General features: G+C 41.3%; 1 protein-coding gene across 1 annotated transcript; it reads left to right on the top strand.

Moving 5' to 3' along the window:
• Window positions 1-23,905: 23,905 nt before the first annotated feature.
• LOC145400515 (uncharacterized) lies at window positions 23,906-66,372 on the top strand. The gene is made up of 3 exons (XM_080273038.1): window positions 23,906-24,598; window positions 65,631-65,736; window positions 66,302-66,372. Exons 1-3 carry the CDS (start codon window positions 23,906-23,908, stop codon window positions 66,370-66,372), a joined length of 870 nt encoding a protein of 289 aa, XP_080129164.1.
• Window positions 66,373-72,089: the final 5,717 nt, after the last annotated feature.

The following is a 72,089-nucleotide window of genomic DNA, read 5'->3' as shown; positions in this document are numbered from 1 at the left end:
GTTTGTAACATTTTTGCAAGGTTTATTACACTGTACATGTAGATTATATATATATATATATATATATATATATATATATATATATATATATATATATATATATATATATATATATATATATAAACATAGAGAGAAAGAGAGAGAGGCCTCATTTTACTGGGCAGTCCATTGATAATTTTGCTATTTTGTGCTTTTTTATTCTTGTTTCTGCTGCCTCTCCATCCCTTGTGTTGGTAAGTAATCGAGATGGAATAGTGATGATGATAATCTTTCTACTATCCAGTTCCTTTACGTCTCACCAGAAGCGTAGGGGCCCAGGGCAATGTTGCTCAGTCCCCACATTTAACCCGTACCCTCCCGGTTTTTTCAGGGCCCCCCCACCCCCTGAGAACCCGGTTAAGTAATTAAGTAATTTATTTATTTTTTGCTCAAACATTCCATTTTGGTGAGAAACTAATGAATATCACCAGAAAGTTGCTCCCGTTATCCCCAAGTGCTCCAAGATGGGTCCCCCCCCACCTCAGCCAGGTGTTCTGTGGCCGGGCCAGTGCATTTGCTCTGTTTTCCGCAGTGGGAAGGAGAAGGGTAACTAATCAAAATCAACCTAACATATATTTACATTTATGTGCTACGAAAGTACATATACAGCAACAATAATGTTGTATATATATATATATATATATATATATATATATATATATATATATATATATATATGTATATATATATATAAATGGGTGAAAATATCGTACCATAGGTTCATAATGGTACCACCGATAAATCGCCGATTTCTGGCACACTTGACTAGCTGATACTGTTGTTTCCACTAACATACACTAGAGGTAGGTCTCACTCATCTGCCTGCCATGAATCACCCACGAAATTTGAAAAATGTGCACGCAATGTGCCTTGCAATTGCGAATCATATGGCGTATGATGGTAGGTCCATGGGAGCTACCATGTACTGTCGTACGACGTACGATGTCGGGAGGGTATGGGTTAAGACAAAGGCGACAAACCTCACTCTTCAGTGAATGGAATTATGTGAGCAACAAATACCAATTACTGTACATCTCAGATGCCACCCTTCTGGACTCCATCCGGTTGGGGGCGCCTTAACCCCTTAACCGCGGGGCGTCACTTTCATGACGCTTGGGAGCAAGGGATCATACCGCGGGGCGTCACTTTTGTGATTCTGTGTTATTTTGAATTCGCACGGGCTTTCAAGTGGTGGCTTGTATCATCTATCAGTACTGGCAATGTCCAACACTAGTCAGCACTCCTAATCTCATCTGTACTCCCATCCATTGTTGACAATTTACCCATTTCTCCCCGTTCTTGACTCCCCTCCCTACCTCACCTCCATTACCCTCTCCTCTCACCTGCCCGGCCGTGCTACGCTAAGTAAATCTTTCCTGGAATTTTCCACTGATTTCATCCATTGAAATAAGCCCTATGTCCTATTCTTATACCAAATAATATATACAAGAAAGAAATAAGGTAAGTGGGAGTGCCATACACCTAGAACTGGCTAATTATCACCTGACAACACCTCATGTGCACTCGTTCGCTAATTTTCGCTGTTTATTTCCCCTTGAAATATGCCGTATAATCTATTTTCTTATTAAAAAAATATATAAAAAAGGAAGGGAGAAGCCTAAGTGATATTTACATTCACCTGGAACTACCTAATTATTGCAGGCCACCACACTGTATTCTACACTAAGTAAATCTTCCCTGGAATTTTCCACTGATTTTATCCACTGAAATAAGCCCTATGCACTATTCTTATACCAAATAATACATATAAAAAGAAATAAGGTAAGTGATAGTGCCATACACCTGGAATTGGCTAATTATCACCTGACAACACCTCACGTGCACTCGTTCGCTAATTTTCGCTGTTTATTTCCCCTTGAAATATGCCATATAATCTATTTTCGTAATAAATATACATATAAGGAGGGAAGGGAGAAGCCTAAGTGATATTTACATTCACCTGGAACTACCTAATTTATTATGTATTGTCTTGGTTTCCTGCCAAACATTTAACTGATATACATTAGTAGGTCTCACAAGGCTGAAGTTGGTAGTATTGCACTCACCCTAGCCAGGCGGCAGGAGGCCACCACTATCAGTTCACTGTCGTCTTTCACGGTGAAAGTACGTCTGATTCGCTCCTGCTAACTTCCGCCGCTTTTTAGCCCCATGCAAAGGGCCCTGTGACCTTTACCCTCTACTAAACCTCGTGTGGAAAGAGGTAAAGGGCTGACAATTGATAAAGAGTGACTATGATCTTTCTATTGAGTAAAACAGTGCAAGTGGAAATGTAAATAATGTGTAAATAATGTGTAAACAGCAAGTGAAAGCTATGAATGTAAATATAAGTGAACAGTGGAAAATAGTTTTATAAGTTACTTCAAGTGACAGTGCATAACACAGTGTAAATAAAAAAGAAATGTAAATAATGTAAATAAAATATAGAACGTAAATAGAAATGTAAATGAGTAGTATTATAAGAACACGAGTATATATACTAGAAGTAATGAAAGTGAAAGTTTCACTCTATCATGTATGAATACAATGAGTTATGAGAGTGAAGGTGAAAGTGACATTCACTCTCAATGCTAGTATACAGGACGAGAAAGTGAATGCTACGTATTTTACTGAAAGAAATTGAATGCCTACAGTGACAATAAACTACTATTACTGAAGGAAACTTATGGATAAAGACTGTAGATATATATGAGTGTTATATAGTAATAGAAATCTAAACTGTGAGTGTTTTTATGAATAATAAATGACAACACCTGCGGCGAACTAGCACAAGTGAGAAGGTCATACGCCCTCGTAATTTTCATTGCTTTCACAGTGTTTTTTTTTTTTTTTTTGGAGTATGGATTCCAAACTATTTGATAATCATAGAATAGTGTTTCTAGTGATAATATCAGGCTGTGGTAATCATATTACGGGTTGTCGGGAAGTGTAAAGTGGAGACTTCGTTACCCAACTTCAGAGGTCTCCACAAGTCCTACGATACTCGACGAAGGCTCAACAAACACCCCAGGAGAAAGCTGCAGGTATGTGCCATAAGTATATGTGATTTTACTATTCTAGGACTAATAACTGATTTTTGGCAAATATTTTTAGAGAGTCTGTCAGAGCACGAATATGCCCGCCGGAACCGCAAGAAAAAGCAAAACAAACCCGTGGTTAAAGGGTTAATCCATTAGACGACCAGGCATCATTTTGCTGTATCATTACCAGCCAATGCAGTATATGGAATTATATTTCCGAATATCGACTGTTGATAGCCATTTCGCCAGATATACTGTCCACAGCATTTAACACAGTCTCTTATTTCAATTATTATAGCCCAGTCTTATTTTGCTTGAATAAGTTACTCAAAAATATTCGGCTGCATTCAGACTACTGAAAAATAATCTAATTATTATACTGTAGCTGTACAAACTGAATTATTCCGCCTATGTCACTGAGAAATCAGCATGCAGTACATAATCTATTAATATTCCAGCAGCGTGCATTGAATCATTTACTCTTAACCCCTTCAGTACGATGAAGTTCTTGCAATTCATTTCTAGTATCAGCTCAAGAGAAACCTTTCGAACTGGACGGGTTTAAGGTATAACTTTCATTCACTCCTTCACTCCTAAGCTCAGTGAAGTTGCCTATCAATACCAAGAAATATATGTGGACAAGAGTATCAGGAGCTTCAGTGCCTTAATATGAGCCTTCCCTAAATCCACTAAAGTCAGCGAAGTGAAGCATTTCGTTTTCGAAAATGCGTTAGTGATGTGCAGACGGACAGGGTCACTCTAAGTAACCTGCTGCATCTGAAGGGAGAAAAAAATCTTTTTTTTTTTTCTTGACCCGCTGAAATTGCAGAACCCAGGGGCTAGGTTATGTAGTGCTGACATTTAAGACAAGGTAACCATTTACTCCTCCCTGAGTGGCATTATGTATGCAATATATCCCGAATTAGCCCCATCTGGCTGGAGCTCCTAAACCCACTAGTCCACCAGGCGTCCATATGATGATTACTTGGTTACCATTCAACGCAGAAAATTGTTTGCTGGAATATAGGGAACCATCTGCCTTACCACTCCAGGTTGCGTCACCACAGGTAATGCTCTACCGAGTGAGTAACTGGTGAGCAGTCCCACCTGCCAGTGTAAAACACTATGCCCAGTTTTAAACAAACAAGCAAACACTCTCATCAAATACTTTTCATATGGCAGCCATCTAAACCCCCATCGCAACAACTGACGTGTCATCCGACGCAAGAGACAGTTCCCCACAGACCCAGACTTTGCACCTTTCACTTACAGCCAGATGAAGCACATCATTTGAAACCTAAAGCATTCATCTGCCATAGGACAGACCTGGAGCGGTTGTGTCTTCGTCGTGGGTCTACCCCCCAGAGGCTGCTGAAGAGAAGAGGAGGACAGCATGGGGGCCAAACCACCCCAACCACCCCCCGGCCCCTCACTGGGCTCGAGTACCTGGGAGTGGCTTCGGTCGCCCAGGCAAGTACCCCATCTCCCAACACAACACACACGACAACACTGTTTTTTCTACACCGAGAAATTACTCCCCGGCTGTCATTTCTCGACAACTTCTTCTAGCCGGAGACATTGAGAGCAATCCAGGACCCACCAACAAATACATATGTCCAACATGCTCAAAACCTATCACATCGAGCTGACAGACAAAGGGTTCAGTTCAGTGCAATTCCTGCAAGAACTGGACCCATTACACCTGCACAACACTTGCATCCAGAAAACATTACACAAACACCTGGACCTGCTCCTTATACTCCTTCCCCCCACCCATCAACCCCCCTTCCAATCCTACTCCTACTTCCTTCACACCTCCACAGCCAAACCCACCGACCCCTCCCGCAATATCCAGTCCCCCAACTCCTCCCATTCCAACCCATCCTAATCCACCTCAACCCTTACCTCCATCACAGCCTCCTCCTACCCCTTCCCCTCACACCACCTCCCCCCCGTGCTGCGGCAGCCAACATACATCGCACACACAACATAAACATCCTTCAGTTAAACATAGATGGGATAAACACCAAAATACATTAACTCACACAATTCATCAAACAACAGAACAAACACATTGCCATCTTACAAGAAACAAAACTACACAGAGCACAGAAAACACCAACATTTCATAACTTCACGACCATTCAATAAGACCGGGCCGACGGCAGTGGCGGTGGACTCATCACCCTGGTACACAAATCCATCAACTTTGCAGATACCAGTGCACACACAAGTCACTTCTCCCCCCACATGACACCACAACAGAAATACAGTCAATTAGAATATGCACACAGTTACTCTCCACAAATACACCACATCACTAACATACCCAACATCATCCTGGGTGGTGATTTCAACGCCAAGTCGTCGGCCTGGCATGTCAACAACCCTGACACAGACAGAGGGCTGGTTCTACAATCCCAGACAGATCATCTCTTCATACTAAACAGTCTAGACCAACATACCCATATCCCACACCAAGCCCTCTTCCTCCCTTCATCTCCAGACATCACCTTCTGCTCCCCAAAGCTCGCCCCCACTACATCATGGAGAGTGGTCAAAACCCTAGGTTCTGATCACCTCCCAATCATCATCACTACCAAAACCAGAATCACCCCAGCTGGCCACAAACACATACATTAATTATAAGAGAGCCAACTGGCAGGCCTTTGTAACTGAAACAGAACAACATTTCGAAACACTAAACAGTACACCCATCACAAACATCAACACCGCTGTGAACACTTTCAATACAATCATACAAAACGCAGACAAAAGACACATCCCTAGAGGCAACGGAAAGAAACACAAACCCAACTTCACACCAGAAATTCAAGGCCTCATCAGACAAGGGGACACACCGCGACACTCCCCAACACCCCATACACAAGACACCATACAACAAATACAAGAACTCAACACTCAGATAAACAATAAAATATCAGAACAGCAAACACTAAACTGGAGAAATTACCTCCAAACACTTGACCACAAAACAAACATCAGTAAACTCTACAAAATACTAAACAGCATCACACTTTCCAACAGCAACACCACACAATTACACACTGCCATCACAACAACAAACACCATACCCTCAAACAAACAACAAGCAAACACTCTCATCAATCACTTTTCACAAGTCAGCCATCTAAACCCCCATCCCGAAGACCGAAGTATCATCCGACATAAAAGACAGTTCCCCACAGACCCAGACTACACACCTTTCACTTACAACCAGACGAAGCACATCATTAACAACCTTAAGCACTCATCTGCCTGTGGACCAGACAACATAAGTAACATTCACCTTAAACACCTAGGACCACAAGGCATACAAGCACTCACGAACATATCAAACTACAGCTACTCACAACATAATACCCAACATCTGGAAGCATGGCAATATCATCACTATCCCTAAACCCAACAAAGACCTCACGTTACCTTCCTCACATCGCCCCATCACACTCCTCTGCACCCGCTCTAAAGTCACTGAACGACTGATACTACAACTAGTCACACCTCACATTCCCCTAGCCCAGTCACAACATGGCTTTAGGCCACTACACTCCACAAACACCCTTCTTACAGACCTTACACAGAGAGTTTTTGATGGCATGAATTCAGCTAGGCCACCACACAGAACGTTCCTAGTCACACTAGACATTAGCAAAGCTTTTGATACCATCCCCCGCCACAACCTCACAAACAAAATACTCAACACAAACATGCACAATTACACAAAAAGATGGCTGGCAAACTACTTAGCAGGCAGATGTGCACACGTAACATTTGCCAGTCAGTCTTCTAACATCAGAAACTTCACAAACGGCATCCCCCAAGGATCTATTTTGTCCCCTACACTCTTTAACCTATACATGCACGACGTACCCACACCCCACACACCACAGATACACATAGCTTACTATGCAGATGATATAACACTTACATGTACACACCAAAACGCAAACACAGCTGCACACATCATTCAACCTTACCTCAACACACTACACGAATGGTTCACCACAAACAGGCTCAAAATAGCCCCAGTCAAATCTACAGTGACTCTTCTCACAAACTGGACAGCAGAACACAGTCACGTCCCACACCTCACAATAAACAACACCCCCCTACCACACACACACATGCCCAAAATCCTTGGTGTAACATACAATACATCAATGTCATAAAAATAGAATAACACCAAGACTCAATGCTTTGAGGTCACTTGCCCATACAACATTCGGACACAACAAAGAAACCACCACCACAGTATACAAACAATTCATACCTTCAATGATGAATTATGCAAGCCCTGCCTGGGCTTCTAACCTGACCAAAACACACTATCACACTCTACAGACCATACAGAACAAGGCCCTAAAAATAAACACAGGCTGCACAGCTACTACACCCACAGACCACCTACATCAAGAAACCAAAGTCCTCAAAGTCAAGGATCACCTAGACATGAGAGGCACCCAGTTTCTTGCTGCAGCCTCCACAACCCCACAACATCCACTACAGTACATGGCAGCACATCCACCCACACCAAGGAACATCAAAACAACACCCAGCACACGATACCATACACAAATACTGTCATCTCTCCCCCCTCGCCCACCTCAGACCAGCTTTTAGGAGCATATCCACAATCGAATCACTCGCTGCTCCATTCAGTCACTTAAAGACAACACACAGCTTCATGCACGGCCTCCTGACATCCACCCTTCTGAATCCTATCTTCCTCGTGAGGACAGGGTCCACCTGGCCAGGCTGAGATGTGGGCACCATCCAGCCCTCTTAAGTTACCAGAAGAGGCTGGATGACGCCGTTGCTGATGCCTGTCCAGGATGCAACACAGCACCCCATACTATTAAACACATTATGGAAGACTGCATTGCATGCAATCACCTACACCAACAACACAACACACACTCTTTGAGAGCTCTGTGGGAAAGCCCGGTCTCAGCCATGGTCTTCCTAAGGGACTTTGGTTTGTTCGGCCAGACTGCCTAGGGAACAACTACTACTACTACAACATAAGCAACATACACCTTAAACACCTTGGCCCACGAGGCATACAAGCACTCACCAACATATCAAACTACAGCTACTCACACAACAAAATACCCAACATCTGGATGCCAGGCTCTATCATCACAATCCCCAAACCCAGTCAAGTCCCCTCGTTACCTTCCTCACACCGCCCCATCACATTCCCCTGCACCCCCTCCAAAGTTACTGAATGACTGGTATCACAACTAGTTACACCTCACAATCCCCTAGCCCCATCACAACATTGTTTTAGGTCGCTAAACTCGACAAACACTCTTGTTGCAGACCTTACACACAGAGTTTTTGATGACATCAATTCAGCTAGGCCACAACACAGAACACTCCTAGTCACACTAGACATTAGCAAAGCTTTTGATGCCATCCCCCGCCACAACCTCACAAACAAAATATTCAGCACAAACATGCACAATAACACAAAATGATGGCTGGCAAACTATTTAGCAGGCAGACTAGCACATGTAACATTTGCCAGTCAGTCATCGAACATCAGAAACGTCACAAACAGTGTCCCCCAAGGATCTGTTTTATCCCCTACTCTCCTTAATCTATACATGCATGACATACCCACACCCCACACTCCACAAATGCACATAGCTTTGATGACATAACACTTACATATACACACCAAAACACAAACACACCCGCACACATCCTACAACCTTACCTCAACACACTAAACGAATGGCTCACCACAAACAGACCAAAATAGCCCCAGCCAAATCTACAGTGACCCTTCTCACAAAACTGGATGGCAGAACACAGTCACATTCCACACCTCACCATAAACAACACTCCTTTACCACACACACACACACACACACACACACACACACACACACACACACACACACACACACACACACACACACACACTGAACGCTGGCTCAGTGGTAACGTTCTCGCTTGCCATCTGGTAGACGGGAGTTCGTGCCTCACTCAGGTTGCGAAAGTTTCACTGACGAAGTGGGTGGTTACTGTCTCCCTAGAGCAAGGGTGTGTGTGTGTGTGTGTGTGTGTGTGTGTGTGTGTGTGTGTGTGTGTGTTTGTGTGTGTGTGTGTGTGTGTGAAGGTCACAGCCTTGCCATTAGATCGGACTATATGAGCTCTCAGCTCCCTTCCGGGAGGGTAAAAGCTGACAATCACGACTATCAAGTGATCCTGACCGACCCGGTGACAAACACACACACACACACACACACACACACACACACACACACACACACACACACACACACACACACACACACACGCACGCACGCACGCGCGCGCAAACAAACAAACACACAAAATCCTTGGTATGAGATACAATACATCAACGTCATTTAAACAACACATCACAAACATTAAAGATAAATTAACACTAGGACTCAATGCCTTAAGGTCACTTGCTCATTCACTATTTGGACACAACAAAGAAACTACCACTACAGTATGCAGGCAATGCATACGTTCAGTGATGAATTATGCAAGCCCTGTTTGGGCTTCTAACCACACTAAAACACACTACAACACTCTACAGACCATACAGAACAAGGCCCTAAAAATAATCAAAGGCTGCCCAGCTACTACACCTACAGACCACCTACACCAGAAAAAACAAAAACAAATTCCTCAAAGTCAAGGATCGTCTAGATATGAGGGGCACACGAATTCATGCTGCAGCCTCCACAAACCAACACCATCCACTACACTACATGCCACCACATCCACACACACCAAGGAACATCAAAGCAACACTCAGCACATGATATCATACACAAATACTGTCATCATTTCCCCCTTGCCCGCCTCAAACCAGATTTCAGAAGCATATCCGTGCTTAAATCACTCACTGCACCATTGTCACTCAAAGACAACAGACACCTGCAAGCATGGCCTCCTGATATTCAACCTTCTGAATCCTCCCTTCTTCGTGAGGACAGGGTCCAACTGACCAGGCTGAGATGTGGGCATTATCCAGCCTTCTTGAGTTATCAGAAGAGGCTGGATGACTGTCTCTGACACCTGTCCAGGATGCAATACAGCACCCCATACTGTTAAGCAAATTATGGAAGACTGCATTGCACACAGCTGCCTGCACCAACAACACAACATACATTCCTTGAGAGCTCTGTGGGAAAGCCCGATCTCAGCCGTGGCCTTCCTTAGGGACTCGGGGCAGTCTGGCCAGACTGCCTAGGGAACAACTACTACTGCTCACTACCACTACCCATTTTCCTCTAACCTGACCTAAAATATCCTTTTCTCCATCTTGACTACTGAGCCATAGCAAGATACTATACATAAACTATGACGCTAGTCACGAAAAAGTGATAGGGGAACGATGTATACCCATTGTATTGTGTTGTTCTGCCACTGAACTTGGCCAGGTTAAAGTAAAAAGACTATAGGTACTATTCTTATTGCACAGACATGAGTAATTCAACATCAACAAGTGATGCCAGGCACAACAAACCTCGCCTGAAAGCAGTTATTTTACTTTCAACAGTTTTCAAGTTAGAGCCCTCTGAAAATCTGAGGTCTTGTATTTGACCTTTTAAGGTCACTCAAGTTCAAAGGACATGGTGCCAATTGAAAGTCCATATGAGACTTCCTAAATCTTGATAATAGTAAATATCCCTATCTTCAACCAGTTTCGAATTACAACCCCCTGAATATCCGTGACCTTGAGTTTGACCTTTCAAGTTCACTTAAGGTCAAAGGTCATGGTACCAATTAAAACCCCATCTGAGACTTCCTATACGTTGATAATGGTAAACATCTATATGCAACCAGTTTCGAGTTATAAACCCTGAATATCCGTGACCTTCGGTTTGATCTTTCAAGGTCACTCAAAGTCAAAGGTCTTGGTGCCAAATGAAAGCCCATATGGGAGTTCCATTATGCTGATGATGGTAAATATCTATCTTCAACCGGTTTCAAGTTGTAGCCCACTGAAAATCCGTGACCTTGATTTTGACCTTTCATGGTCAGTCGATTGCCTCCAAAATTTAATCATTTTCTTTTGGCATTTATTGCCCACATATCCTGAAAGTTTCATGTAATTTCATTCAGCTGTTTTTCCATAATGTTGCCATCAAAGAAAGAAATAAACAATGAAACTTGACCAAAAGCAATACCTCGCCGGACTCCGTTCAGGCGAGGTAACCAGCGACTGTTAACTTGATACATCGTAATGGGTAATAACCCCATTATCATGATCATGGTTATTGTTGCCAGCATCACAAGTATTATTCTGAGGAACGACGCACATTGTCACAGAAAACACCCCAGTGAACCAACCAGAGAGGCGGCCCACCTTTTTACATCTTTATAGGTTTTCAGCATTGTCTGCCATGCTTTGCCTTATTAATCCTTGTATTCTACGACACAGAGCTGGAGACGGTCGTCTTCATGTGGTAGGAGCAGCATGTACTCAGTAAAACGAGTGAATCTTCGTTATGATAAAGTTTAGGGGAATCACTTAACTTACCAAATATACCGACTAATCCTCAGAACAAATATTGTTTGCAACTTAAAATCGATTTTTCAAATTCTCAGTAATGTCTTTTATTCATCCATCCATCCATCATCCAATCCTACGTTGCCCCATGAGGACCGTAGGAGCCCGGGGCTAGGCAGTTGGTCCTGACATTTAAGATGAGTGACCAGCCTCACTCATCCCTGAGTGGCATTACGAGAGCAATAACCCCAACCATCCCTTGGATATAAACCTTCACCGGCTCAATCCGATTGGAGCACAATAATTACCCACTAAACCACCAGGCGCCAAAATTTGGATATATGGTTACCACCCAGCATAGTAAATGGTTTCCTGGTGTACAGGAAACCATTTGGCTTGTCACTCAGTGTAGAGTCACCCACGGGCAGAAGGAAGAGGAAAGAATGAAGGAATGAAAGACAGAAGAGGGAGTGTAAAGTCACCCGCAGGCAGAGAGACGAGGAAAGAATGAAGGAAAGACAGAAGATGGAAGGAAAGAAGGATGCAGGAGAGGACAGGGCAGACAACTGAGAGCAGCACTACACTGGGTGAATGGATGGTGAGTGCCCCCACCTACCTTAATACAATTATAATCAAATAATAACTTCAGATATATACAGTATATATATATATATATATATATATATATATATATATATATATATATATATATATATATATATATATATATATAAAAATACTTACCATACAGTCGTTTGGCTGCAAAATATTTGTAGGGATCAGATGAAGATTATGTGCACACGCTCCTGTAAAGTTTTCTTGTCGTTCTGAAAACATCGGTAATGGCGATTTGGTTGCCGGTTTCCTGTTCAAATGAGTTAGGCTTCATAAATTGTTTCTTTTTTTTAAATAACAAATAGTTGGTACATTCTCTTCACCACTTGACAGCTGAAACATTAATCTCATTGATAAGTAAATGCTGAGAGTTTTGAGTTAAACATGCAACAATACTTCTAATATAATGTGATGAATGGTAATGAACCACTTGTTTTATGCATTCCAATAACTCTTCCGCAGGATTTTATTTAGTAAATCATATATAGGAAACTGGCTTAATAACCAATTATTACAATATTGAAAAATGTATTTATTTATCATCAGTAAATATCATGGAAGGGATTTGGAAAATATGTGACTGTAGGAGCCGGGAGGAGTTGACCGAGTTCCTGATTAAAATAACCGGTGATCGGTGGCAACCCCTCAGTTTGTGAACTCTCCAATTGAACAAAAAACTTAGTATCAAGAAAGAGTAAATATATATATTTACATACCTATTCAATGATGCTTACCACGTTTAGGGATTCATATCATTGATACAAACAAGTGAACCGTGAAATCTGTCTGAACAGAGAGAGAGAGAGAGAGAGAGAGAGAGAGAGAGATTTTTAAGCGTTACATGCAGTCATCAGTGTTTACGAAATTATTAAGAACTTCACAGCTGTGGCGCTTTTATTGATACTGTAGATATTTCCTTTTTTTTGGGGGGGGGGGATTTAGAAGGCTGCCATTTCGAGACCGTTCGAGAAAGAGACTTGAAATATTCAGAAATGATGTATCTTGGCTGCAGGATTCTCTTGGCACAATTTTTTTTTTTGTCCCTAGCACTAACTCTGCAGTTGTGCCCTGTATGTTATTATTTTTTTATTTTTTGCTCTCCTGCACAACAAAAACTATTGAACAGATTGCTCTGCAAATGTTCCAGTATGTAGTCGCCAACATATACTAGTGCACCTGGGCATTGATACTGAGATCGAACAAATACTTTTTGAGGTATTGAGGAAAATGAAAATGGCAGCCTCATGCCTGAAAGTGCTAAATTGAAAAGTAGTTGGCCTATTTTGACCAAACTCGATAGAAATGTAGTGGGCCATGAATGGACAACATTTGCATCAACATTTCTTTATAACAACCAATATTTTATTTCTCTTGTAACATTTCATTTGGAGAGGAAGCAGTTTTCTGTCAAGTAAGAATAAGCCAGCTACGGAGACCTTTCCTAAGTTAAATTAATCCCTGGTAAACAATTAGAGCGCTGGTATGTTGCTAATCACGTCCTCGTTGCAAAGGGGACCACTTCCGGCTTTGCAATAGATCGTGCCTTGATCTGGGCCATTAATTAGGGATTTATTTTTGCATGTTAATATATATATATATATATATATATATATATATATATATATATATATATATATATATATATATATATATATATATATATATTATATCTATCTATCTGTCTGTCTGTCTGTCTCTCTCTCTCTCTCTCTCTCTCTCTCTCTATCTATCTATCTATCTATCTATCTGTCTATCTCTGTATATATATATATATATATATATATATATATATATATATATATATATATATATATATATATATATATATATGATTTATTTTTTTCATACTATATTTGGGGGGGAGAGAGTTTGGCAAGTAGCAGTTTTCTTTTTTTCTTTCTTAGCGCAGAAAGTGTATTAATATGTTTAAACTGTCTTGACTACTGAAGAATCATATATGGATTTATTGTCTAGGGTTTATTTTCTCTTTTAACAGAGAAAGTGTGTGATTTTTTGTCCACGTAAATTCTTTGCACACCGTAAGATCAGTTTTACCTTTTTTTTTTCTTTCTTTTTTTTTTTTTTAGTGGAGAATAATTTTGGTACATTTTTTAAGATGAGGTGGTGCTACCACTATGCGGTCAGGTTGTGTTAGGAAGAATTCTGCCACCGTATTCCCTGCGTGTCGCAAAAGGCGACTAAAAGGGACGGAGTGTTGTGACTAGTGACCCCCTCCTCTGTATTTTTAGTTCCTACAGTATGAGACAGGGCATAGAAAAGAAAGGTGAGCTGAGTTACCCCCGAACCCTAAAGACTGGGGTCTATGAATATGCGTGCATGTAGTACAATTGAGGCTACAAGGGAGAAGATTGGGAGAATGTTTGTGAGGGAAAGTTGGATCTGTTAGTTTTGGGTGAAACAGAGGTTAAAGGGAAAGGTGATTCTAGGTTTGGTAGTGTCACTGGAAGGGTGTCAGATGCTGATAGAGGAAGAGTGACAGAAGGTGTGGCCTTGTTAGTGAACCCGGAAGTGCAGTAGTGTGTGATTGAATGGAAGGAGGTGTCATCGAGACTGATGTGGGTGAAAGCGAAATTGAGACGTGAGTTGTGGGTATTTTTTTAATGCATATGGCCGGGGGGTGGTTGCTTTCTCAGGCAGAGGAACTCCTTGAGAGTGAAATGGCTGGGAAGCATGCCGGCACGTGACTGGCTACAGCAAAGCTGGGTCTTTCGGGTGTGGGCAATCAAGCAAGTTAGCTGCCTACTGCGACTGCAACACATTGGCGAGGTGTTCAGGAAGTTAGCCAAAGAAACCTTGATGGACTCTGAAAGAACAATAATGGCCCCCAGTCCCGTGCAGCCCTTAAATGGGCAGGGGGTGCTAAGAATCTCACGGTTGCCTCAATTACAATCTAATTCATTTGTTAATGCAAAAAATACAATTAAAATTGGTAACTGGAATGTGAGCACGCTAAATCATGACGGTAAAATCGATGAGTTAATGAAGGTTTTTCAAAATTACGGACTTGATATTTGTGCTCTGACAGAAACTAGATTAACTGGAGTCGATAAGTTGGATTTGGAGGATGGTATACGTTTATTGATATCTGGCCGACAGGACGGAATGCATTATCAGGGAGTAGGATTGTTGCTGGGTTGTAAGGCAAATAAGGCTTTATGTGAGTGGGATCCTATAGATGAGCGATTGTTATACGCACGGTTTAAATCAAATCATGGCAACATCAGTCTGTTTGTGTGTTATGCACCCACTAATGATGCACTCGATGAAAGGAAAGACACATTTTATGAAAAGTTGCAAGAAGGAGTAGGAAGGGTACCTAGACATGATGTTTTGATCTGCGTTGGAGACTTTAATGCAGTAATGGGCTGTTCAAATGAGGGATTTGAGGCATGTATGGATAAGATGGGAGTTGGTAGTAGGATGAGTGAAAACGGAGTGAGGTTTGGAAGCTTCTGTCTAGCAAATGACTTAGTCATCGGGGGCACACTCTTTCAGCAATGCAGTATACACAAGACAACTTGGGTGTCGCCGTGTGGAAAATATAAAAATCAGATTGATCACATCGCTATCAGTAGGAGGCATAGAAGTTCTCTGCTAGATGTTCATGTTAAACGGGGAGCGGATATTGGTAGTGACCATCAACTCAGCATTGCAAAAATAAGGTTTAAACTTAAAAATCAGAAGAAGGAAAAATCTGGTGTTGGTAGATACGATATTGTTAAGTTTAGAAGGGAAGGAGAAGAAAAGGAGGAATTCAGATTAGAATGCAGAAATAGGTTTTTGGTGTTGGAAACGTTGGAAGAGGGGGAGAGAAGTGTAAATGAGATGTGGGAGGATGTGAACAAAGTTTTGCATGAAACTGCTGAATGTACGATTGGAAGGAGACATAGATTCAGGAGAAAGAAATGGATGTCAGAGGAAACGTGGGATATGATAAAAAAGAGAGGTGAGGCTAAATTGAGGAGTGAGATGCAATGCGTTGATGAACGAGAGATTGAATTAGCAAGAGCTGCGTACTGGAGTTTGAATTCAGAAGTAAGAAGGTTAGCTAGGAGAGATAAAAGAAGATGTGTGGATGAAAAGGTTGCAGAGACTGAAATCTTAATAAACAAAAATGATGGACAGAGTCAAAGAATAGCATATGAATCGATTAGAGAACTGAGTGGTAATGCAGGTAAACGCAAGGAAATACCAGTTAGAGACAGGGAAGGAAATTTATTGACCAAAGATGGAGATATTAAAAATAGATGGAAAGAGCATTTTGAGACAGTTCTTAATAGACCAATACCACCAGAGGAGGATATACCGTCTGCTCAGGAAGATTTAAATATAGAAACAGGAGAGTTGAGGCTTGCAGAAGTGGAGAAAGCAGTAAAACAGTTAAAGAATAATAAGGCACCAGGGGAGGATGGTTTATTTCCGGAAATGTTTAAAGTGGAGGGGGATAGATTAATAATGATCTTGACCAAGCTATTCAATAAGATATGGGTGACGGGGTTACTACCATCAGTTTGGAAGAATGGTGTAATTGTTAAAGTTCCGAAGAAGGGAGACCTGAGTGAATGTGGTAATTGGAGGGGAATCTCTTTGTCACCGATAGCTTTGAAAGTTTTCAGTAGAGTGTAGTTAAATAGGTTGGAGCCGGTGGTTGAGGGTATTCTGAGGGATGAACAGGCTGGTTTTAGAAAGGGACGTGGTTGCAATGATCATATCTTTATAGTTAGGCATTTGATGCAGCAAGTTAATGAAATGAGAGTACCGTTAAGTCTTTGTTTTGTTGATTTTGAAAAGGCTTTTGATAGTGTTTCGAGAGAGACTATGGGGAAGATCATGAGACATTATGGAATACCAGAGGAGTTTGTGAGGGTCATTATGAACATGCATGAGGACACATTTTGTAAAGTGATGGTTGATGGTTGTCTGAGTGATTCGTTTGAAGTCAAGTCCGGAGTAATTCAAGGTGGTGTTCTATCGCCTTTACTATTTATATTGGTCATTGATTACATTATGAAACGCGTTGGAACAGAAACCGGTGCAGGTATACTTTGGGGAGAGAACAGGAAACTTTTGGATTTAGATTATGCAGATGATATAGTTTTGATTTGTGATGGGCCAGAAGAGATGCAGAGAGTGTTGGACTGTTTGGTGAGTGAAGGTCGCAAGGTGGGTTTGGTTATTAATTGTGGAAAAACTGAAATAATCAATATGAATATGGAAAATGCGGAGGAATGTGTAATTGGAGGTATGGTTGTAAAGCAAGTTGATAGGTTTAAATATTTAGGTACTTATTTAGCCAAGGATGGTTCTTTGAACTTTGAATTCGAGGAAAGGTTAAAGAAGGCTAATCAGGCAATGGGAATGCTTAAAAATATTTGGAATAATAACAATTTTTCTGTGCATACAAAAATCAAACTTTATAAGGTAATGGTTAGGAGTATCTTAATTTATGGACACGAGTCTTGGTACAGCACAGTGACTATGGAAAATAAATTCTTGGTGTTTGAAAATAAAGCACTTAGAAGAATATTAGGAGTTAAGTGGTGGGAAAGGATACCAAATAGTAGAATTAGAGAAATAACGGGAGTGCAGCCGATCGATGAATATGTTAGATTCTCACGATGGAAGTGGCTAGGACATGTGTATAGGAGACAGGGAATAGTACGAGGTACACCAGGGTGGGTGGCACTTGGTAGGAGAGGTAGAGGAAGGCCAAAAGAGACGTGGGTGAGGACAATGAGACGGGAAGCTGGAGATGAGTGTTGGGGAGATCTTGAGGAATTAGCACAAGATAGGATGTGGTGGTGTGAGTTCATCGAGGCCCTATGCATCCCCGAGGGTGCCACAGGAAATGATTGATTGATTGATATGGCCTGGTAGTGAATGGGATGAAGAAGAGAGGGAGTCTTTCTGGATGAGTGTCTGCAAAGTTTTGGAGCAAATGTGAATGTGGTAATGATGAGAGATCTGAATGCTACAGTGGGAAATGTAGCAATTGAAGGTGCCGCTGGTATGCATGGTGTGCCTGGAAAAAAAATTATAATGGGAAAGAATGACTGGGATGCGTGTTGAGCGAGAGATGGTGATTGGGAATACCTTGTTTGAGAAGAAAGATACTTATCAGTATACATGGGTGGGACATGAGCATGGAAGAGTTGTTTTGAGAGCATTGATGGACTATGTGGTTGTATTCACAAATGTTAGAGGAAGATTTCTGGATGTGAGAGTTTTGAGAGGGGAGGGTGGAGGTATGTCTGACCACCACTTGGTGGAAGGAAAGTTGAGAGTAGGTGTGAGGTGGGTGATGACTTGGAGAGTTGGGTGTGTCAGGGAGGTTTTGAAAGTGAGTGAGTTGGACAAAAGAGAGAACATGATATAGTATCAGAAGCTGAAAGATGATCAGAACACAGTGAAAAAACTGGATATTGGCGGTGTGGAGGAGGAATGGCAGTTGTTTAAGAGTGTTGTAATGGGGCATGCAGAAGAGGTGTGTGGTGTGAGAGGAGTGGGTGGAGGTGTAACAAAAGGGAAGTAAATGGTGGTGTGAGGAATTAAGTATGGATGTAGTTGAGAAGAGACGTGCATATGAAGTGCAGCTGCAGAGGAAAGATGAGGTGTCATATGAGAGGTATAAGAAAAAATGGTATTGGGCGAGAAGGACTGTGTGTGAGGGTAAAGTGGCAGCAGATGAGAAGTGGGGTAGGCGGTTGACTGAGAATTTTCAACAGAATAAGAAAATGTTTTGGAAAGAGGTGAAGAGCGTGCGAAAATGTGTGTTTGGGAAGGATGTGACAGTAAAAGCTGAGGATGGAAGGATGTTAAATAAGATGAATGCAGTAAGGAAGAGATTGGCAGAGTATTTTGAAAGATTGTTAAATGTAGAGAGGAAAGGGTGGCTGAGACTGTGGCAGAGGGAAGGGAGAGAGGAAAAAAATGTGTTAGGAGAGCTAAATGATTCTTTGATCACGCTGAAGGAAATGCAGGAGGAAGTAAAGGAGAGGGAAGCAGGGAAAGCTGCTGGTATAGATGGGTGTGCTGTGGAATATTTGATATGTGGTAGAGCAACTATTTTTGAATGGTTAGGAAGAATGCTGAATGTGTGTTTTGTAAGCTGTACGGTGACGATTGACTGGGCAAGTGTGTGTGCAGTTCCATTGTATAAAGATAATTGTGACAAGTATGAGTGTACTGGTGTTATGGGTATAAGTCTATTGAGTGTTACAGGTAAGGTGTATGGTAGAGTACTGATTAGGAGCATTAGAGAGGGAACAGAGGGAGAGATTGGTGATGGGCAGTGTGGTTTTAGGGGAGGAAGCGGATGCATGGATCAGGTGTTTGCTGGGAGAGAGGTGTGTGAAAAGTGTTTGGGGAAAGGTAAGGATATGTTTTGGGCATTCATGGATTTAAAGAAAGCATATAATGGAATTCACAGGGAGGCTTTGTGGACTGTTTCGAGATTGTATGGTAGGTTGTTAAAAAGAGTGAAAAATATTTATGTAAATAGTAGAGCGTGTTTAACACTGGGAAATATTGTGAGTGATTGGTTTCCTGTGAGACTGGGGCTGGGGCAGGGATTTGTGATGTCACCTTGGCTATTTAATATTTATGTGGATGGTGTTGTAAGGGAGGTAAATACGAGAGTGTTAGGCAGAGGTTTGAGTCTGGTGAATGCTGATGACACAGAGTGGAATCTGAGTCAGCTGCTGTTTGCAGATGATACTTTATGGTGGCTGATTCGGAGGAGAGACTGAGACACCTGGTAGAGAAGTTTGGAAAGGTGTGTGAAGGGAGGAAATTGAGAGTGAATGCGAATAAAAGTTAATTGATGAAGTGTACGAGATTGGTAGATAGTAAGAACGTGAATGTAGTTTTAAATGGTGAATTGCTTGAGGAGGTAGAGCGTTTTAAACATTTAGGGTCACATGTAGCTGTGGATGGAAGAACAGATTTAGAGGTGACGTTTAGAATGAATGAAGTAGGAAAGGTGCTGGGAGGAATGAAGAAAGTGTTTAGATGTTGTTTGCTTAGCATGGATGTAAAGAGAGGGCTGCATGAGGGAGTAGTGGTACTGACTTTGTTATGTGGGGCTGAAACATGCAATAAGGAAGTAACAGAGAGTAAAAGATTGAATGTAATGGAGATGAGGGGTCTAAGGAGTTTGTGTGGAGAGAGGCATATGGATCGAGTGAGAAACTAAGTGCGTAGGAGAACTGGAGTTATGCAAGAGATGGCTGATCGAGTTGAACAGTGAGTGTTGAAGTGGTATCGGCATATGGAGAGAATGGATGAAGGGCGATTGATGAAAAAGGTAACTGGATCTGATGTGAGAGGTGTAAGGCTAAAAAGAACACCACGAATAGGATGGATGGACAGTGTGAAGAGAGTGTTAGATGGGAAAGTGATGTCTGTAGAGCAACGAAGAGTGGCTGCGCGTGATAGGGATGAATGGAGAGAAATTGTGAATGCATAAATGGTGACGCGGCCCCGACGGGATGTTCTTCCGCATCTGATCTGATCAGCTGATCGGGTCATTGCAGGGAAGGGAATGGGTCCATTAATATGTGGCCGGGGTAAACCAGCTCTGCTGTCGGGCCCTGCTGTGGATATCGCTGGATTCCACTGTGCAGTTGACCCTTGTGCGGTGAGAGGCGGTCTCTTCTTCCTTTAGAGGCTAAGGTACGAGTAAATGTGTGCGTGTGGATGAGTATTTTGGTGAGTGTGTCGTCCTGTTGCGGGTACCGCCCGTTAGAGGGGAAACAGCATAGGCATATAGACAGGCAGTTAGTGATATTTGTCTGTTGTTAAATGTCACTGGTCATTGTTCGTTAAAACCTTCAAACTGAGCCAGACACATCTCTCTCTCTCTCTCTCTCTCTCTCTCTCTCTCTCTCTCTCTCTCTCTCACTCCCCTTGTGTTTACCTTGTTTTTCACCCCTTTATTCTTTTTATCTTGGTAATTACCTTGTACATATCCCCTATTCACTTTCGCCCTCTCCCTTAATTCATTCATTCTTTACCTCTCTTTTGCTCTTCTGTCCTGTCCCCTCCTGCCCTCTGCTCGGTGACCTACTATCTCATGTTTCCTCTTCTCATCGCTTTTTCCTTTCTCTTAACTCCTTTCCTCTTTTTCTCTCCTCTACATTGTGATCTATTATCCCATGCATCCTCTCCTCACTTCCCCTTCCTTCTCTTCTTTTGTCTGTGGTATGCTGTCTATCCCTTCCCCTGCTCTGCTTTGCTCTCCTCTGTGATCCATTCTCCCGTGCATCCTCTCTCTCTCTCTCTCTCTCTCTCGTAATTGCCATATCTCTCGCAATCCTTAGTTCTCCGTCCTTCCTCTCTTCCGGCCTTCTCTCTCACTCACTTTTTATTTCGCGTTCACTTCCATCTCATTTCAAGGGCAAAACATACTCGTCTACCTATTTATCCATTTAACATCCTACCTTCCCATCAAAAAGCCTACTTACCTTCCCAACTATCCATCTGTTCATCTATCTATCTTTTTATCTATCTACTTATCTGTCTATCTGTCTATCTATCTATCTATCTATCTGTATATGAATTTTTCGCTGGATCTACCTATCTGTTACTTTCTCTCTCTCTGGGATGCCGCAGGTACTTACGTCATTAAAATTTTGTGCTCGGGGAGGCGTTATATCACATCAAGGTTTGTGTATTTGTTGATGAGAGAGAGAGAGAGAGAGAGAGAGAGAGAGAAATTACATTAGTAAGGGATGGAGTTCGCTTGAATAGTTTCTAGGTTACTCATGACCTTTATTTCTGGTGTGTTGATTTTCCCCCCTCCAAAAAAAAAAATAATAATAATAATAAAATGAAAATAAAATTATATAATATATAAATGAAAAAAATCTGCACTGTATAATGCGTTTTCCTCTATAGTCTTCCTTCGAAATACAATTGAAGTTTTTTTTTTTTTTTCTGAACAAGTATAAACCTCCTCTGTCCGTTGGTGTATCTGATGTTTATACTGTAAAAGAGTTTAAAAGAAAGTAAACAGTAACTGACTACTGTTCCTTACTTGGATATTCGTCGTTGAGATGACTATGTCTATAATAACTAATTCCGACTGAAAAAAAAAAAAACTGTCCAGAAACAAGAGATGAAAAAATTCACAGAAAAGAGAGAGCAGTTGAGATGGAAAGAGATTCAGAGTTCTATGTCCTTTACTACATTCCACCAGTAACAAACATTTTGTGACTACAGTGCAGGATGTAGTAATGGGTAGAGAACCATGAATGTCCTTCCTTCCCAAATGCTGTCGTTTCTCTTATTTTTCCCCATCTCTTGTGTCTACATTTCACCATCCCTGCATCATTTTAGAATAAAGTTTTTTTTTTTTTTTTTGTTATCTAGTTCACGATCTTTTTATGAAGGCTAGCTTCCAAATACATATCTAATATACTATAGCACTATAGTCGGACTCGCGCCCGTTTGCGGCTGTGGTGTGGCCCGCACCTGTGTACAATGGTGCCACGTTTCCTCAACTTGCGATGTGAAACAGCAGCTATTTATGTACAAGGCATCACAATTTCGATAAATTCAGATGAATAAAACTTACACTTGTGTATTTTGATGGATGAATCAACAGTAATCTTATTATGCATAAAATATTTATACAGTAACACAGAAACATGGCATACATATTGTACAGTGTTGCTAAAAGATATTGTAGTCACTTTTAATGGTTTTTAGCATAGTTTTAGGGTGGGTAATAATATCACAGTTATGGATATAAGATAATGAGCCTGAAAAAAGAAGAAATATGCCAATATCCAAAGTAAAAGAAATAATTCATGTAATTCTTGTGAGTGGCAACATTTACACACCCAGTCTGGCCTAAAATAAACTATGTACCCCTCCGTATACCCAACCATAGCTTGTACAGGTGTTGCTTGGGAAAACTGCTCACATTTACTGGCTTTTACCATAATTTTAAGGGCGAGGAATAATCACATTTATAATCATAAACTAATATGTAGGACAAAATAGTAGGCATATGCCAATACCGAAGTAAAAAAAAAAAAAAACATTATTTACTCGCGAGCGGCAACACTTCCACACCCAGTCGGTGGCCTTGACAGATAGCCTCCTGGGGGTGACCTCGTGTCACTTCCTTTATGTCCTCTGCACAAACAGCATGGCAGCTCAATCAGCCCATTCCTCGCCTCTACACAGCCAGGCTAAAGAAATTGTCTTCAATGTAAGGCAGTATTTTCAGGAGGAGAAGGAGAAGGGAGTAGTTCTTCATGGCCTATCAAAGGTCGTCTCTCGTACAGCTGCAGCAACAAAGATTAGCGAGAGATCAGTTGAAAAAATCTCTAAAGATGCAAGAGAGAATGAGGAGATTCAATGTCCCAAGTTTAAGTCCCCCAAGAAAAGGAAACCTGTAGCACCAATGACCTATTTCTTTGATAACTTTAATGAAGGCGTGCTACGAAGAACAGTTCTGAGTTTTTATGACAGGAAGGAAATCCCAACACTTGAAAAAATTTATGCAGAAATTAAGATCAATCTTTCGTATCCTGGCAGCCGTTAGACATTAAGAAGAGTTCTGAAGAAAATCGGTTTTCGTTATTCAAATGTTGATGGACGGAGATTCCTAATGGAAAGAGATGACATAACTTATGCACGGTGCATTTTCTTGAAAGAAATGAAGGAGCTTAGAAGTTCAGGCCAAACCATTGTCTACTTAGACGAGACATGGATCAATCAAAATTACTCTGTGTCCAAATGCTGGGTAGACAGCAATGCAAACAAGGCCATGGGAGTGAGGGTGCCCACAGGGAAGGGTTCCCGCTTGATTTTGCTGCACGCAGGAACCAAAGATGGATTTGTTCCTGGAGCAACCCTTGTTTTCCAAGCAAAGAATGTAGGAGGCTATCATGAACAGATGAATGCGAACACCTTTGAAAAGTGGTTTAAGAATCAACTGTTACCCAACATTCCATCATCTTCTGTTATAGTGATGGATAATGCATCCTATCACTCCAGAAAAATAAATAAACCACCAACTACTGCAACCAAGAAAGCGGAGATCCGAGAATGGCTGGAGAAGAAGGGTGTTACAGTGCCAGACGGTCTCCTCAAAACGCAACTCCTGCACCTTGTGACTCGCCACATCGCAGCTGCCGATACAAACTACGTAATCGATAAGACGGCCTCAGAACATGGACATAGGGTTGTACGCCTACCCCCTTACCACTGCCAATATAACCCAATCGAGCTAAGTTGGGCGCAGGTTAAAGGCTACGTGTCAAAGAGAAATACGTTCAGAATTGCAGATCTGAAGCCACTCGTCCATGAGTCACTCAATAACGTCACGGCAGACAATTGGAAGAATGCTGTGAGGCACGCAGAAAAACTGCAAGAGGATGATGAAAAGAGAGATGTGGTGATTGACCATTACATCGATTCTTTCACTATCACTCTCACATCTTCTGATGAGGATACATCATAACTCTTCTATCCTCTTTTTCGCACTTTTCTTCCTCATGTTTCTCTCCCTTCTTTTTCTTCTGTTTTTCTGCCTTCTGTGAGAGATAGAGGAATAGGCCTATTGGGGACACCTCTTAAAAAAAAGCACGCCAAGACAAATACCTCAAGGGTGGTGTGGAAATGATGTCAAATTTACAATATATACAATATTATGTAAAAGAAAATATCAAAAATGTCTCTTGCAATAAAAGAGAGAGAGAGAGAGAGAGAGAGAGAGAGAGAGAGGCAGGAGAGGGGCATGCATTGAATGCATTGTCGGCATCACTAAATATAACAAAACCAAATTAACAAATGAAAGCACAATTATAAATAACTTATAAAAGAATCAAAAGTACTCAGGGTGGCTCACATTTCCCGCCAGGAGAGAGAGAGAGAGAGAGAGAGAGAGAGAGAGAGATAACGGTATAGAAAACGTGGCAACACTGTACACAGGTGTGGGCCACACCACAGGCGTAAACGTGCGCGAGTCCTACTATAGCCGTGTGTGTGTGTGTGTGTGTGTGTGTGTGTGTGTGTGTGTGTGTGTGTGTGTATGTGTATTTTGGGCAGCTGAAACTACACACTCGAATTGCACAAAAATTGGCACAAAAATCGCAAAAAATTGGCTATGTGAAAAACCTTGGTCCCATCATGATTGAAAAACTTTTACCATATTTAATAAGCAATCATATTTTGACCAAAAAACACCGCTCCCAGTGCCCGGCATAGGATTTCCATAGAATTTTTTGCCCATAGCTACAACTAAAATATACTATAACAGTAGCCTTGTGTTTGTATTTCGGACTTGCGTTCGGACAACTTGGGTTCCATTCCCGAAGCTGCAAATAACATGATCAATTGGTTAGCTGCAGAAAAATCCATGTGACAATGTTAAACTAGAACAGTGGTTCTTAACCTTTTTTGAGTCACGGACCCCTTTAAGAATCTGGTGAAGGCTATGAACCCCTTCCCTACAAAAATTCAGATAAGCCCATAAACACAGCATTTTGCATCCAATGAATATCTATCTATCTATCTATTGCCAGACGCCTCAGTCCCGTTTGGGGTGGCCACAAACAAATCGCCTCCAAGTCGCCCTGTCCCCCGCCATTTCACTCCCCTGCTCCAATGAATATACTGTGTTTTATTGAAAACTTCCTCACACAGTTTATAACAAAGTATAAAACAGTCTTTACGAACATTTATGTTTCTTACTCTTTTTCAAGCAAAAACTAATGACCACTCGAAAAAATGAAGTACATCCAACTTGTGCAAATTAAACAAAATAAAACTTTAATTCTGCCCAAAAGTTCATTTCAATGAGAAGGTTGTTGTCTGGCTGGAATAAGATGAAATTGTGGAGTGGTCTTTGACATGGCAACACGCATGCCATCGTTGACATCCAATAGATTTTGACTTTTCTTTTTGATAGAAATAAGCGCTGAAAACCCTGACTCACAAAGGTATGTAGTAGCAAGCGGAATCAGAGCACCCATAGCTCGCTTTGCAAGACGAGGGCAGGCTTGTGTCAATGAACACTAGAATTCTTGAAGACTTATTATTTTTTTTTTTTTTGGGGGGGAGAGGGCAGCTAATTATGCCAGACGGCATCACGCCATATCGCTAGATTGTTCTCAATTATTCTAACCTTCACGGACCCCCTGAAGCCCATCCATGGACCCCTTGGGGGTCCCTGGACTAGAACATCACATAAACGGACTATCATGGGCCCTTTGATGTCGCCTTGACGGCCGATAGTGACAACTTTAGACTAGAACAGCACATAAACGTGACTCGGATTGCCTGAAATGATTTCAACACGTGCACGAAGCACGAGGAAATGAGTGCGAAGCACGAGAAAGCGAGTGTGCAGCGCGAGAACCCTCCGCTGGAGCAAGTGCTAGGGGCCCGAAGGGCCCACGAGCACTTGTAAGATGTACTACATAACAAGAGTAATATAGCTTAATTCTAGCCTTTTGTGTGTGTACTGTATAATGAAACTAATATACGAGTACTTTAATTCTGGTCGTGTGTTTGTGTGTGTGTGTGTGTGTGTGTGTGTGTGTGTGTGTGTGTGTGTGTGTGTGTGTGTTGCGCAGCCGAGACTGGAAGAAGAATTTCGAAGAAACTTGGCAAGATGGTAGCAACTGGGTCACAGACAGTCCCATTTCAATTGTACTTCGAATGTTTTAATCTAAATTTCTGTTATGACCCCTAACTGTTCCCACTCGTTTTATATTACGTGGAATGCTTCGGAGATTATCTATGGATTTTCGCGCAAATCCGCTGGAGCAAGTGCTGAACAGACGTACGGGGCCGCAAAACACTTATGTGAACTATATGACAATCTCAAAAACGATTATTGATACAGTATGCATAAAATGCTTACATGGAATATGCCACCACGAATCTGTGCAGTTTTTCATATTCGAAGGAGAGGTCTGAGTTTTAGAAGAGGTTTGTAGACTGTAACTCGCGTACTGTAGCTTGAATGCTGCTTTTAATATGTAAAACATTCCAGGTTGTTAAGAATCGTTTTGGTGAGCAACACACTCGTGTGCATTTTTTTCATTTTGGGGTTATGACTGATGAAGTAAGAAAGATAGAGAATTAAGCTGATATTTTTGCGACCAGAGTTCGCGAATCCTATGCAGGTTAGCGGGGCTTCTTGAGTAGCTTTGCACATGAATAACAAAGAACTTTTAGTCCGTATGCTTAAGCAGGGCTTCGCAAGTATTCTGATGCATGCGTCCGTATACCTTATATATCCAGCTGTATCCCTACATACTATTCGCTTCTGCGGTTACTGATGAGTTGAAGATGAGGATAGCATAGTCATCACTAGACAATTTTACTCACCATTACCTTAGCGGAGACTGTGTGAATTGGAGTGGTTAGTTATAGCCTTCATTAATCAATTCATTAGAAAATGTATCCTTGAAGTTGAATAAAATTATCTTTAACACCATTTACATATTATTCTTCCCAACTCTCGAGGACCTAATCCAGGTTTGAAGGGATATTTGTACTAGACGGGGTTGGATATGCCGTCCCCTTTGTTAACCTTTTCACTGCCCATGGACGCATCAAGTACGCCACTTTCACTCGGACTGCATACGACGATCTAATTCAGTTAATGGAATTCCTCGTTCTTGATGCAGGTGGGAGGACGGTATAATATGGGGTGTTAGGGTACTATGGCGTGATGTGGCGATGCTGAAGTTACTATGGAGTTTGGGAGTGGAGCATCTCGTTTCCAAAAATCGTCATAGATGAAGACAACCAGGGCCGCTTCAAGATATGCCTCCGCATTTAAAAATGCCTCGAATTGGATCGGTTACATTTTCTTGACCTTCATAAACCAGCCATCATAACTGCATCCATACCAGCAAAATTAGTAACCCTTCAATAAGAGGTTTTCCCACAACACACACACACACACACACACACACACACACACACACACACACACACACACACACACACACACACACACACACACACGCACGCACGCGCGCGCAAAATCTACGTTTTATGTTTAGCGGTATCTCTTTTGTGTACGTTAGAGATCACTGCCATTTATTTTCTAAACTAGCATAACCTTTCCCCATAATGGCCCAAAATGTAGACTGTATAATGAGCGACGCCCATCATCATAATTACACAGAAACTTTGGGGGGCTCGTGGAACTATATTTTCCGCGTCTTACTTCTTTCAGCTCGTGGAGCTATATTTCATTCACCTGAACCTCTCCCCAGTTTTCGTCTCTTCCACCTCTTCGTGTGGCTCATTGACACAAAAAGACAATACTATAGTTGTACAACCATTTCATTGCACTTCCTGAAGAGCTTCATATTCCATTACTTATATATCTGTTGTTACAACTCGGCACTGAAAATGAAGAGATGGCCTTTTTAGGCGAAGTGAAAGTGAAAAGATTACAGAGGGATCCATTCATTTCCCCAGTAGCGCTATTGGAAACGAGGTATGGGGTGAGAAGGGATAGGTGAAGGTTGGTGCTGGTGATAGATACTATTAAGACTGAGTCCACACAACCGGACACGGAAACATGCGAAGGGGTTAATGAAGACTGTATCCAAACCCTCTAGTCCTCCAAGTCTCCATAAAAATAACACTATTTTACATCCTTGTAGGGAACAGGAAAACCTGAAAATTAAAAGAATGGTTCTCTCCCACAGACGGTACGGTAGTGAAGAACTCCAGAGGTTATCCTACACTCTGAAACCAAGAATCCTAGTGCTTGATTAATGAAAGTCATATTTACCTCTCACAAATCAAAAAGCCTCCCCAACTCTGAATTACATTGTATGGAAGCAGGAAAGACAAAATTTGCTAACCTCTTCGAATAGAGGACGTTATTTTTATTTCTTATTGCAACCAGGCTGTTTTGTTCAATTGGGAAGGGTACCTCATACTGAAGTAGCACTGCAGGATCTTACCTAACCTCACCAGCTAGGAAAGTCTACATGTACTACATCTGATTATATTCAACTGTAGATAACCAGATGAAAAAAACAAAAAAGGTATCTGAGTGAAGGAGTAATGACGGAGTCTTTAGGAGTATCCTGTGGGCTGAAGCCAAGAATGTCTAAGGCTTGATATGAGGAAGACCAAAAATTGGCTAAGATCATGAATCACTGTGTTGAAAATTCCTTTTAGTGGTTACTGTCTTTTTAAACCACTTCCGTACAATGATGTATTATTTCACTATATTTTTGGTACTGTCAGACAATATTACTTGATTTGGGAAGGCCCTCTAGGACAGACGAAGATAATGATGTATGAATCCACCCCCCACGTTCGATAAACCTCTCTTTCATATCATTTACCTATCGAGTACATACTGTAGGAAGTACAGTTAACTGGATGTCTGCTGGCCCATGAAGGGGTTATCTGTTGGGAGAGGGGGGGGAATCTAATTCAAATAATGTCTAACCAACGTGTAGGAGAAAAAGAAAAGAGGAAGGCTATCCCTCAACTATCCGGTTAACCGCCAGGAGAAGATAGAAGTAAAAGACAACATTCCTACTAGAAAGAAAAAGCATATATATATATATATATATATATATATATATATATATATATATATTTTATACGAGGAAGAAGGAACCAAAGGCCATCAGCCCACAGTATAGTTCCCTCCAAGAGAAAAACAAAATACAATAGAGAGCCAAATTCAAGATCAGATCATTTTTAGATGCCTGGACACACTGCGTTTGAAAGACTGGAGATCATAGGCAGCAGGAAATACAGACAGAGGGAGACAGTTCCAGAGCTGACCTGTTGCATAAATGAAAGACTGGGAGTAACGGTTAACTCTTGCATTAGAGAGTTGGACAGAAAATGGATGAGAGTTTGCTGCCAGATGGGTGCTACGCGCCCGTCCTAGAGGTGGAGGAATGCAAGCAGACAGTTCAGAGGAGCAGTGACCATTAAAGTAGCGATAGAAAAGAGATAAAGATGCAACAGTGCGACGAAGAGACAGAGGTTGAAGGGAGTCAGTAAGAGGAGGAGAGTTAATAAGACGAAAAGCCTTTGACTCCACCCTATTGAGAAGAGCTGTATGTGGGGAGCCTCCCCACACATGAGAGTTGTACTCCACACAGGGGTGGATAAAACCCCTGTATAGAGTTAACAATTGTGCAGGGGTAAACAAAGAGCGGAGTTGGCTTAGCACACCCAATCTCTTGGAAGCAGATTTTACAAGAGATGTAATATGATCTTTCCAAGATAAGTCCCGAGTAAATGAAACCCCAAGCATGTTCAAGGATGATGCAGGATTAAGCTGAATATTATTAACCATTAGTGGGTATACATGTGGAAGATTTTGTCGGGTTGATAGGTGTAAGAACTGAGTCTTAGATGCATTGAAAACAACCATATTATTATTACCCCAGTCAGAGGTACAAGCCAAGTCAGACATTAGATGTGCCATAGCCTCATCCCTTGTTTGTTGAAGTAACTGTTGAGATGGGCGTTGCGGGAACCGAATGGAAAGGTGAAGGGTGGAGTCATCAGCATACTAGTGGATAGGGTTAGATGTACAGCTTAGAAGATCATTGATGAATAAAAGGAAGAGAATTGGTGATAGGACAGAGCCCTGAGGAACACCACTGTTGATAGATCTAGGAGAAGAACGATGGCCGTCTACAACAGCGGCTAAAGAACGACTAGAAACGAAGCTAGCGATGAAGACACAGATAGAAGGATAGAAACCGTAGGAGGGCAGTTTGGAAATTAAAAATTTATGCTAGCCTCGATCGAAAGCCTTTGGGATGTCAAGTGCATGGCAAAGCTTTCGCAAAAGTCCCGAAAGGAGGATAACCAGGAGTCTGAAAGGCAGGTGAGAAGATCGCCAGTGGAGCATCCCTGACGGAACCCGTACTGACGATCAGAAAGAAGGTTGTGATAGGGAAGATGCTTTAAAATTTTCCTATTGAGAATTGACTTGAAAACTTGTGAAATACAGGACGTTAAAGCAATTGGACGATAGTTGGAGGGTTAGGAATGGTCACCCTTCTTTGGGGCTGGCAGAATGAGAGCAAACTTCCAGCGAGAAGGAAAGGTACAAGTTGACAGACAAAGGCGAAAGAGTTTGCCTAGGCAGGGTGTAAGCACAGAAGCACAGTTCTTTAGAACAACAGGAGGGACCCCATCAGGCCCATATGCCTTGTTAGTACTAAGGTCAGTGATGGCAGAAGATACATCAGCTGAAGAAATTTTAATGTCAGCCATGAGGAAGTCAGAGGGGGGAAGTGATGGAGGAACAGCACCGGAATCGTCTAAGGTGGAATTGGAGGAGAAAGTCTGTACGAAGAGATCTGCTTTATCATTAGAAGAAATAGCTACAAAACCATCAGAGTAGAAAAGAGGAGGGAAGGATGATGAGGTAAAGTTGTTAGAAAAGTTTTTGGCAAAGTGCCAGAAGGAGCGGGAAGAATTCGAGTTGGAGAGTTGAGAGTATTTAATACGGATGATATTATTTTTAGCAGAGCGAAGAACCGACTTAGCACGATTCCGGGCAGAAACATAAAGATGATGTGATTCAGGGGTGGATTGGCTCCGGTACCTTTTGTAGGTCTTCTCCTTGTTGCAGATAGCATTAGAACAAGCATGATTAAACCAAGGCTTTCTTGCATTAGTCAAAGGATATGAGAAAGGAATGTATGCTCCCATGCCCGAGAGAATAACCTCCGTAATGCGCAAGGCACACTCAGATGGCTCACGGCCATGGAAGCAATAATCATTCCAGGGAAAATCAAAGAAATACTGCCTGAGGGCTTTCCAGTCTGCGGCTCCAAAATGCCACAGACGACGTTTCCCTGGAGGGTCCACAGGCTGTACTGGAGTGATAGGACAGGTTAAGGTGATAAAGTTGTGATCGGAGGAGCCCAACGGAGAGAAAAGATTAACAGAGTAAGCAGAATGATTAGTTGTGAGGAAGAGGTCAAGTATGTTGGAGCTCTCTCCAAGGCGGTCAGGGATACAGGTAGGGTGCTGTACAAGTTGCTCTAGGTCATTAAGGATAGAAAAGATATAGGCTTATTCACCAGGTGGAGCAGTGAAAGGAGAGGAGAGCCAAAGGTGGTGGTGAACATTGAAATCTCCTAGAATGGAGATTTCAGAGAAAGAAGAAATGGATAGAATGTGTTCCATCACAGAAGTAAGATAGTCGAAGAATTTTTGATAGTCAGTAGAATTAGGGGATAAGTCAACAGCACGGATATATTTAGTCAAAGAATGACAGGAAAGCCGAAGCCAGAGTGTAGAGAATTCAGAAGAATCGGGTTCAGGAACACGAGGGCAAGATAAGGCATTGCGTATATATACAAAACAGCCACCTTTGGCTTTGAAATGAGTATAGAGAAAGTAGGAGGATACAGAAAAGGGTTTGCTGTCAGTTGCCTCAGACAGCTGAGACTCAGTTAGAAAAAGAAGGTGAGGTTTAGCGAAGGAGAGGTGATGCTCAACAGAGCGAAAGTTAGAGGAAAGGCCGCGAATGTTGCTGATATATATATATATATATATATATATATATATATATATATATATATATGGAGTTCTAGGCTGTAATGTTAATTCCTCTGATGAAACTGTAATCTTACAAGGTGTAGGGAATAATTACTTCTCTGTCCCTCTGTGCAGAGTGAATTTAAAGCCTGGTTTTGTTAATGGTTCTGTTATGGTTGGGTTGGTTGAGACGCTCCCAATGTCAGGTGTAACTTTCTTACTTGGAAATGATATTGGTGGAAGTCAAGTGTGTCCAGCTCGTCAGTTGTCTAGTGAGCCGTTGGCTGTGACCCAGGATTGTGATGTCCCTGATGTGTTCTCTGCATGTGCTGTCACTAGGGCTAAGTCTAAAGGTACTGGTGACTTAGAGGATAATGATGATGATGATGTTATCCTAGCTGACACTTTTCTTGCTAATTTGGACCACTCACCAGATGAGGCAGTACCCAGTAGTGTTGATAATTTGTCTCGGCAAGAGTTGATCGAGTTGCAGGTTGCTGACCCTGAGTTGAAAGGTCTAGCTAACTCTGCTTGCAGTGAGGAAGAGTCACCTGGTGCTTCTACTTGTTATTATATAAAGTCAGGAGTACTTATGAGGAAGTGGAGACCCCCAACAGCATCAGCCGACTGTGAATGGGAGGTTGTACATCAAGTTGTCATCCCTCGTGTTTGTAGGCAGGATATCATTAGAGTGGCTCATGATTCCAGTTTGGCAGGACACCTTGGAGTAAGGAAGACTGTGGCACGCATTTTGAAACACTTCTACTGGCCAGGTATCTTCAGGGATGTTTCCTGGTATTGTAAGTGTTGTCACACCTGTCAAGTTGTGGGGAAGTGTAATCAGACCGAAAAGGTTGCACCTCTAGTTCCCATTCCTCCTTTTGAGGCGCCTTTCACCCGTGTGTTGGTGGATATTGTGGGCCTTCTTCCTTAGACTTCTTCAGGATTTTCTTATGTGTTGACCCTGATTGGTATGGCTACTCGTTATCCTGAAGCCATTCCACTTAGAAATATTTCAGCAAAGAACGTGGTTAAGGAAATGCTGAGGTTCTTCACAAAGTTTGGTCTACCCAAGGAGGTACAGTCAGACCGGGGAAGTAATTTCATGTCAAATGTTTTCAAGCAGTCTCTGAGAGTTGGGCATCACCCACATCACGTCTTCAGCTTACCATCCCCAGACCCAAGGAGCGTTGGAGAGATATCATCAAACACTCAAATTGATGCTCAAGAAATACTGTTTGGAACATCAGAAAGACTGGGATAAAGGTCTTCCATTCGTTGTATTTGCCGCAAGAGAATCTCCAAATGAATCACTGGGCTCCTCACCTTTTGAACTACTGTTTGGCCATGAAGTAAGAGGACCTCTTAAGCTACTCAAGGAATGCTGGCTGTCGGAGGAAGATGACGTCAACCTGCTGGAGTATGTGATGAAGTTCAAAGAACGGCTGTCCACTGCTTTACAGCTGGCGAGAGAGAATTTAGGAGCTGCTCAGGAGAAGATGAAGACTTGGTATGATAAGAAGTCCAGGTTACGCCACTTTCAGCCAGATCAGGTTTTGATTCTGCTACCAGTGCATGGGCAACCTCTTCAAGCCAAGTTTAGTGGTCCTTATTTCGTGGAGAAGAAACTCAGTGATGTCAACTATGTCATCGCCACACCAGATCCTAGAAAGAACAAGCAACTTTGTCACATCAACATCCTAAAGTTATATCACAGGCGGGACGAAAATAACCCAGTCTGCACTGTAGCTGTTCCACCCCAGTCTGCAAGTGAAGTTCTCCCATGCAGTATGAGCCTGAGTGATAGGTTGGGGAAGAATCCTGATATCATGAATGATCTCCAGACTAAGCTTTCTCATCTACCTCCCGAGGAAAGGCAGGAGTTTTCGGCATTACTGCAGGAGTACCCGCAAGTGTTCCGTGCCACTCCAGGAAGAACCACTTTGTTGATGCATAATGTCGATGTTGGAGACGCAAAGCAAGTCAAATTGCCTCCTTACCGTGTGAACCCAGTGAAAGTTCCTCTCATCCAGAAGGAGCTTGGCTACCTGTTGGACCACAAGATGACTGAGCCCTGTCAGAGCGAGTGGAGTTCTCCTGTCACTCTAGTCCCTAAGCCAGGTGGGTCACAGCGGCTTTGCATCGACTACAGACGTGTTAATCAGATAACCAAAACAGACACTTACCCTCTCTCTCGTGTGGAAGATTGCATAGACAAGATTGGAAAGGCTAGGTACATAAGCAAGTTTGATTTGTCAAAGGGATACTGGCAAGTACCTATGACTGAACGTGCTAGGGAGATCTCATGTTTTGTAACACTAGGAAAGACTTTTGCATGTTCTGTAATGCCATATGGTATGAAGAATGCACCAGCCACATTTCAGAGGCTCATGAATGTTGTAACAGAGGGTTTGGCAGGGTGTGTTGTTTATATTGATGATGTATTAATCTTCAGTGACAACTGGAAAGATCACCTATGCCATGTCAGTAAATTTCTTGAGCGTTTGGTTCAGGCTAATCTTGTAGCTAATTTATCAAAGTGTGAGTTTGGTCAAGTTAAAGTTCAGTACCTTGGGTACGTAATTGGTGATGAACATGTTGCACCACCAGGAGCTAAGGTTCAGGTTATAAGTGATCTTCCCAGACCTAAAAGTAGGAAAGAGCTACAAAGATTTTTGGGAATGTTAGGTTATTACAGGAGATTTGTTCTTAACTTTTCAATTCTTGTATCACCACTTACAGACCTACTGAAAAAGGGAGTTAAATTTGTCTGGACCGATAACTGTGAATCCTCTTTCAGCAAACTTAAAGCTATCCTATTAAGTCAGCCAGTGCTCGCTACTCCAAATTTTGCTAATCCTTTTAAGATGGCTGTTGATGCAAGTGATACAGGAGCTGGGGCTGTTTTGCTGCAAGAGGATGATCATGGTATTGAACACCCTGTATCTTATTACAGTAAGAAGTTCACTCCACCTCAAAAGAACTACTCAACTATTGAGAAAGAGCTTTTGGCCTTGATTTTGGGTTTACAGCATTTTTCATTTTATTTCTGTTCTGGTTTTGACCCCATAGTCATTTATACCGATCATAACCCACTGAAATTCCTTAGTAAGTTTAAAGATAAAAATCAGAGATTGACAAGATGGAGTCTACTTCTTCAGGAGTATTCATTAGACATACAACATGTCAAGGAGAAAGAAAATGTTATTGCAGATTGCTTATCTAGACTTTAGACAGATTGTTTTAGAGTAATAAGAAATTTCCTTTGTAAATTTCTTTTTTCTTTGTGGGGAGGTGTTACATAGCTTATGATTTCATCATTCTTTGTGTAATTCTAACGTACAGTATGCTGCATGTTTGATCACGAGCGTGTTCTACCTCACTCCCCCCTTCTACCCTTATAGAGAGTAAGTCGTTCTTTCTGTTGTTCAGAGCAGGATTGTCAACTCTTTGTCCCCTATGGCTTCATTTGCGCTTCCTTCTTACAAGTTGTATCAAGCTCTGCCGGCCCCTATATAATGAGCTCAGTCCCTGCATTAATTGCCACTTAGATCTACTCCTCATTTTGTTCACATCTCTGTCCTCCCCTGTACAGTTGTTATTATTTTTGTGAGTGCTCAGGAAGTCTCCAACCATCTAGCACCTGTGTAATTTGAGTATAAGTGTTATTACATTTCTTCTCGTGCTGTGTAGCGTAAGGTGTTAATTCGTGGGCCTAGTGAAGTTTTTGTGATTCATGTATTTTTGGTGTCAGCCATTAATAATAATATTTTGTATCTGTAATAATATATCTTGCATTCACTGAGCATTATCCGGTTTTCTCATTTTATCAGGGCTGACTTAGATAAATTTACACTTGCTAATTTCGTGTTAATAGAGGCTATTGCAGTTAACCATATGTAACCTTTTTGCCATTACATTATCCTTATGAGTCCTGAATGTTTAGTTGTTAGTTTGAGCATTAAACTTTAACTTATAATTTTACCTAACTCTTTTGTTTTGAACCTGGAACTTTGCGGGACAGTTTTCTCTGTTCCGTAACAATATATATATATATATATATATATATATATATATATATATATATATATATATATATATATATATATATATATATATATATATATATATTAGGAGAAGCAGAAGTGGATCAACTATTCATGGAGGTAACTCATGCATGGAATTCTTAGTTAAACAGAATATATACATCAATATATATATTATTAACTGAAACAAAGTAATTCAACATTGCGAACACCCATTATAGTACTGTGCCAAAGTTATCCAAAAAGCAGTTTGTAGCACTAAAACTTTTAAGAAAATATTTTTCCCAAGGTAAGTACATAGTAAGACATTTCAGTGAAAAGTGAAACAGGAATGTTCAATGATACAAAATGATTTACTTTGCTGCAGGACGGGTTTATGTAGATCTTCGATAAGACATGTCAATGTTTGAAATTGTCACATCTGTAGTCTTACAGGTCACTCAAGATACCGAATGCGAGTTGGCAAGTTGAACGTTTATTTCCATATATTTTGCATAACTAAGGAAAATATCTTCATTTTTCCCTTAGCCCGAAGACAGAAGTTAACATTAATATCTGATCCCATATGGAACTCACGATTTTATATCCATCTCTAGAAATAATCTTGAAGGAGAATAAAACCGTCAGGAATTAGCATCAATAGATGACATGACACTGGAATGAACCGGATAAATCATCTCGAGGTAGCAGAAATGGTTGTATATGTGACATGTGATGGTACTGAAGGGGTAAATGAAGACTGTTTTAACCGCTACACTGCCAAAAATCTCTGTTAAATAAAATCATCTGACGGTAGCAAGGGTGAAGGAGAAGAGCGTCATCACACCAAGAGAGGTTAAATGAAATTATTTCTTGTTCCTTATCCATGAAATATCTCTCCCAAACTGAACAATATCGTTTGGAGGCAGAAAAAAAAAAATAGCGCCGTCGTACTAATGAGATCTTTAGCTTCAGTTAGCCGCATCCATAATCTTTCTTGAGCCTCAACTTTTAACTTCACTCAGTCGGATGTTACACACACCACAATCTAACTAGTGTGATTAACAACGTGAAAAGTTCGATAATACAAATACATGTAAGTTTATGAAAAAAAAAAAAAAATAGCCTAACTGCTGCAGTATAGAGACTGGTTGATCGCATTTACTGATTACGATCATTTTCTTTTTCTTTTCTTTTTTATTCCTCCTTTGACTCATTGTTCTTAGTGACAGTTTTCTTGCTGAAAGTTGTCAATATTCTTGTCCACTTTGGAAATATTCTGTCACACTACACTGCACACTACACCATAGCATTCTAAGTCACACCACACCACACCACACAGCTTCTTCATTATATCACCACCACGCCTCAGAAAACAGCACCAAGCCACACCACATCACCACTCCATAGAACAGCACCAACGAACCATTCTACACTGTAGTACGTCAAAGCACCATATATCACACTACACTTCACTACATGACCACCACACCACACAGAAACCCACCACACCACACTTCGCTTCATGACCACATCACAAAAAAAAAAAAAAAACACCATAACACACCACATAGCCACAGAACATAACAACACCAGCAAACCACGCCTCAAAACACTGCACCAAAGCAACGTAAATCACATCGCATCATGCTGCATCATCTAACCATAAATTATCACACCCGCACCGTACCATATCATTTCTCCACACAATGGTTCATCATTCCTCCTGAAAGAGCACCACATACCACACTATACCATACCACACTGCAAGTGTCACATAACACTAAACACCCCCCGACACACACAGACACACACACACACACACACACACACACACACACACACACACACACACACACACACACACACACACACACACACACACACACACACGTGCAAAACACCATTATCCTCATCATCCCAGTCGTTTCCCCATACAATATGACACACTTCGGGATAGACCCCTTGTTTCAATAACGCTACGTCCACACAAATGTTTGCTGGAGCAGACGAGAGTTTTACATCAGTGTAACGCATACAATTAGCCCTACTCGACACGATCGGGAACAGAGGAGAACTTCTGTGAGTAACAGTGTCACAGAACTCCTGTCCGCGTCAGTAGGTGTTTGCTGTGGAAGTGGAGCGGACTAATGAGCCCAAAGCTGGTTAGATCTAATCCTTCAGGTCTGAAAAGTCTCTCCTAATCTGAGGAAAATTGTTTGGAGACTGAAAATATAACAGACGGTTCTTGAGCTAAAGTGGTTAATATTCTCTTCTTTGTTTTTATGTAGTGTTTACCCATATACAGAAATAGCTAAAAATATATAGGAATATACCATGGCGTATTGTTTTCAAGAATACACTGAAGAAAAAAAATGCGCCAGAATTTCTCCTAAGTGGACAAGAATATTGCCAACCTTCACCAAGAAAACTATCACTAAGAACAATGAGTCTAGGAAGGAATTTATAAAATAATCGTAATCAGTAAATGCGATCAACCAGTCTCTATACTGCAGCAAGTAGGCTAAAATTTTTCATAAATATACATGTACTTGTATTTTTCGAGCTTTTTACGTTGTTAATGCCACTAGTTACGTTGTGGTGTCTGACATCTGACTCACTGAAGTTAAACTTTGAGGCTCAAGAAAGATTGTGGGTGCTACTCCTTAAAACTTAAATCTCTTCAGTACGGCGACGCTATTGTTTTTCTTTGTTTATATATCTTATTTTTTTTCTGCCACCAGACGATTTTGTTTAACTTGTGAGAGACATTTCATGGAGAAGGAATAAGAAATAATTTCATTTAACCTCTCTTGGTGTGACAGCGCACATATGCTTCATCCTTGCTACCGTCAGATGACTATATTTAACATAAGAGCTGTTGGCAGTGTAGGGGTTAAAATAGTCTTCATTTACCCCTTCAGTACCATCACATGTCACATATACAAACCATTTCTGCGACCTCGTGATAATTTATCCGCTTCATTCCAGTATAATGTCTTCCACTGAGGCTAATTCCTGACTGTTTTAGTCTTCTTGAAGATCATTTCTGGAGATGGAAAAATAACCGTGAGTTCCATATGGAATCAGATATTATTGTTAACTTCTGTCTTTGTGCTAAGGGAAAATCAAGATATTTTCCTCAGTTATGTAAAATATATGGAAAAATATATGAAAATATAAGTACAATTTACCAACTGGCATTCTGTATCTTGAGTGACCTGTAAGACTTCAGATGAGATAATTTCAAACATTGACATGTCTTATCGAAGATCTACATAAACCCGTCCTCCAGCGAAGTAAATCATTTTGCATCACTGAACATTCCTGTTTCACTTTTGACTGAAATGTCTTACTATGCACTTACCCTGGGAAAAATACTTGTGACGTCATAGGACGTCATAGTTTCTTAAAGTTTTAGTGCTACCCACTGTGTTTTGGACAACTTTGGCACAATACTATAACAGGTGTTCACAGTATTGAATTATTTTGTTTCAGTATGATATATATACTGACGTATTCTTGCTGCTGAACTAAGAATTCCATGCATGGGTTTATCTCCTTGCATAGCTGTTCCTCTTCTGCCTCCCTTTATAGAAAATTCGATGCTTTTTCTGTCCAGCGAGAATGTTATTTCTATCTTTCCCTGCCGGTTAACAGGACTGTGTGGTGGTTGGGGGAGAGTCTCCCTCTTTTCTATCTTATTCTCCTACACGTTGGTTAGACGTTAGTATAATCAAATTTTTTTCCCAACAGATAACCTCAACATGGGCCATCAGGCCTCAAGTTATCTGTACTTCCTATGTGCTCCGTAGCTAAATTACTTTTAAGAGAGGTTAATCGAACGTGGGGGGGTTGATTCAGACATCATTAACCTCGTCACTCCTAGAAGACCTTCTCAAGTCTAGTAATATTGTCTGGCAGTAGCAAAAATATAGGTAAAAAATACGTCATTGTAATGACGTGGTTGAAAAACAGAATAATCAGTAAAAGAAATTTTCAACGTAGTGATCCATTGTCTGAGCCAATCTCCAGTCGCCCTCATATCATGCCTTTGACATTCTTGGCTCCAGCCCACGGGATTCTCCTGTAATCTCCCTTACTACTCCTTCAGTCAGATGCTTTTTTTTTTTTCTCCTTTTTGTTCTTGTTTCCCACCTGATGAGATCATATGGCAGCCTCCACTACCCCTACAGTACGAGGTATTCTTCCAAGTTGAATAAAACATTCTGGTTACAGCAGAAATTAATAAAAATAACTTCTCCTAGTGGCGAGGTTAACTAATTTTATCCTTCCTGCCTCCATACAATGTAATTCAGCGTTAGGGAGGCTTTTTGGTCTGTGAGAGGTAGTTATAACTTTTATTAGCCTAATCAAGCAGTAGGATTCCTGGTTCCAGCGTAATGGATAACCTCTGGAGTTCTTCACCACCATACCATCTGTGGGAAAGAACGATTCTCTTAAATGTCAGGTTAGCCTCCTCTCCACAAAGGATAGGAAAAGGTAGGATTAGAGGTTTTGTGAGAAAAGCAGAGAACAGTGAGCTGACGTAAGAAATTTTTAGGTCGAGTTAAGGAATTTGGAAGAATGCAGGGGAAATGAGTGGGTGTTAAGCATGGGACAGGGCAGAAGGGAAAGGTTCTGAATGAATAAATGAATAGAAGAGAGGATGTGAGGTAAGGATGAGGTAAGGCCGTGATAAGGATGGGAGAGGAACAAACATGAGACACAAGCGGGAATGATGGAGAAGTGTATATAAATAAGGGGACATGGGTGAGACAACAACAGTAGTAAGGAGGAGATGGGTTGTGAATGCGTTTAAGGCAGAAGGGGTTGAAGCAGGATGGGGAGTAGGAGAAATGCGAGTGAGGCGTGGGCGGAAGGGAAACTAGAAGAGAAATTAGTGAAACAGAGTGAGAATTTAAGATACCCACTGTGACTGTGACGCAAAGAAAGGGGTGAAGCAGACCGAGAAAGGTCTTGCCTGCTGGTTGGAGTAAGGTAGAGGTGAAAAGCTTAGGAGAGGAAGGGCCTTGTGATAGGGTGAGAGAAGAAATGGAGAGGCAAAAGTGGGTTGAGGTAGGAGTGGAGTGTTACAGGAGTGGGGTGAGGAAGAAAAGGGGTTGAGGTAAGAGTAGGGGTAGGGAAGCACGGGTGGGGGTGAGGCAGGGAGTGAGGGGTGAAATAGGATTGGATATGAGGCAAGCGGTAGGGGTGAGACAGTGAGTGAGGTTGAGGCAGTGAGGTAGGGAATGAGGTGAGGCGTGATGGAAGTAGGGAATGAAAGGAAAGGGAAGGGGAGGGGAAGAGGGAGATAATGACAGAAGAGAGGGAATATAAAATAAATATGAGGGAGTTAGGAGAAGAGGGAAAGAAAAGGAGAGGTTGTAACACAGGGAGTGAAGGTACAGTAGGTAATGTCATGGAGAGAAAAAATGAATGGGAAAAGGGAGGGTCAGCAGTAGATACTGGGAGAGAAAGTAAGGGAGGCAATGAGGGGGAGAAGGAGAGAAGGGAGTGCATGCAGTGAGAGGACGATATATGGAAAGGAGTTGATGAAAAGGAAGTGTAAGGTGAACAGAGGTGAGGAAAGTGTGAGAGCGGGATGATGGAGGTAGGAAATGGAGTAGTGGAAGAGAGGGAAGGGAGGGGAGCGGAGGGAGAGGGAGAGGGTGAGGGAGACGAAGGGGGAAAGAGACGGGGGAGGGGAAGGTGTGGTAGGGGGAAAGGAGGGTAGGGTGTTCATAAATTGTAGAAATCATGATAATTATCAGCAAATGGCTATACACATACAACCACAAACACATGCATATTCATGCTTATGTACGCAGACAGATATTGCACACACACACACACACACACACACACACACACACACACACACACACATATATATATATATATATATATATATATATATATATATATACACACACACACACACAAACATATATTCGCCAACTTTTCTGTAGATTTTAAATACTCACGCACTTGGACGGTTAGATTTTTTTTTTACGTGTCCGACTCTGGGCAAAGGCTTCAGTGCCTATTCCCAAGTCCCAATATATAGTCCTCCTTGGGGCCCAGCAGTCCTCCTACTTATCCATATGTCACCACTTCGGCACTAACACCCATCATCCATACTGAATACATGCTAGGGCTGTCTCGTGCAGGACTGGTGTATTGGTAATACCTGGGGTACTTTTATGACATGTCGGCGGGTCATCTGGTAGATCAGAAATGTCTGCTTTTTATGAAATTGAAATCCCTAAACTGTTCCCTGCCCCAGCCGGGATTCGGAACTCGGTCCATTAGGACTGCAGGCAGTCTCTACCGATTCTGCCACCGCCTCCCCCAGATTATAAATTCATGCTAAACAGGTCTTGAAATATCTATCTATCTATCTATTGCCAGACGCCTCAATCCCGTTTGGGGTGGCCACAAACAAATCGCCTCCAAGTCGCCCTGTCCCCCTCCATTTCACTGCCCTGCTCCCAACTCACACCCCCCTCTCTCATATACCTCTCCACCCCATCCCTCCATCTCATCCTCGGCCTCCCCCTCCCTCTTCCCCCCTCCACCTCACTCACATACACTCTCTTCGTCAGTCTTTCACCCTTCATCCTCCCCACATGGCCAAACCACCTCAGTGTGTTCCTCATAACGCTTCCTATCACATCCACATCCACACCACAACGCTCCTTTATATCCTCATTCGTCAGCCTGTCTCTCCACGTGACTCCACAGGCTCCTCTTAAATAACTCATTTCCACAGCTCTCACTCTTGACTTGTGTCCTTCCAACAATGTCCAAGCTTCACTTCCGTACGTTAGAGTTGGTATCACAATACTGTCATGTAGTAACTTTTTCACTTCCATGCTCACTTCCCTGTTTCTTATCACTGCTTTCAAAGAACCAGCAACCTTTCTTCCCTGCTGTACCCTTTCAAGCACTTCACCCTCCAAACCTCCATCCTTACTCATCACACTACCCAAGTACTTAAACGTACTCACATTTTCCAATTCCTCACCATCCAACCTCGCTGTACATTCACTAACATCACCTCTCTCAAAGACCATCACTTTACTCTTCCCTACATTCACCTTTAGATTCCGTTTCTTACACACTCTCTCAAACTCATCCACCAAGCCTTGCAGCTCCCCTTCGTCTTCGCTCAACAACACAGTATCATCTGGAAACAACAGTACAGGGAGTTTCCAAACACTATCCTCTCTCACCAGGGCCACTCCAACATCCACTACCCTACCTTGTACCTCTTTTATTACCCCATCCATGTACAGATTGAACAACCATGGAGACATGACACATCCCTGTTTCAAACCAACTTTCAAAGAGAAAAATTCACTTAGTTCACCATCCACACGCACTGCAGCCTTCGCACCATCGTACATACTCTTCACAGCATTCAACAACTTCTCATCTACTCCATATATTCTTAACACTTTCCACAATCCTTGTCTATCCACCCTGTCATATGCTTTCTCCAAATCCATGAAAGCCCCATACAACATCTTTCCCTTCTCTAGAAGCTTTTCCACTAAAGATCAAAGAATGAATATCTGATCTACACAACCGCTTCCCTTCCTAAAGCCTCCCTGTTCTTCTCCAACTAATTTCTCTGTTCTTTCTCTAACTCTGTCTATAAGTATCCTACCATACACTTTTCCTATTATACTAAGAAGACAGATGCCCCTATGATTACCACACACTTCTTTTTCCCCTTTTCCTTTGTACAAGGGAACAATTATACCTGACTTCCAATCCTCCAGGACTCTACCTTCCTCCCAGGCCAATCTGCACATCTTCCACATCCATTCTACTACTATCTCTCCCCCATGCTTCAGCATTTCACCACACACTCCATCAATTCCTGGGGCTTTCCCCAATTTAACTTTCTTCATTGCTTCCACAACTTCTATCCTACTGATTTCTTCCTGTCTTCTCACCTCCCTCCTTCTCCCAGCCATTCCCCAGCCACTTACACTCGCATTACTTCCATCCTTTACGTTCAACAATTCCTTAAAGTGTTCCCTCCATCTGTTCACTTTTTCTCCCTTCTCCACTAGTAATCTACCATTTTTATCTTTCACTCCCCTGCTGACTTCACTTCCACCCTGTCTTACTCTTTTCACTTCTCTCCAGAACATTTTCTTACAGTCCCTCCACTTTACACTCAAATTCCTTCCAAATTCCACATCCACTCTCTTCTTACTCTCTCTTACTATGTTAGGACTCCATATTATAATTACAAATCATAATAGATAGATAGATAAATAGATAGATAGACAGCTCTATGCGAGCCTGGGAATGGGAAATGATCTTGCAAGTTACACTGAGGAAAAGCTGATGACAGACTAGGAAGTAGCCAGTCAGGAGATGATTCAGTTAGTTGTCAGCAATACACCAGGTGAACAAAGCCTTGTTGACCATACACACACATACTCACACACAGGCTTCTAGAACTTTCCAACCACAGGGAACACACGTGACACGACTCCTGTTTCACCAGAATTTAGGAAAGAGAGCTCAGAAGGAGACAGGCCATAGAACAGGCAGGTAGTAGGGAGAAGGGCTTAGCAACTTAGAAGAGAGAGAGAGAGAGAGATAGCGGGACTCTACTTTATACTTCGCTCTGTGTGAGAGACTTGTTAACATTATCAAGACAAATAAAAATAGTCCCATACTATTCTTTATCTCTCCTGTCACTACATGACAAATGGGAACCAAGATTATCTACTTACAAAGCTACTCAAGTATAACAACCGCTTGTCCACAAGTCTAATATATATAACTTCTCTACAAGTAACTACAAAGTCTTTTTATGACATTTGGTGGCAGCGGTGGGATGTAGCAGAGGGAGGAGGGTGAGGTCTGGTGGTAATGAGTTATGAGTCATGTCTCACTCTTCGTTTGTTTGTTTTGTATTTTCTTACTTGATGTATTCTTGGTCCTTTTTTCTTGTGATGTACTCGTTGTAGGATGAAGACTGCCGCTACTTGTAGGTGCGTGTAGAAGATTATACAGACAACTCGTAGAGTTGTTACTTGTAGTTGATTGTAGATGGTTGTAGTTCGTTCACTGTGGAACTGAAGTTAATCTTGTAGAGTGTCGCCTGCTTTTGTAGAAAATCACTGTTGATTCGAGGACGAGGTGTGTTCTTTTCGCTACTGAGACAGTATCAGCTGTGAAAACATCTACACCGAACCCAAACAAAGAACAAAATCGATCGCGACCAGAAAGCAGGTAGACCAAACAACCAAACATGACAAGGCCTCGATCACAGACGCCGTGCTACAGGCAGTTTCATAAGTTTTCGTGCAGCCCGAGCAGGTCTCGCGCCATAAACAGCACTTCTTATGGAAATCACATCGTAGGTCACAGTCAAGGGATAGGTCCATTCTATGTCATTATTGTGCAAAACCAGGACACACGAGGTATGAATGCTTTATCAAAGCAAAGGAGGACAAACAAAAGACACAAGGATTTCGTCCTTACTGTAGGCATCATAGATACCAAGGTCACTGGATCAGTGATTGCAAAACAGTAGAAAAAATTGTGTCTATGTTCAAATCGGGGGAAGACCAAGTCATGACAAAAAACGAACAAACGTAAAGAAAAACAAGTCTAAACTTCACATAGCAGGCATGTTGGGAAATGAGTGTATCTTGATACCAGCTGTATGTGAGGATCAAAACGTTTCCTTATTTTTAGATACAGGCTCTCCAGTGAACTTAATAACACATGAAGAACTAAATAGAATTCTTAAAAATAAAAAGATAGTAACTTTTCTGGATGAAGCTGATTTAGATTTATACACAGTAGATGGACAAGAAATTACAGTGAAAGGTATGATAAAATTAAATATCAGTTTCACAGAGACTACAAGACCATTCTGTGCATTTTTCTATATCGTTGAAAACTTAGCAATTAAAGCTCATATGTTACTGGGTTTAAGATCCATGAGAGCTGAGAACATAACCATACTCCCACAAATGAATGGAATAGACTTTGACAATGAATTCATAGAGGAAATAACTTCAGAGACCTCACCGATTGGTAGAAGAGAGCCAAAAAGAATTGGTAATATTAAAGGCCTAAACAAACATACACAAACAGATGAGTGTATAGATCCACTCCCACCACCAACCCCATCCTCCAGAATTAGTGACCCAGATAACAGTATTGATTTATCAATTTTTCCAGCCCATCTCACTAATGATTTAGTTATACCAACTAATTCATACATGAAGGTTACCATAAAGAGCATATTACGGAATAGTACTGTTCTTGTCTTAGAAGAATTATGTAAAGTAAAGGGATTGTCAGTAGAAAACGCATTATGTCATACGAACGACGAAGGGCAAACTCAGATATTCATAATTAATCACAGGAATGGGGAAGTTCAGTTGAAAAAGGGAACTTGCATAGTTGATATTGAAAAATGTCCCGCCCCTGTGAAGGAAATAGTTATAGCTGGAGTGACAAGTGAGATAAAATCTACGGATAGAGAAAGAATATAAGAGAATTTAATTCACTCAGGTGAATTTGATGAAGAAAATGATTTGTTAACCCTGATGGAAACACACATGGACACCGTAGCATTGCCCGGAGAACAATTAGGGTGTACTAACTTGATTAATCACATGAATAATGTGCACCCAGAAACACCACCAATTTTCGTACCAGCTTACCGCATACCACACTCCCAACGTACACTTGCAAATCAGTATGTCGATGAAATGTTAAAACTTGGAATTATTGAGCCTTCAGTCTCCCCGTGGAATGCCCCCTTATTCTTCGTGCCCAAACGAAATGGAGAAATGCGTGCAGTAGTGGATTACCGTAAACTAAATAATCACACAATCCCAGACAGATTTCCCATGCCATTGCTAAGTGACGTTCTACAGAATATTGGTCCTGAGAATAATATATTCTCGACCATCGATCTCCTAAACGGCAATTATCAGATTCCGGTATCGAAGGAGTCACGTAAATACACTGCCTTTTCAACAGAGGCCATTATCAATATACTAGAATGCCAATGGGACTGAGGACAGCCCCAGGCACATTCCAGCGTCTGATGAATTACGTATTGTCCGGAATTTTAGGACAAGGAATATTTGTTTATCTTGACGATATTATAATCGCAACGAAGAATATTAAGGATCATCTCAGGAAATTAGACTTACCCTTACAAAAGCATAGTGATGCTGGTTTAAAAATTAACCTTTCTAAATGCAAATTTTGCTTTAAGGAAACAAATTTCTTATGCCACAAACTAAGTTCTGATGGTATTCACACCACTGATGACAAAATACAGGCAGTGAGAGATTTTCCTAAAGCCACTACGACTGACGAAGTTAGACAATTTTTAGGTCTGGCTGGGTACTATAGGTCATTCGTACCACAGTTCTCTCATATAGCTTTTCCTCTATTCCAACTACTCAAAAAAGATGCTGTATTCCAATGGGAAGAAGAACAAAAAAGGGCATTTAACAATCTACAAATTAAAAACAAATGCACCTTGTTTAGCATATCCAGATTACACAAAATCATTTCTTATTTGTACAGACGCATCAGTTAAAGGATTAGGGGCTGTACTGATGTAGGAAGATAAAAGAGGAAAAAATCAACCAATTGCATTTGCCAGCAGACAAACAAGAGGTGCAGAGAAAAATTATTGCACTACAGACTTAGAGGCACTTGCAGTGGTTTTTGCATTACAAAAGTTTCGAGATTTGGTATATGGTTACGAAATCCACTTATTCACCGACCATAAACCACTGGTGGGTATGTTTAGAGAAAAACTCCTTTCTGGGAGGAGAGCAAGATGGAAATGTACAGTTGAAAACTACACTGTACAAATTCATTATATACAAGGTAAGATGAACATAGTAGCTGAAGCATTATCTATGAATCCGAACACAATTCAGGTCGCGGCGTTAGATCTCAAAGGAAATATCCCAAACCACGAGGATATCGCAAAGGCACAAAGACTTGACCCAATATGGTCTAAAGTTATATACAAGTTAGAAAGTGGAGATGACATACAATTACCCAAACTGCATGTCCCACTTGAACAATTCACAATGGTCAATAATACATTATACAAAATTAACTCTAAACAACCAAAACGCCAAAGAAATACTAACCAGTTGGTAGTACCTAATGACATGATACCCCAAGTATTACGAATGATACACAACAGCCAACATGCAGGACATCCTGGAAAGGATAAGACTTAGAAGAGAGAGAGAGAGAGAGAGAGAGAGAGAGAGAGAGATAGGGAGATAGCTAGCGGGACTCTACTTTATACTTCGCTCTGTGTGAGAGACTTGTTAACATTATCAAGACAAATAAAAATAGTCCCATACTATTCTTTATCTCTCCTGTCACTACATGACAAATAGGAACCAAGATTATCTACTTACAAAGCTACTCAAGTATAACAACCGCTTGTCCACAAGTCTAATATATATAACTTCTCTACAAGTAACTACAAAGTCTTTTTATGACATTTGGTGGCAGCGGTGGGATGTAGCAGAGGGAGGAGGGTGAGGTCTGGTGGTTATGAGTTATGAGTCATGTCTCACTCTTCGTTTGTTTGTTTTGTATTTTCTTACTGATGTATTCTTGGTCCTTTTTTCTTGTGATGTACTCGTTGTAGGATGAAGACTGCCGCTACTTGTAGGTGCGTGTAGAAGATTATACAGACAACTCGTAGAGTTGTTACTTGTAGTTGATTGTAGATGGTTGTAGTTCGTTCACTGTGGAACTGAAGTTAATCTTGTAGAGTGTCGCCTGCTTTTGTAGAAAATCACTGTTGATTCGAGGACGAGGTGTGTTCTTTTCGCTACTGAGACAGTATCAGCTGTGAAAACATCTACACCGAACCCAAACAAAGAACAAAATCGATCGCGACCAGAAAGCAGGTAGACCAAACAACCAAACATGACAAGGCCTCGATCACAGACGCCGTGCTACAGGCAGTTTCATAAGTTTTCGTGCAGCCCGAGCAGGTCTCGCGCCATAAACAGCACTTCTTATGGGAAATCACATCGTAGGTCACAGTCAAGGGATAGGTCCATTCTATGTCATTATTGTGCAAAACCAGGACACACGAGGTATGAATGCTTTATCAAAGCAAAGGAGGACAAACAAAAGACACAAGGATTTCGTCCTTACTGTAGGCATCATAGATACCAAGGTCACTGGATCAGTGATTGCAAAACAGTAGAAAAAATTGTGTCTATGTTCAAATCGGGGGAAGACCAAGTCATGACAAAAAACGAACAAACGTAAAGAAAAACAAGTCTAAACTTCACATAGCAGGCATGTTGGGAAATGAGTGTATCTTGATACCAGCTGTATGTGAGGATCAAAACGTTTCCTTATTTTTAGATACAGGCTCTCCAGTGAACTTAATAACACATGAAGAACTAAATAGAATTCTTAAAAATAAAAAGATAGTAACTTTTCTGGATGAAGCTGATTTAGATTTATACACAGTAGATGGACAAGAAATTACAGTGAAAGGTATGATAAAATTAAATATCAGTTTCACAGAGACTACAAGACCATTCTGTGCATTTTTCTATATCGTTGAAAACTTAGCAATTAAAGCTCATATGTTACTGGGCTTAAGATCCATGAGAGCTGAGAACATAACCATACTCCCACAAATGAATGGAATAGACTTTGACAATGAATTCATAGAGGAAATAACTTCAGAGACCTCACCGATTGGTAGAAGAGAGCCAAAAAGAATTGGTAATATTAAAGGCCTAAACAAACATACACAAACAGATGAGTGTATAGATCCACTCCCACCACCAACCCCATCCTCCAGAATTAGTGACCCAGATAACAGTATTGATTTATCAATTTTTCCAGCCCATCTCACTAATGATTTAGTTATACCAACTAATTCATACATGAAGGTTACCATAAAGAGCATATTACGGAATAGTACTGTTCTTGTCTTAGAAGAATTATGTAAAGTAAAGGGATTGTCAGTAGAAAACGCATTATGTCATACGAACGACGAAGGGCAAACTCAGATATTCATAATTAATCACAGGAATGGGGAAGTTCAGTTGAAAAAGGGAACTTGCATAGTTGATATTGAAAAATGTCCCGCCCCTGTGAAGGAAATAGTTATAGCTGGAGTGACAAGTGAGATAAAATCTATGGATAGAGAAAGAATATAAGAGAATTTAATTCACTCAGGTGAATTTGATGAAGAAAATGATTTGTTAACCCTGATGGAAACACACATGGACACCGTAGCATTGCCCGGAGAACAATTAGGGTGTACTAACTTGATTAATCACATGAATAATGTGCACCCAGAAACACCACCAATTTTCGTACCAGCTTACCGCATACCACACTCCCAACGTACACTTGCAAATCAGTATGTCGATGAAATGTTAAAACTTGGAATTATTGAGCCTTCAGTCTCCCCGTGGAATGCCCCCTTATTATTTGTGCCCAAACGAAATGGAGAAATGCGTGCAGTAGTGGATTACCGTAAACTAAATAATCACACAATCCCAGACAGATTTCCCATGCCATTGCTAAGTGACGTTCTACAGAATATTGGTCCTGAGAATAATATATTCTCGACCATCGATCTCCTAAACGGCAATTATCAGATTCCGGTATCGAAGGAGTCACGTAAATACACTGCCTTTTCAACAGAGGCCATTATCAATATACTAGAATGCCAATGGGACTGAGGACAGCCCCAGGCACATTCCAGCGTCTGATGAATTACGTATTGTCCGGAATTTTAGGACAAGGAATATTTGTTTATCTTGACAATATTATAATCGCAACGAAGAATATTAAGGATCATCTCAGGAAATTAGACTTACCCTTACAAAAGCTTAGTGATGCTGGTTTAAAAATTAACCTTTCTAAATGCAAATTTTGCTTTAAGGAAACAAATTTCTTATGCCACAAACTAAGTTCTGATGGTATTCACACCACTGATGACAAAATACAGGCAGTGAGAGATTTTCCTAAAGCCACTACGACTGACGAAGTTAGACAATTTTTAGGTCTGGCTGGGTACTATAGGTCATTCGTACCACAGTTCTCTCATATAGCTTTTCCTCTATTCCAACTACTCAAAAAAGATGCTGTATTCCAATGGGAAGAAGAACAAAAAGGGCATTTAACAATCTACAAATTAAAAACAAATGCACCTTGTTTAGCATATCCAGATTACACAAAATCATTTCTTATTTGTACAGACGCATCAGTTAAAGGATTAGGGGCTGTACTGATGTAGGAAGATAAAAGAGGAAAAAATCAACCAATTGCATTTGCCAGCAGACAAACAAGAGGTGCAGAGAAAAATTATTGCACTACAGACTTAGAGGCACTTGCAGTGGTTTTTGCATTACAAAAGTTTCGAGATTTGGTATATGGTTACGAAATCCACTTATTCACCGACCATAAACCACTGGTGGGTATGTTTAGAGAAAAACTCCTTTCTGGGAGGAGAGCAAGATGGAAATGTACAGTTGAAAACTACACTGTACAAATTCATTATATACAAGGTAAAATGAACATAGTAGCTGACGCATTATCTATGAATCCGAACACAATTCAGGTCGCGGCGTTAGATCTCAAAGGAAATATCCCAAACCACGTGGATATCGCAAAGGCACAAAGACTTGACCCAATATGGTCTAAAGTTATATACAAGTTAGAAAGTGGAGATGACATACAATTACCCAAACTGCATGTCCCACTTGAACAATTCACAATGGTCAATAATACATTATACAAAATTAACTCTAAACAACCAAAACGCCAAAGAAATACTAACCAGTTGGTAGTACCTAATGACATGATACCCCAAGTATTACGAATGATACACAACAGCCAACATGCAGGACATCCTGGAAAGGATAAGACATTCAACCAAGCCCAGCTGTTATTTTACTGGCCTTCATTACGAAAAGATATAAACAATCATATAGACAAATGCGAATCATGTGCGAAACACAAAGGATACCCAATCACACCTGCACCGATGGGTAATTACCCTGTACCACATCAACCATGGGACGTTGTCGCTGTTGATTTACTCAAGATGCCATTATCATACAATAATAACCTATACTTATTCGTAGCAACGGATCATTTTTCCCGTTATGTCATTTTAGCTCCAAATAAAGATGAGACAGCAGAGACAGTAGCAAAGGCAATAACAGATAATGTAATATGTCGCTTTACTACCCCAAAGGTACTAATAAGTTATAATGGAGGAGAATTTAATTCTGAGATCTTACAAGAAATATGTAAACAATACAACATCAAAAAGGTTAACGTTTTAGCCTATCACCCAGCATCGAATGGGTTGGTAGAGAGACAAAATAAAAAAGTATTAGATGTGCTACGACACATTCTCAGTGAAAATTATGCAAGCTGGGATGATTGGATTCCCAAAGTAGAAGCCTCAATTAATGGATCTATAAATAAATCCATAGGTGACACACCACATTTCATTATATATGGCACGGATAAAAAATTACCATATGAGCTCCTAGAAGGTGACAGCATGCCTATATACAATTACGATGATTACTCTAAACTCCGTTTACGTGAATTCCAGGACATTCACAAAAGAGTCAAAAAACAATTAACGATGTCCAAGGAAGAAATGACGGAGGCATTTAACAAGAAGGCAAGAGATTCACCTATCAGCTTAGGAGACATTGTTTACGGTATCATTCATACGAGAGACAATAAATTATCCCCAAAATTTGAGGGCCCATACAGAGTAATTAACATAAAAGCAAACAAAGTTTTAATTAAGTCACTTTCAAGTGGCGAGGAGAAACAAGTTCATATTGACCATTTAAAACGAGTTTCAAGGGAATTATCCCATAATTATTCAGCCTCGGATACAACCGAACAGGCGAACGTACCTCAAGAAACCAAGCAAGAAAACAACAATGATTACAAAAAGAAATTAAGGTCATATACCAAACAATCGAACATAGGTGGAACTGTTCCAATCAAATCTACAGTACATCATTTACGAGAATTAAATATCGATTTAAACTCCTTCTGTAAATGAAATAACAATCAACCGTAACGCACATCATCACTATCATCGACCGCAGCATGACCGGATTCATATGTCAGGACTGCAATTATTACAATTATGTAACTACAAACGATATATAACAATTATGTAACGACAAACGATTGCATTATGTTACACTTGCTACAATTCTGTAACTACAAACAATATGTACCATTTATGTAACAGTTGCATTAACAAGATGTAACTTTAACTACAATTATGTAACTACAAACAATATGTAACAATTATGTAACGACAAACGATTGCATTATGTTACACTTGCTACAATTATGTAACTACAAACAATATGTACCATTTATGTAACAGTTGCATTAACAAGATGTAACTTTTATGTAACTTTAACTACAATTATAAGGCCAAGACACTTATGTAACAGTTGCATTAACAAAATGTAACTACAATTATAAGGCCAACACAATTATGCATTACCACAATATTATGTAACAATTCATAAAATATTACATTTATGTATTACCACAATATTACTACAATATTATGTAACGTCATACCATTATACCGCAATTCTGTATTACCAGAATCATCTTACAAGTTAGGTGAAATATTAGACATTACTAAAAGGATAACTCAATATGTAATGTATAACCTAGCAGTATTACCATTGCACAATTATATGCGTATGTCTGTTATACATACACAACTTTCAAAATGTTATACAACAACCATTGCATTTATTCAAATATGTATACAACTTGTTTAAAATGTAATATTACTGGATAATTGCAATTTACTATGAATATTATATGTATACAATATTATAATCAATATTATGTACTAATAGATTAGCATATGTCAATGATAATTGCTGTCGGAGGACCTCCATTGGCGTGTACCGAGCATATGTTAGGACTCCATATTATAATTACAAATCATAATAGATAGATAGATAAATAGATAGATAGACAGCTCTATGCGAGCCTGGGAATGGGAAATGATCTTGCAAGTTACACTGAGGAAAAGCTGACGACAGACTAGGAAGTAGCCAGTCAGGAGATGATGCAGTTAGTTGTCAGCAATACACCAGGTGAACAAAGCCTTGTTGACCATACACACACATACACACATACACACAGGCTTCTAGAACTTTCCAACCACAGGGAACACACGTGACACGACTCCTGTTTCACCAGAATTTAGGAAAGAGAGCTCAGAAGGAGACAAGCCATAGAACAGGCAGGTAGTAGGGAGAAGGGCTTAGCAACTTGGAAGAGAGGGAGAGAGAGAAAGAGAGATATTGAGATAGCTAGCGGGACTCTACTTTATACTTCGCTCTGTGTGAGAGACTTGTTAACATTATCAAGACAAATAAAAATAGTCCCATACTATTCTTTATCTCTCCTGTCACTACATGACAAATGGGAACCAAGATTATCTATTTACAAAGCTACTCAAGTATAACAACCGCTCGTCCACAAGTCTTATATATATAACTTCTCTACAAGTAACTACAAAGTCTTTTAATGACAACTAATCTTTTCACCTCTCTCTTTCTTTCCACATATAACTCTCTCTTCTGCCTCTCAACTTCTTCCACGCCCCTATTTCTCATCCATTCATTGTATGCTTTCTTCTTTTGTGCCACAGCCTGTTTCACCTCTTCAGTCCACCACGCTGTTCCTTGCACCCCCCTCCGTCTTCTCTTCCTTCCAGACACCACATCACATGCTGCACATATTTCTTCTGTAAATATCTTACACACACCTTCCACGTCTCCCATCTGCTCCAATTCATATTTGCCCAATCATTCCTCCATTCTCTCATATACTCTGCCTTTTTCTCATCCTCTTGTAAACTTTCCACTCTCCTTGCAACTACTCTTTCCTCTCGTCTTTCCCTTCTTTTATTCCTCCATCTTACTTGCATTCTAATTCTGGCCACCACCAAGTAGTGATCAGAAAGTCCACTCCCCCAATTTCTATACACTCTTGCATCCTTTACATATCTTCGCATCCTTTCATCCACACACACATAATCAATCATTGCCTTCCTTTCATTCAGTTCACCACCCACCCTTCTCATGACTCGCCATGTATACCTGTGGATCATTTTATGCCTGAAGAGGGTATTGGCTATCACCAACCCCCTCCCAGCACATATGTCCACTAATGCACTCCCATTCTCATCTATCTCAGCAGGCACACCCCACTCACCAACTATTCCATCCACCTTCACATTCCCAACTTTACCATTCATATCACCGATCAAAAACACTCTCTCATTCCTTCTAAACTTTTCCATGCACACTTCCACATTTGTCCAGAACTCTTCTCTCACTCTTCTAGCACGATCTTGCGTTGGTGCATACACACACACAATCGCCCACATTTGTATTCCAACTTTCAACTTTACCCACACAATCCTTGACCCAACTGATCCATACTGTCTTATGCTCCTCTTCCATCTTTTACTCACAATTATACATACTCCTTCCTTTGCCCTCTCATTCTCACCTACTCCTGCACATATACCCCATCCATACTCCCATTCTCTCACACTTTCTCCTCTCCATTTTGTTTCAGTTTTTCCACATACATCCACTTTCTCACCCTCAAGCACCTGGACAATCTCTCTCTCTTTCACCTCATCATTCGCTCCTCTTACATTCCATGTACTCATTACCAAGTCCTTTGTCCGGTCCTGGGTCGTCATCGTTTGGTCAGTCCTTGTCCGAGGCTTCTTGTTTGTTTTTTTAGTTAGTTGTTTTCCGGGGAGGGGCACTAACCCTCCGCCAACCCTTTTAGTCGCCTTTTACGACAAGCAGAGATACTGGGGGAGTATTCTTGAAAAAACCCCTACCCCCAGGGGGTCTTGAAATATATATATACAAAAAAGAAATAAGGTAACTGATAGTCCCATACACCTGGAATTGGCTAATTATCACCTGACAACACCTCATGTGCACTCGTTTGCTAATTTCCCCTGGTAATTTCCTCTTGAAATATGCTGTATATCTATTCTCGTAATAAAAATATATATATGAAAGGAAGGGAGAAGCCTAAGTGATATTTACATTCACCTGGAACTACCTAATTTATTATGCATTGTCTAGATTTCCTACCTATCATTTCATAGCGTATATATTAGCAGCTGTCTCCACGCTGACGTTGGCAGTCCTTCACTGCCCCTAGGCAGCATCATTCAGTTTACTGTCGTCTTTCAAGGTGAAACCATGTCGGATTTGTGCCTGTCCAATTCTGCCGCTTTTTAGCCCCATGCAAAGGGCCCTGTGACCTCTACCCCTACTAAACCTCGTGTGGAAAGGGGTAAAGGGCTAAGTGATCGCTGTGAAACGTGAACTGGCTAATTTATCAATGATAATGATGGACAATGACTACGATCTTTCTGGTGACTCTAAAACAGTGCAAGTGGAAATGTAAATAATGTGTAAACTGCAAGTGAAAGCAATGAATGTAAATATAACTGAACAGTGGAAAATAGTTTTATAAGTTACTGCAAGTGACAGTGCATAACATAGTGTAAATAAAATGGAAATATAAATAATGTAAATAAAATAGACAATGTAAACAGAATTGTTAATGAGTAGTAATATAAGAATACAAGTATATATGCTAGGAGTAATGAAAGTGAAAGTTTCACTCTAGCATGTATGAATACTATGAGTTATGAAAGTGAAAGTGAAAGTGACAGATTCGCTCTCAACACTAGTATACAGGATGAAAAAGTGAATACTACGTATTTTACTGAAAGAGAAATTGAATGCCTACAGTGACAATAAATTTCTATTACTGAAGGAAATTTATGGATAAAGACTGCAGATATAAATAAGTGTTATATAGTAATAGAAATATAAAGTGTGAGTGTTTTTATGAATAATAAATGACAAAATACCAGCGGCGAACGAGCGCAAATGGGAAAATGGTATGCGCTCGTAATTTTCATTGCTTTCACAGTTTTTTTTTTTTTTTGGTGTATGGATTCCAAACTATTTGAAAATCATAGAATAGTGTTTCTAGTAATAATATCAGGCGGTGGTAATCATATTATGGGGTGTCGAGAAGTGTAATGTGGAGACTTCATTACTCAACTTCAGAAGTCTCCACAAGTCATACGGTACTTGACGAAGGCTCAACAAACATCCCAGGAGAAAGCTAAAGGTATGTACCATAGGCATATTTAATTATAACATTCTAGGACTAATAACTGATTTTTTGGCAAATATTTTTACAAAGTCTGTCAGAGCGCGAATATCGCCACGGGACATGCAAGGAGTGCCAAAACAACCCCGCGGTTTAGGTGTTAACTGGCTGGCCATGAAGTTCTTGTTTCCTGTACTTTTGTTTTCGTTGTACTTTATTCTGGCTTCCTACATACAATGGTAATTGCCATTAGTGAGGTCTCTAGTAGTTACTCCATTCACTACACCTGCCATTCCCAGCAACTATTGCCATCAACTGCTTCCTCAACCATTGCGTCAGCCATTTCTATTAACTATTTTCTCGAAACATTACCATAGTCCACTTTCTATCAACCATTTCTTTATCCATTTTCATCCACCATTTCATCAACTGTTTCCAATAATCATATCCTACAGTTCTTCCTCCAGTGATTGCCTTCAGACATTTTAATTTCCTCAGCTATTTACTTCAACCATTTTCACTCCGCCAAACATTTCCATCCACCAATTCCATCAACCATTCTATTTCTTCAACCAATTCCCACTACCATTTTAACTCTACCAACTATGTTCATGCACCTGTTTTGTCAACCAATTTTCACTTCCCTCCTGCACTTGCCCCACCTGGCATGGAAAGAAGCCCCATCCCCCTAAGTACACATAGGCATCAGTGCAACTACCAAATGCAATTATACATTAAATACATATCAACATTTTATAGCCTCTGTAAACTTAGCCTGGTGAGGGTAGGCAATGAGTTTACTGGTGAGCAAACATGAGGAGGGTGGAGTACGCACATGCGCACACAACCCCCATATAAACTTACACTAGTACACACACATACATAAGAATAATAAAAAAAAAACTGAAGAAATCAGTCAGTTACACACAGATAAACAGGCATATGGAAAAAAGATAAACATATAGATTCTTTTCTCAACATTGCAGTTTCCTGTAAGCCAGCTATAATTCACAGTGCTGGGTGGCAATCATATAATTAAATAACGATGTAATGTGGAGCCAACAATTGTGCCCCTGTTAACAAGGTGGAGGGACGCAACTGCGGCGTCCATCCAGGGGCAAAACCTCCACACTTTTTCCCATGTCTCGCTGTGGCGAGACACTGTGCACTGCAAAGGAACATCGGTTCTCCACCGGACATTCTGTAGGGTCGATTGCTTGTCTGCCATTGATGGATTCACAATGCCAGACAGATCGTGCTTACTACTACTATCACCATTGCTACTCACCACAACTGCTGTTCTAGTATTTTACAAAATAATTAGGCATGACTCAAATGCCTTGATATAAAACTTAAAGAAAGATGTTTAACCTATCATGTCCGGGGGTTATTTTCACCACCCAAACCACGAGCAGGTGTATTTCTTAAAAATTACCATTATTTAAACCATTATTTCTTGGTTAAACCTATAATATAAAATTATAGTATAATATGCTCTTATAATATGATGGAATAATCATAATAATAATACAATAACAATAATACTACAAAACACTAGATCATGTATACATGTCACCCGGATGTCCCCAGGTCATCATGTATACATGCCGCCTGGACAGGAGGAGTAAAACAAAATTCTATGGGCACGTCCACACGTGCCCTCGAACATATGTTGGCAACACAGCTGGCAACATGTTTGGGTACATGTATGCAGCAGTATTTGGACAGATGTATGCAAACATGTTTCAGTGCAGCTTTCGAACACTGGCAGCAGAATTAATGGGATAAGTGTCTCCATACCAGGCAGCTGAGACTACATCATGATATTGCCAACATGATCAGGATGATGTTGTTCCCAGCATGTTTGCAGCACGCTCCTTACTGTGTTGCATGCATGTTGCCAGCACTTGTTCGAGCACATTGTGGATGCGCCCTATTACATACATAACAATAAAAATAACTCATTACTTTCATTGTTTTTCTATTACTGACAATGTTGTAATTTATAACCTATCTAGTAATCGTTCACTGCGTGCTATCTTGTCACACAATTTAGTAAAATTATATGGCATCGGACTGAATCGTTATTTCCTGAAAATCGCCGGGCACATCAAGACACAATCAAACCCCTTTCCTTAGATCCAGTACCTGGTATCATGTTTAATTTTATATGTCCAGCATTACTACCCACATCGCTAGGACATGGCAAGGGTTCAATATAAACAATGTTCTAGGGTTGAAAGACTTACAAACCTGAGTCCGAGATCGGAAATCATATACAGATGGATATTCTCTAACAAGCCAACCACTGCCGGTAAACAATATGAATCAGACGGAATGCTTACCAGGCAAACATTCAAAGACAATGGAACAGTTTAACTCACTCCAACTTTTATGACTCAGGATCAACTGGAGGAAAAAATGTCTGGCATAAACCAGAATACAGTAATAAAGTTCTCCTGAACACAGTGGAACTAATAATACAATATTAATACCCAGGCTGTTATGGCTTGTTCCAAATGTGTAAAATCACTTGCTCTTAACTTGGACTGAATACGGTACTAAACCTGGCCCGAAGTAAGAGGTAGTAGAACTAATGTTAATACCCTTTGAATCCTAGACTTTCGACAAATTAATATCGTCAGGCGATACCTACAAATGAATGCTAGAGAGAGAGAGATCCAAATGATGGACACTCTACTTGCAGTCATACACATGCATTTGCAGTCTCTCTTTCTCTCTCTCTCTCTCTCTCTCTCTCTCTCACACACACACACACACACACACACACACACACACACACATACACACTCAAGCAATCTCTCACGAGTAAACATTGGCACATACCCACACTCTAGAACACTAACTAAAGTGTGGGTATATATATATATAACATAAATGCATACATACACACAAAAATTTTCTCCCTCACATAGACGTATACAAAACGTAAGGTACTGTACATAAATAAATACACACACACAAACATGTACACCCAAGGAAAGTTCCGTGTTATACACTCGTGTTATACTCTCGTCCACACAAGGTCCCTTTAGGCAGGTGAGGCTCTGAGTAAGTAGTGCTCAGATGGGGTAATGAGAGCTGAGTGAAAGGCCATTAGAGAGAGAGAGAGAGAGAGAGAGAGGGAGATTTTAGTCAGTGAGAGAGAATATGGTAAGATCGAGTAAAACATTTGACAATAATAAAGGAAAAAAAAAGTAAGCAAAAGATGAAGAACAAGTGAACAAACAAGATGGAAAAAAAAATTACCAGTATTTTTAATAGAGGGAACAAAAAGGTAAGGGGGAGAATAACGGATGAATAAATACAGTATTGGAGAGAGAGAGAGAGAGAGAGAGAGAGAGAGAGAGAGAGAGAGAGAGAGAGAGAGAGAGAGAGACATTTATACGACTGTGAATGACGACAGGAGGTGAAAACCTTCAGAGAGGCAATACTGGATATAATATGTTAAAGAATATATATATAAAGTGGTGACATTTCGAGATATAGGACAGCGTTTCTTAACCTTTATCGACCTCAGTATCCCTTGTAATAAGGTCTCAGTTCAGCCAGCACGCCTTTACATCTAGTTACTGGGACAACAGTTGCTACACTACTGCAAGGTTACAGTAAAGTGAAGTATTGCCTAACAGTTTACTTTATACATTCTCAAAAAAAAAAAAAAAAAAAAAGGACTAAAAAAACCAATTAAAAATATAATGCGGCATTTCCCAGCACCCCTTAAAATGGATTTCAGCACCCCTGGGGATGCTAGCACCCCGGGTTAAGAAACGCTGATGTAGAGGACTACTGGGTCTTGGGAATAGGCACTAAAGCCTTTGTCCAAAGTCGGACACGTAAATTATATATATATATATATATATATATATATATATATATATATATATATATATATATATATATATATATATATATATATATATATATATTTTGCCCCTCCCCGGAAAACAACTAATTAAAAAGTCGAACAAGAAGCCTCAGACAAGGACTGACCAAATGATGATGACCCAGGACCGGACATAGGGTATCGTAAGTGCAACATGGAATGTAAGAGGTGCGAATGATGAGGTGAAAGTGAGAGAGATTGTCCAGGTGCTTGAGGGTGCGAAAGTTGATGTATGTGGAGTAACTGAAAATAAATGGAGAGGTGAGATTGTAAGAGAATGGGAGTATGGGGGGTATATGTGCAGGAGTAGGTGAGAATGAGAGGGCAAAGGAAGGAGTTTGCATAGTTGTGAGTAAAGGATGGAAGAAGAACATAAGAGAGTATGGATCAGTTGGGTCAAGGATTGTGTGGGTAAGATTGAAAGTTAGAATACAAATGTGGGCGATTGTGTGCGTGTATGTGCCAACGCAAGATCGTGCAAGCAGAGTGAGAGAAGAGTTCTGGACAAATGTGGAAGTTTGCATGGAAAAGTTTGGAAGGAATGAGAGAGTGTTTTTGATCGGTGATATGAATGGTAAAGTATGGAATGTGAAGATGGATGGAATAGTTGGTGAGTGGGGTGTGCCTGCTGAGATAGATGAGAATGGCAGTGCATTAGTGGACATTTGTGCTGAGAGGGGGTTGGTGATAGCCAATACCCTCTTCAGGCATAAAATGATCCACAGGTATACATGGTGAGTGATGAGAAGGGTGGGTGGTGAACTGAATGAAAGGAAGGCAATGATTGATTATGTGTGTGTGGATGAAAGGATGCGAAGATGTGTAATGGATGCAAGAGCTTTTAGAGGTTGGGGGAGTGGACTTTCTGACCACTACTTGGTGGTGGCCAGAATCAAGATCCAAATAAGATGGAGAAATAGTAGAAGGGAAGGATGGGAAGAAGGAGTATTTGCAAGGAAAGTGGAAAGGTTACAAGAGGATGAGAAAAAGGCAGAATATAAGAGAGAAGTGGAGGAACGATTGGCCAAATATGAATTGGAGCAGATGGGGGACGTGGAAGGTGTGTGCAGGATATTAACTGAAGAAATATGTGCAGCATGTGATGTGGTGTGTGGGATAAAGAGAAGACGGAGGGGGGGTGCATGGAACAGCGTGGTGGAATGAAGAGGTGAGACAGGCTGTGGCACAAAAGAAGAAAGCATACAATGAATGGATGAGAAATAGGGGCGTGGAAGAAGTAGAGAGGCAGAAGAGAGAGTTATATGTAGAAAGGAAGAGAGAGGTGAAAAGATTAGTAAGAGAGAGTAAGAAGAGAGTGGATGAGGAATTTGGAAGGAATTTGTGTGTGAAGTGGATGGACTGTAAGAAAATGTTCTGGAAAGAGGTGAAGAGAGTAAGACAGGGTGGAAGTGAAGTTAGCAGGAGAGTGGAATTTAGAAATGGTAGATTACCAGTGGAGAAGGGAGAAAAAGTGAGCAGATAGAAAGAACACTTTGAGGAATTGTTGAACATAGAGGATGGAAGTAATGTGAGTATAAATGGCTGGGGAATGGCTGGGAGAAGGAGGGAGGTGAGAAGACAGGAAGAAATCACTAGGATAGAAGTTGTGAAAACAATGAAGAAAGATAAATTGGGGAAAGCCCCAGGAATTGATGGAGTGTGTGGTGAAATGCTGAAGCATGTGGGAGAGATAGTAGTAGAATGGATGTGAAAGATGTGCAGATTGGCCTGGGAGGAAGATAGAGTCCCGGAGGATTGGAAATCAGGAATAATTATTCCCTTGCACAAAGGAAAAGGGGAAAAAGAAGTGTGTGGTAATCATAGAGGAATTTGTCTTCTTAGTATAATAGGAAAAGTGTATGGTAGGATACTTATTGACACCGTTAGAGAAAGAACAGAGGAATTAGTTGGAGAAGAACAGGGAGGCTTTAGGAAGGGAAGAGGTTGTGTAGATCAGATATTCATTCTTAGATCTTTAGTGGAAAAGTTTCTAGAGAAGGGAAAGAAGTTGTATGCGGCTTTCAGGGATTTGGAGAAAGCATATGACAGGGTGAATAGACAAGGATTGTGGAAAGTATTAAGAATATATAGAGTAGATGGGAAGTTGTTGATTGCTGTGAAGATTATGTATGATGGTGCTAAGGCTGCAGAGCGTGTGGATGGTGAGCTGAGTGAATTTATCTCTTTGAAGGCTGGGTTGAAACAGGGATGTCATGTCTCCATGGATGTTCAGTCTGTACATGGATGGGGTAATAAAAGAGGTACAAGGTAGGGTAGTGGATGTTGGAGTGGCCCTGGTGAGAGAGGGTAGTGTTTGGGAACTCCCTGTACTGTTGTTTGCAGATAATACTGTGTTGTTGAGTGAAGACGAAGGGGAGCTGGAAGGCTTGGTGGATGAATTTGGGAGAGTGTGTAAGAAACGGAATCTAAAAGTGAATGTAGGAAGAGTAAAGTGATGGTCTTTGAGAAAGGTGAAGGGAGTGAATGTACAGCGAGGTTGGATGGTGAGGAATTGGAAAATGTGAGTACGTTTATGTACTTGGGTAGTGTGATGAGGGTGATGTGCTTGAAAGGGTACAGCAGGGAAGAAAGGTTGCTGGTTCCTTGAAAGCAGTGATAAGAAACAGGGAAGTGAGCATGGAAATGAAAAAGTTACTACATGACAGTATTGTGATATCACAGTATTGTGATACCAAGTGAAGCTTGGACGTTGTTGGAAGGACACAAGTCAAGAGTGAGAGCAGTGGAAATGAGTTATTTAAGAGGAGTCTGTGGAGTCACATGGAGAGACAGGCTGACAAATGATGATATAAAGGAGCGTTGTGGTGTGGATGTGGATGTGATAGGAAGTGTTAGGAGGAATACATGAGGTGGTTTGGCCATGTGGAGAGGATGGAGGGTGAAAGACTGACGAGGAGAGTGTATGTGAGTGAGATGCAGGGGGGAGAGGGAGGGGGAGGCCGAGGATGAGATGGAGGGATGGGGTGGAGAGGTATATGAGAGAGGGGGGTGTGAGTTGGGAGCAGGGCAGTGAAATGGCAGGGGACAGAGCGACGTTGAGGCGATTTGTTTGTGGCCACCCCGACCGGGATTGAGGCGTCTAGCAATATATATATAGATATACAGTATACATATATATATATATATATATATATATATATATATATATATATATATATATATATACACTTCCAGACGCCATAATCCCGTAAGGGGTGGCCATTTGACTTTGGGTTATTTGCTTTACAGGGAGGGGCACTAACACTACACCAACCCACTTGCTGAGACATGGGGAGCATGTATGGTTTGGTTGTATGGTTACCACCCAGCATTATAAATGGTTTCCTGGCTTACAGGAAACCGTTTGGCTTGTCACTCAATGTAAAACCACCTGTAAAGGGAAGAAAAGCAATAAGAAGTGACAAGAAAGTTGGGAGAAATAGGAAGAAAGGAAGGCAGGCACAGAAAAAAGAAATATAAAGGCTAAGGAAGAAGTAGGCAGCACTACCAGAACATCAGTTTGACCATTCTTGGAAACGGTAGCTAATGTTGACTCAAGAGAAAGGCCTTTCACACGCACAGTCTCAGGCAAATTGAGAGCATCCATTCCCTCTTTCACACCAGGCAAACGAACAGTCACACGAGTTAGCTCATCTGGTTGTAACTGCCCGCAGTCAGTCACCACCGCATTGGCCTCGTGTGCATTTGCCATGACCTCCCTTAAAGTGGCAGAAGAAGAAGAAGGAGCGGTAGGTACAACTGAGTCATCATTACCCACAGGTGATACTTCATTAGACAAAGTGGGAGATTCAGTGGTAGTCTGCATAGGGTTAATGTCACTAACAGCTAACATGGGGTAAGCTCTATTCACTGCAGAAGGTGCATGAAAGAATGGCAAGGACTTCGACGGGGCGGTGTAGTGCCTGTCTCTATATACAACTGAGTTGGAACTGGTTACAATACCTATCTCATGCTCACGGAGAGTAGGCAATCCTAACTACCCATCTGAAGAAAGCACAAATTCCGGAACCACATAAAACTGAGCTTCAACTGGTTGTGTCTCTAGCAAACTAGAAGGGCAAGGTAACCACACCTGTAGCATTTGGGTGCACACCATTAAGTCCCATCAAATCAAGTGGGGGAAGGTGACGTGAAAAGGTTTTTCCCAGTTGCTGCTCAGTCTGTTTTAATGAGACCTCTACGATTATACTGACACAAGAGCCAGTGTCAAGAAGTAGGGACATTGTAAAAGACTCAAGATAGACCGCAAATGACGTAGCATTTGGTCCTGGCCCTACATTCACTACAGTGGTACCCACAATAGCTGATTTGACTCTACCATCAGAGTCTACCCCTGGTCGGCGGTTGGAGGCTGCTGGGCATCCCCTGACGACAGAGCTGTGCTTTGGGTACTAGCAACCTGATTTTAGCAGCTGGGGTAGAATGACACTCGCTCATCCAGTGAGCATGGAACTTGTGGTGATGACACCACTTTTTATGGCAGTTTGGTGTTCATGATGATGACATGCCCTGAGCAGGAGGGCCTATCTTTGCATCTTGTTGAGGACTCTGAGAGTCCTTCATGTCCCTTTGAAGTTTAAATCACTTTAATAAGGGTTGAACGTCCCTATGACAATAAAAACACTTTCTTCAGGGATTAGAAGTGCTAGTATCTGTTGCAGAGGTGGGCTTCTCTGTCTTTCTGTCCTTCTTGGGTTTTTCTGCACGTTGCTGTCCCTGAGTAGACACGGCTGAGGCCACAGGGAATGCTTCAGGTTGTAACTGCAGCTTCATTCGCATCTGACAATTGAAGTCATGTAGGGTTAGTGCAGGTGTGAATTCCAACTGCTTTGCAATGCGCTGTTGTCTTGGTGTCAAGACCTGGGAGTAGCAACCAAAAGTAAGTAAGGACAAGAATTTATCCAGGGGTATTGCATCCTTGGTAGCATTCAGCTACCTTGAATTACCGAATGCTTGCTCTAAGGAAAGTTTGACAATCTGAGCAAAGCAAGCAGCTTCCCTGTAATCCATGCAAGCTGCCTTCATGTGGGTATCATGCAGAGCCATAAGCAAAGCCATAACATCACCCCCAGCGAACGACATAAAGCCCACGTCGGCCACAAGTTCTGCCAAGAAGTCATCTGCATTATCACAGGTACAGTAAAAATCATCACCCATGAGAGGGCCGGTTGGAGCGTCTGTGGTCTGTGAAATTCTACCATGTATAAATTTTAACTATCACTCTCTGATGCAAACTGCCTTCTGCCTATCTAATCTTTCATCTGGCACACAAATACATACACATGCCACGTAGGATCAGTGTCATCCCATAGTTGTATCGGTGCATTGTCTTGAAGTACAGTTAAACCCTGCAAAAGAGACAGTTGTGTACCGGATACGCAGGTACTAATCCTTTTTATTTGCCTGCATATTGTCTTCCCCATTCTCAGAGGCAGGTGGCTGACAAGTTGGTTAAGGAGATGATTGAGTCAGGCATACTCGTAGTCCAAGATTCGACTTCTTGGAATTCACCACTGTTTCTGGTGCCAAAGAAGGATAGTACCATGAGACTGGTTATAGATTAACGCCGCCTGAAAGCAGAGACGATCCCAGATCGTTATTCTCTACTTCATTTGACCGATCTGTTGCAGAGTCTGGGGAAGAATAACAAAGTGTTCTCCTCTTTGGATCTTCTCTCGGGATACTGGCAAGTCCCTCTGCTTGGGACTCTTGCCCCCTTATAGCCTTCAGCACTGCTGATGGGCTTTACAAGTTTGTGAGGTTACCCTTCGGCCTTTGTAATGCACCTTTGTGCTTTCAGAGATTAATCAATGAAGTATTTAGGGGACTCTCAGGGAAAACAGTGTTTGCCTACTTAGATGATGTAGTGGTCATTAGCGAGGATGTGCCTGAACATCTGAGGAAGCTCCAACAGGTCTTTACCAGACTCAAGGAGGCTGGTTTAAAGGTTAAGTTTTCAAAATGTAGGTTTTTGAAGAAGGAATCATCTTTCCTGAGTCATGTTGTTGACACCAGAGGTATCCAGACGGCCGATGACAAAGTCGCAGCTATCCGAGACTTTCCTACACCTACCTCAGTCACAGCAGTGTGCAGCTTCCTTGGATTGTTAGCGTACTATCGAAGGTTCATTCGAGAGTATGCAAAAATGGCCTCTCCTCTCACTCAACTCTTAAAGAAGGAGGGTCCATTTATCTGGAGACCTGATCAGAAGAGGGCCTTCACTGATTTAAAGGCAGCATTGATCTCTGTACCTATCCTATCCTTCCCAGACTTCAACAAGCCATTCACTGTCTTTACCGATGCTTCTGGTACAGGTCTTGGAGCTGTTCTGACCCAGTGTGATGCATCTGGCATGTACTGTACAGCACAAACCAATAGCTTGTGCGAGTAGAAAATTTAATGATGCTGAAACACTCTACTCAGTTACGCATTTGGAAGCCTTAGGTGTTGTGTGGGCTTTTAAACACTTCTGTGATCTCATCTTTGGGTATGACATCATAGTTTACACAGATCACAAGGCCCTTACTGATCTCTTCAATGGTTGCAATCGGTCTGGCAGACTTGCAAGGTGGTTCTTGATCATTCAGGACTACCATCCTGACATAGGATATCTACCTGGAAAGGTGAAAGTCATGGCTGATGCATTGCCAAGGAATGTTCCTGTCACTGCACCTGTGGCAGACACCATTCTGTCCACTCTCTCTCTAGACAGGATTCGGTCTGCCCAACGGAGTGATTCCAAGTGGTCTCGTGTCGTGTGAGCTCTTGAGTCAGGTGATCCACTTACTGATAGGGATGTCCCTGGATCATTGTCTGATATTAATAGATGGTGTCTTAGTGCAACATTTGGATTCTGATGTCATTCAAGTCGTGGTTCCTTCTGAGCTGATTCAGGATGTGTTGGTTCTTGAACATGATTCTCCCCAGGCGGGTCATCCTGGAGTGGAGCGCTGTTTGCTGCAGGCTCATAGACATTTCTACTGGCCTACCATGCGCTCTGACATTAGGGCCCACTTTCAACGCTGTTTGTCACATGCTTAGCGCAAGGGCTTGACTGAGCCTCATGCACCAGTGTCCAACACCTGCTAAACCATGGGACACAGTTGGCATTGACACACTCAAGGTCCTTTGTAGTTATAACGACTCCAAAGGTCTTGCTGTCTGACAATGGCACAGATTTCCAAAATGAATTAATGAGTGAGATTTGCTCCCAGTTCAACATTGCCCAGACCTATATAGTGGCCCATCATCCTGCTTCTAATGGCTTAGTCGAAAGAGCTAACAGGAAGATTCTGGAGGCTCTTCATTACGTGGTTCTACGTTGCCACTCGTCTTGGGATAAATGGATTCCTCAGATAGCCTCTACCATCAACAGTTCCATTAATGCCTCCATAGGAGAGTCACCTCAATTTGTTCTGTTTGGTGAGGACAAGCGGCTTCTGTATATTCTTCTTCTGCAGCGTCCCAGTCCTGTGTATAATGTTGACGATTATGCTAAGGTTCATTTAGCCGTTAGTCAGGACATCTTTGGTAAGGTTCGTAATATCCCTGGATGCTTCAAGTCAATTGATGGTAGATTGCCAGCACCAACATGCGCAGCCAGGTGATATTGTTACCGATGATTTGGTCTTCGTGGCTGAGCCAGACTGCTCTTCTAAGCTCTCTCCATGTTTCTCGGGCCCACTACGTGTCATTCAAGAGGAGCTAGGTAATAAGTTGCGTGTTCAGGAGTTACACACCGGTGCTGAACGAGTTGTGCACACTGACAATTGAAAGAAAGTTTGCAGTGATTTCCCTGTTCCGTTGGAGGACACTGATTCCTCCTCCCCCTCTTCTTCAAATCTTCCTTGGTCATCATCTAGCATTGATAATTACAGAAGCAAGCTAAGTTCTGCCACTCACCATGTGTAAATCATTCATATGTATCTGCATTGTATCCTGTACTATTCAGTTGTACTTTTTGCAGGAAATCATGGTAACTACACTTCTCTGCCTTGGACTTCTGGTGTCGGCCCAGGGGTTCCCTGTTCCCAGCATGGTGCATCTTGGTGCGCTTGTGGCTCCAGAGGGCTCCTTTCTGATTGTGGAGGATGTGGACAACGTCAAATACGACATATTCTTCATGGGTCAGGTCTCGGCGCAGATACCTATCCTGGCCCAACATTTTGGTGGTTTGAGAGGGTTCTTTCAACCCCTCCTTACCATGGACTCCACGAATGTTAGTGCCCTGGATCCAGCGCTGGCCACGTCTCTCCATCTAGCACTTGAGAGGATGAACACATTTCGTGACCGAATCCTTGACCTGTCCAACCAGTTCCACACCAAATCTCTCAATGTGGGTCATAAATCTGCATCCTTCCGTCAACATCAAAGATTATTCAACCTTGGAGGACTGATACTCAACAAGCTCTTCGGCACTGCTCAGGCATCTGATGTGTCTGCATTAGGTAAGAGACTGAATGTGATAGCTCATGTAGTCGAATCACAGAATAAGCTTCTCACTTATGAGCTTGCTGAGTCTGTGAAATTTAGGACCCATGTTAACACTGTTGTCGACCGTACTAACGTACTAACAACACATTTTCATAACTTGGATCTCAGGTTGCCACTTTTAAGAACTTGTTTCGTGTCACTCAGTACCTTGCACAGTTAGATTCAGACATTTCCTTACTACAGAAGTGGTGTTCCACAATAATCACCTCCCTTGTCAATGCAAGGCTAGGCCGTGTTAATGCAGAACTGCTACCACTATATCATTTGAGGTCCGCTACTCGGTTTGCGTGTGCTAATTTAAATTTGACCCCACTCTTAGAGTAGTCACTTAGAATTTTATTACCCCTTGTTGGAAGCAACCCTCACTGACTCACAAATACTGGTTCACATTCCCTTGGAATCTGATGTAACTTATTCGGCTTACAGTGTCACTCCCTTCCCGACGTGTGTCAATGATTCATTGCTCAATCTTGCTTCCCAGTGAAATATGTTTCTTGTGGCAGATGATTAGATGTCAGTTGTGCTCACTAGCCCGAACAGAATTGAACTCCTGTAAGTCGAGGTATTTACACGTTCATGTTTGTCCAGCTTACTTGTTTGTTGCCATCAAAGTCAGCACCTTGTGAACTAGCCGTAGTGCGGAATAATTCAGACCTGATCCATAAATTCTGCCAGTTTGAACCTGTGAGTCCTGAATGGCCAGTTTATCATGCGCACATAAGTTCTTCTACTTCAGAGAACCCGTGAGTGTTACACTATTGTGTCCTCACCGTAGTAACAATGTCATTGCAGAAGGCTACTATGTTGCTCCTGATTCATGCGAAGTTCGTTCATCAGCGATCTTTACCCTTCCTAACAGGCAACATCTTGGTTTCCAGGCAGTTCTACCTAGTTTTTTGGTTACACTGTCCCCGTCCTTTGATGATTATCCTGAAAATCTAACTGTGTTGTCTGAGCATTTGAAGGTGTTGTCCTACTTGAATGACAGTGATGTCCTTATGTCCTCTGCCCCATCACACATACACCCTCATGTGTTGTACCCTACGATTTCTGTCCCCATCATGGCATTGTTAATCATTGTCTTTGTCTTTTGTTGGTGTCTTAAGCGGCTAGAAGATCGCCTTCACGACATACGTGAGGCTAGAAGTTGTTCCACCAACCCCTGCCCCATGACAGGTGAGCTAGAGTGTAGGAATATATTATCACAGTCCTACTTCAGCTTTCCGGCCTATTTTACGTGGCCAAGCAATGTACCAGTAGTATCCATATTTTTTCCCTTTCATATATACTGTAAGTATTCACTATATATCTCATTATCTTATTTTCTTATTACCTGCAATGTACATTTATATATTATAACATACGTCAGACTTACTTGTAGCATATGTAAAGATTCACATAGCAACATAGCATCACATAGCTTGCCTCATGGGCATCAGCATCGAACATTCGAAGCATAGTCGGCTTTCATTTCCATGTCCCACTGTGAACTTAGAGCCGACAGTAATAGCCAAGGAGTGGGGATAGCAACACATACTCTTACAGCCCTCAGACTTATATTGTGTAGCTGCTTGTACGTAACTGTAACATACCGTTGAATAGTCAAAAAAAATTTTTGC

The sequence above is a fragment of the Coenobita brevimanus genome, chromosome 52, assembly GCF_032717465.1.
Source record: "Coenobita brevimanus isolate Jiangsu-jjx chromosome 52, ASM3271746v2, whole genome shotgun sequence".
Taxonomy (NCBI): domain Eukaryota; kingdom Metazoa; phylum Arthropoda; class Malacostraca; order Decapoda; family Coenobitidae; genus Coenobita; species Coenobita brevimanus.
This window is presented reverse-complemented; position numbering and strand designations above follow the sequence as displayed.

Coding starts and splice junctions, on each gene's coding strand:
- LOC145400515 (XM_080273038.1), top strand. CDS start 23,906: ATGAAGGAGCTTAGAAGTTCAGGCCAAACCATTGTCTACTTAGACGAG. Junction 24,599..65,630: donor CAGACAATTGGAAGAATGCT/GTGAGGCACGCA, acceptor AACTGCCCGCAG/TCAGTCACCACCGCATTGGC. Junction 65,737..66,301: donor TGAGTCATCATTACCCACAG/GTGATACTTCAT, acceptor CTCTACCATCAG/AGTCTACCCCTGGTCGGCGG.